This window comes from Homarus americanus, unplaced genomic scaffold, assembly GCF_018991925.1.
Source record: "Homarus americanus isolate GMGI-L3 unplaced genomic scaffold, GMGI_Hamer_2.0 scaffold37538, whole genome shotgun sequence".
Lineage (NCBI taxonomy): Eukaryota > Metazoa > Arthropoda > Malacostraca > Decapoda > Nephropidae > Homarus > Homarus americanus.
In genome coordinates this window covers 14,956-87,044 of record NW_024730714.1, presented here as the reverse complement: position 1 = coordinate 87,044, position 72,089 = coordinate 14,956, and the positions used below count along the sequence as shown (strand labels likewise).

At 45.1% G+C, this 72,089-nt stretch overlaps 1 protein-coding gene across 1 annotated transcript; it reads left to right on the top strand.

The window, feature by feature from the left end:
- Window positions 1–18,849: 18,849 nt before the first annotated feature.
- Window positions 18,850–64,010, top strand: LOC121867357 (homeobox protein ceh-10-like; the record flags this gene model as incomplete). The annotated part of the gene is made up of 5 exons (XM_042367276.1): window positions 18,850–18,937; window positions 36,824–36,950; window positions 61,091–61,268; window positions 61,773–62,032; window positions 62,557–64,010. Coding segments are annotated over 5 exons (905 nt in total), but the record flags the coding sequence as incomplete, so codon positions are not given.
- Window positions 64,011–72,089: the final 8,079 nt, after the last annotated feature.

Below are 72,089 nucleotides of genomic sequence, written 5' to 3'. Positions count from 1 at the left end.
TGTTTTAATTATTCTCTAGGTGTTTTTTTTCATTTATCTTAACTTGCTTTTTGTTTTGTTTTTCTCTTTCGTTTTAACTTAATTTTCCCTGTGGTTTTTTTTCGTTTTCTTGTGTTTTTTATTTTTTTATTTTTAATGATTTTTTTTCACCCTAGAACACCTTGGGACACTTTAGAACACCCTGGGACATTTTAGAGCACTTTGGGACATTTTAGAGCACCTTGGGACATTTTGGAGCACCTTGGGACACTCTAGAGCACCCTGGGACATTCTAGAGCACCCTGGGACACCCTAGACCACCTTGGGACACTCTAGAGCACCCTGGGACACTCTAGAGCACCTCGGGACACTCTAGAACACCCTGGTACACTCTAGAACTCCCTGGGACACCTTGGGACTGCCTGGGACACCCTGCGACGCCCAGCGGGACACGTGTGGCTGGGTCGGCGGGTCACCTGAGCTGGGAGTTTGCCTTACTAAATAAACCTAGTCCACCTGCCGACCAGCTGGTGAGGCGGGGCAGCGGGGTGGGGTGAGGCAGGGGGTGGGGTGAGGCAGGGGCAGCGGGGTGGGGTGAGGTGGGGCAGCGGGATGGGGCATAATGGGGCACTGTGGGGCCGGATGGGACAGTGTGGGGTATTGGGGTGGGCTGAGGCGGGGCAGCGTGAGGCGGGGCAATGGGGTGGGATCAGGTGAGGCATCTCTCTCTCTCTCTTTTATTCCTTCTCTATCTCTTCCAACTCTTCTAAGCGCTCTATTTCTTCCCTCCCCACCACCTCCCTCTCCTCACCCCACCACCACCTCCCTCTCTTCCCCATCAGCTTCCTCCCCTTCCCACTAACACACCACAAGAGGGGGTGGGAGGGGAGCCAACACACCCCCCCCCCCAAGCTCCTCCTTGACGCAAGCAGTGGGTGGCGTATCCGGGGGTGTCGTGGTAGAGGGGGAGATGACAAAATTGGTGTTGTCACTATTACCAACACCAACATCACCACAACTACCACCATCACCACCACTACCATCATCATCACCACCACACGTCCAAACAATATTGTCTCTCAAAGAACCAATGACAAAACACAGCATCAAATATCCTTCTGTCCCACGCTTGTCTGTCTGTCTGTCTGTCTGTCTGTCTAGATGAATGGATGGATAAATGGATAGCTACCAATGACCTGTGTGTACGTCAACATGTCTCACCCTGGCGACGGAAGTATCTAGTGACGGTAATTGGTAGCTGCCTGACCTGTTGAAAAAACGGTATAGCTTTTTCCTGTTAACGGTAAACACACACACACACACACACACACACGCGCGTATATCTGTCTATATATACCGGTACGCACACACATGTATAACTAATTATGTGCGCACGTGTCTTCTAGGGGGTGTTGTCCACTTGTGTACATAGAGTCATGCGTCTGGCAGGTAAAAAAGAAATTCTCCAGATCGATGCCACCAACCGGGAAAAAGTTCATACCTCCTGTCGTAAGCGTTTACCAAGTACTTAATCTGTCTATTGCAGTCTTTACCTGTGTAAGTGTGTCAGTCTGTTTACCTGTCTGTCTCCTTGTCCGTCTGTCTCTTTATTTGTCTGATTTTTTTATTATCTCCCTCCACTTTCCCTTCTTCCCGTCTTGCCCTCACTCTGTCCTTCCCTCCCTCCTTCTCCTTCTATATCCCGAGAGATAAATATTAATCTCTTCAATTGATGATAGAGTAAACGTTATGTTTCTTCATCTTGTTGAGGGAATTACTTACGTCTCTCTCTCTCTCTCTCTCTCTCTCTCTCTCTCTCTCTCTCTCTCACTTTTCTTAAAACAAAATTGAAGAAAATAAACAAGACATTATTAAACAACAACCAAAAGCGAAAGATAATAAAAATACATACATACATACATACATACATACATACATACATACATACATACATACATACATACATACATACATACATACATGCATACAAACACTCCAAAATCAAACCAGAACGTAATAAGTGATGAAAAAAAAATTGATAAAGAAGAATAAGAAGAAAGAGATAGAAAAAAAAAACTACGGTCACCCCAACACATGAAAATAAGTAAGGGTCTTGGGTGTGGTGAGAGACATACACACACACGTCATTAACCTGTGCTAAAAAAGTGGTACTGGAGGAGGAGTAGGAGTGGGAGGGTGAGGGGAGGAGTAGGAGGTGGAGGAAGAGGGTGAATAAGGAGTAAGAGTAGGGTGAGGAGGAGTAGGAAGAAGAGGAGGAGGGTAAGAAGGGTGAAAGGGAATAGGATGAGGGAGAGGAAAGGAATGAGAGGGGGGGGGAGTAAGTGGAGTAGTAGGGGGTAAGGGAAAAGGAGTAGGAGGGAGGAGTAATAGGAAGAGTAGGGAGTAAGGGATAGGAGGAAGAGTAGCAAGGAATAGAAGTTCATAGCTCTTAAAAATTCAATTGGGGAGACCATACCTACCCTACCTTGTACACACACACACACACTACACACACACACACACACTCATACACACACACACACACCTCTTCACCCTAAATCCCTTACCTTTGTTAATTAGGTACCAATCATCAGTATTTTCTCATTCAGAAATCATCAGTCAATGAGTCTTATTGAAAGGCCCTTCTTCAGACTTTAAAGCCCTGTATGAGTACCCTCCCTCTCTCTCTCCCTCCCTCTCTCCTCTCTCCTCTCCTTCCTCTTTCGACCCTCCCTTCCTCTCTTGACCCTCCTTCCTTTTCCCTCCTACCCTCCAACCATCCATCCTGTCTCCCTCCCTCATCTATCCTCTCTCTACCCTCCCTCCACACACACACACACACACACACACACACTTCTAAACTCGCTAATTGGTCTTGTGGTTCTAATTAAAATGGGAGTTTGTCTGGTTCACTCTTATGGCTAACGTCGGTGAGTGAGTGAGGCTGTTAGATCTACCTCCTCCTCCTCCTCCTCCTTACTGCTGCTGCTGCTGTTGTTGATGTTGTTTACTGCTGTTGTTTGGTGCTGTTGTTTGGTGCTGTTGTTTGGTGCTGTTACCTGACTCTTGTTATTGTTGCTTCCTGTTGCCGCCGTTATTAATAGTGATTCATTTAATTGCCAATAGATGATAAAATACATTGATAGACATCGTTGGGTTGATGAGGGGATGGGAGGGGGTAAGGGAAGGGGTGAGGGAAGGGAGGGGTTAGGGAGAGGAGGGAAGGGGTGAGGAATAGTAGGGAGAGAGGGAAAGGGGTGAGGGAGGGGAGAGGACTGAGAGAGGGAGAGAGAGAGAGAGAGAGAGAGAGAGGAATGAGAGTGGAAGACGAATGAAAGAGGGAGAGAATTGAGGGAGGGAGTAAGAAGAGGAGGTGGCGGAGCGGACACACCACCATCTAGGGCTATAATAATTCAAGGGTTCGACTCTTTATAGGGCTACCATTGAACTCCTGGGTGGGGTAGGAGTAGGTTGGGTGGGTCAGGAGTGGTCTGGGTGGGTTAGGAGTAGGTTGGATGGGTCCGGAGTGGGCTAGGTAGGTCGGGAGTGGTCAAGGGTGGGTCAGGAGTGGTCAAGGGTGGGCCATGAGTGGTCTGCATGAGTCATGAGTGGGCTGCGTAGGTCTTGGGTGGGTCAGGAATGGGCTGGGTGGGTCAGGAGTGGGCTGGGTGGGTCATATCAAACGGTAACCACTTGTAAACACTCACCATCACTTGAAGTTTTTTTATTATTAAACCACTAAATGTTCCTGACCAAGACTAGGGCAACCCCACTCTCGTTTTCTTTGTACTGGTTTTCTTTGATTCCGTTTTCTTTGACTCCATTTTCCTTAGCTGTGTTTATTTTACTCTTTTTCCCTTGTTTTTGTGCATTCGTTTTCTTTAGCTCTTTTTTCTAATGTGCTTTTGTTTCTTTCATTTTCTATGCCTCTGTTTTCTTTAAATCTATTGTCTTTGAGTACATTTTCTTTGACTTTATTTCCCTTGATGGTGTGGGTTTTTTTTTTCTTACAACTAAATCATTAAATCAGGTCAGGTCCTATGTAACCCTTTCTCGCTTTCAGTTCGATGTTGACTGAGGCTCGTCCTCGTCTTATTAATTAGACCTAAAAAAATATATAAATAAACGATCTTCTTCATCTTCGTTTTCTCAAGAGACAAAAATCGTACTTTAATCTCGTTTACTTTAGGATCTGAAGGAACTCAAATCCAAAACACATTCTTTGAAAATAATATGACTGGCTCTCTCTCTCTCTCTCTCTCTCTCTCTCTCTCTCTCTCTCTCTCTCTCTCTCTCTCTCTCTCTCTCTCTCTCTTTCGTGACCTGACGGATATTATTATTATCATTATTATTATTATTATTATTATTATTATTATTATTATTATTATTATTATTATTATTATTATTATTATTAACAACAAATGGACAAGTTCCTTCCTTCTATACATTCTCCTCTCCCCACCACCATACACTCTTCTTCCCTTCTCCCCCTCTTTATTCCTCTCTCCTCTACACCCTTTCCTCTCCTCCCCCCTCCCTCCCCCCCCCCTCTTTCCTGACCGTCTGGCGTCAATGAAGTGATCGCCAGGCGTAACTAACTGATTATCCTTTTATGGTGCGTGAGGCAATGACGCACCTGCTGTAGCTTATGTACATCTACGTCTACTACCGTTATCTACTTTTATTAGTTACGTCTACCGTCTACCCATCATCACTGTCATCACTCTCCCTCACTACCCCCTTTTCACCACTACCATCATCGTCATCATCAACATCTTTGTCGTCACTATCACTATGAACACCACCATCACCATCACCACGACCACCAACACCACCATCATCACCATTATTACCACCCTTTCCCCTCACCACCACCACCCTTTCCCTTCACCACCAACACCCTTTCCCCTCACCACCACCACTAGCAGGCCATGAATACATGATTACGTTGTTAGCGGGCTACGCACCCCTCCCTCCCTCCCTCCCTCCTTCCATCCCTCACTCCCTCCCACTCTCGTCCTCCGTTTCTCTTTCTTCCTTCCTCTCTCTCTCTCTCTCTCTCTCTCTCTCTCTCTCTCTCTCTCTCTCTCTCTCTCTCTCTCTCTCTCTCTGTCTCTCTCTCTCTCTCTCTCTCTCTCATTCATTCATCTAACCATCCTCCTTCTTCCCCCCATCCCTCCCACCCTCCTTTCGCCATCCATCCAGCCATCTATCCACATCTCTCTCTCTCTCTCTCTCTCTCTCTCTTTGTCTGGATGCGAGTAACAGATTAATTTTACGCCTGTAGCGATTATCGCCTACATTGTTATCCCGGGAGGCACGACCTGTTCAAGTCCCCAGTTTATGACGGGGTGGGGAGAGGAGGGAGGGAGAGGAGGGAGAGACAGGAGAGGAGGGAGGAAGGAGGAGAGGAGAGGCGAAGAGGGAGGGAGAGGAAGAAGGCGAAGGAAGGGAGAGGAAGAAGGCGAAGGGAGGGAGAGGAAGAAGGCGAAGGAGGGAGTAGGGAGGGAGAGGGTAGTGAGATGAGAGGGGGGTAATGAGAGGAGATGAGAGGAAGGAGAGAGGGGAAGAAGGCGAGAGGTGAAGGAAAGGAAGGGAGAAAGGTGGGGAGGTGAATAAGGGAGAAGTAGGAGGGGGGAGGAGAGGGAGGCAAGAGGAGGAGAGACGGACTGGTTAAGTATTAATACGAAATATACACCATGAAAAATATCGGCGAAAAATACCCATACTGTCCACTGATTTAGAACTGAAAGTAGTCAATGCCCCAAAAAAGTAGTTTGAAAGTATATACAACATTGAAAGGTATCTAAAAGTTTATCTAAAAAAAATATATGTTTAAAAAAGTAGTCTAGAGTAAGTAATGTAAAAGTGGTTTGAGTAAGAGCTTCAGAAAGTATATATAGTTTGAATAAGAGCTACAGAAAGTATATATAGTTTGAATAAGAGCTACAGAAAATATTTATAGTTTGGGTGACAAAAACCTTCCTCGATAATCTTCTTTAGGGCGCCGGTCCCTCGAGCCTTACTGAATAGGTTTACACCATCCTGGGATTACTGCTGTGCTGCTGCTGTGCTGTTCTTCTGGGCTTTTGCTGTTTTATGCTGTTTTAGGTTTATTCTGTTACTGATTTAGTTTTTTTGCTGTTTTTGGTTTTTGCTGTTTTTTCTGTTTTAGGTTTTTGCTGTTAAAGGGTTTTGCTGTTTTAGGTTCATTCTGTTCTCTTTTGCTGTTTTAGGTTCTTGCTGTTTTATACTTCTCTTGCTGTTAATGCTGTCCAAGGTATCACTATCATCATCATCACCATCACCACCATCATCATCATCACCATCATCACCACCATCACCATCATCACCATCACCATCATCACCATCATCATCACCATCATCACCATCATCATCATCACCATCATCCCTCTACTCCTTTTCACTTCCCCTCCAACTATGCCAATATAAGAACATCCAATTGATATTAACCTCCTCTCTCCCTCCCTCTCCCTCCTCCTCCCTCTCTCCTCCCTCCCTCCCCTCCCTCCCTCCCTCCCTCCTCCCTCCTCCTCTCCCCCCCCTCCTGTCTCCCTATCATCATCATGTCCTTCTTCTGTCATCATCCACCCTCCATTATCCTCATCATTATCCATAATCATCCGCCCTCGATATAATATCACTGGAGCTACGAAATCTGGACTGGATAACTTGCTTTCCTCCCTCCCTCTTTCCCTCCTTCTCTCTTTCCCTTATTCCTCACCTTTCCCTTCCTTCCTTCCTTCCTTCCTTCTTCCTCTTCACCATCATTGTCATTATTATTATCATTATTATCAGTTTAGCATCATCCCTAAGTTTGTTTACTGTGAGGTAGGATGATGATGATGATGATGATGATGATGATGATGAGGAGGAGGAGGAGGAGGAGGAGGAGGAACTGTCTCCCAATAACTAGTTACGGATGACTGAGGTCCATTTAGCCCTCTCTCCCTCCCTCGGTCCAGGGCCAAGCCGAAAGGGGAAAAATAAGTGTGTAACCCGTAATGTCTTGTGTCCCTCTCTCCCTCCCTCCTTCCTTCCTTCCTTCCTTCCTTCTTTTCTTCCCTTCTTCCTTCCTTCTCTCACTCCCTCCATCATTCCTTCCTTCATACACTCCATCCCTCCCTCCCTTCCTTCATCCTCGGTCCAGTTCCAAGCCGAAAAAGGGGGAGAAAATTCTGGTTGATGAGAAATAAGTGTGTAAACGTTGGTTCCTTGTAGCCACCATTTAGGGCGGCCGTAATGCCCTAGATCAGACTATATTGCTTCCTTTGTGCGGGTCGGCTCGAGTGTTCCTGAGGGAGAGCCCAAGGATAATAAAAAGAAGGTAAATGACCGTCATACAATCAGAAGATTAGTGCTACTTGCAGGAAAAAGCCGCTTCCCTATTGGCCGAACGTAATTGAGTTTGTCGCTGTCAGCCAATCCCCACGAGTCCTCCTCATACTCTAACGGGGATGGCTCAGGTGCCGCACTTTATTGACAAAATTCTCAAAACTTTTTTTTTTTACATTATTATTATTTTATTCTTTAGACCACAGGTAAAGGGTTAGGTCTACCTGTGTACTGGTTAATTAAATGTTTGTCTCTGGGGTATAAACCTTCTGGGACAAAAAGTAAATAAGATTGTTAGACAAGTGACCGTCTAACCCCCCAGAATAATAATAATAATCCTGACAACTCTACAATACGATTCCCGGGTTTATAGAATCTCTAACCTTTACTTTATATATAAACAAATGACGGTCTATTCCTTAGTGTTTCGGTTAGTCCTACATCACACGACGAACTCACAGATAAACACAATTATCAAATGTTGAAAAAAAAAATCAGCCTTCGTAACTCAATCATAACACCGCAATAATTTCCCGCGTAAAAATATAAATAAATCACCAAAAGAAAATAGTAATAGTTGGTGATCGGTCGGTTCGTCGGTGTGTCGGTGTGTCGGTTTGGTCGGCGTTGCAAGACCAAATACCTGATAGACGCGATGATTGAAAGTGTATTGGAAAACAGCCAGTAAAGAAGATAATTAATTCTTGGGCAGGGCAGAGTCTCCAGGGAGCTCGGCACCTTTATTGTCACACGCTGATGAAAAGAGATTTGACGCTCTCTCTGTGTCCCTCCTTTGTCGACGGCTGAATGAGGGGGGATTGCCCCTGCAACCAAGAACTTTGGCACCCCCTTTTGTTCCTACTTGTTTTATCTCACTCACTCTCTCACTCTCTCTCACTGTCTCTTTATGCTGGGTCTTGTTTTGAGGTCTATCCGTTTTCTAATTTATTTCTTTGTTTTTGTTTTGGTTTTGAGGGGAAGTTTGTGGGGTTTTTTAGGCTGTCTATGATTTCTCTCTCTCTCTCTCTCTCTCTCTCTCTCTCTCTCTCTCTCTCTCTCTCTCTACATTATCTTCCAGTCCGTTTTAACAGCAAATTATCGTTTCCTTTGTCTTAATTGCTCATTTTTTTGGTACGTGTTTTTATTTCTCGTTGAAGGGGAGACTTAACTCAGTCTCTGTTGTACTGCCACTCTTGTTACGTCACCCAGTACACTCACTCTTGTAATTGGTTTAATACTTTTACCAATTACAGTTCCAATTTTGACTATTTTTAATACTTTGATCTATTACAATCCCGGTTTTAATTGTTTAAAATACTCTTACCTATTACATTTTCTACTATAATTGGTGTAATATTTGATCCTATTACCTGTCATGATAATTCTCTTTGGTTTTCAATAAAATTACATATCTTGTTTGTAATTGGTAATCCGTCAACCCCATTTACATCTAAAGGGTAATTGTTAAAACCTGACCCCATTACATCTCTATGGTGCAATTGGAAATGCCTCAACTCTATTGTATTCTAAAGTGTAATTGGTAATGCTCGACTCCCCATTTACATCTCTAAGCTGTAATTTGTAAAAGCTAAACCCATTACATCTCAAGTGTAATTTGTAATGCTCGACTCCCCATTTACATCTCTAAGCTGTAATTTGTAAAAGCTAAACCCATTACATCTCAAGTGTAATTGGTAATGCTCGACTCCCCATTTACATCTCTTAAGCTGTAATTTGTAAAAGCTAAACCCATTACATCTCAAGTGTAATTGGTAATGCTCGACCCCCATTTACATCTTCAAGGTGTAATTGTTTTTCGTTCAATTTGCCGGGTATTGAAAGCAAATCAAGAATACATTAGCGTGTACAACAGCAAGTCCCAGATGCCTTTAACTCCATTAGCAGTTGATAACACTAAAAGAGAGAGAGAGAGAGAGAGAGAGAGAGAGAGCGCAGGAGTTATTAAGACAGTGAGAGAGTGACAGAGAAAGCAAAATAGAAAGAAAGATAAAAGAAAGCAAGAGAGAGTAAGAAAGTGAGAAAAGACAAGAGAGAGAGAGAAAGTGAGAGAGAGACAGAGAAAACAAGATAGAAAGAAAGATAAGGAAAGCAAGTGATAGAGAGAGTAGGAGAGAGAGATAAAACAAACAAGTGTGAAAGAGACAAAAATAGAAACTGGCATTTATCGAATTTTTTACTTCGAGAGAAATACAATAGTTGATCTTTCGTTAGGTTAGCTTAGGTAAGGTTAATTTTTGTGAATTTAATTATCAGGTGAAATTAGCTGGGGTGCGTAATCTTCAGGTGATCTGAGGTTATTATATTAAGACTGTGAGTGAGTGAGTGAGTGAGTGAGTGAGTGAGTGAGTGAGTGAGTGAGTGAGTGAGGTAGCTGCGTTAGTCACGAGGTCTTGGTGTGCAGTGAGGCTCTTCCCGTGGTGATATTCTCTCAGTCAGTCAAGTCAGTCAGTCAGTCAGTCAAGTTAGTCAGTCAAGTCAGTTAGTCAGTCAGTCAGTCACAACAGGTCAAAGGTCATAGCAATGTTGACCTGGACCAGTTGTGGGGGAATTAGGTCACCACTCCCTACTGTACCCTCTCACCCCCCCCTCCCATTTCACCCCTCATCCTCACCCCTAATTCCCCTCCTACCACACCCCTTCACCCCACTCCCTCTTCCCCAATCCCTCTCATTTAACCCCAACCCCACATTCCCCACCACCACCTCCACCCCACATTCCCACTACCCCCACACTCCCACCACCACCCTCCACCCCCCACATTCCCACCACCCCTACCCCTCACTCCCACCACCTCCCCACCCCCTCCCACCCCACCTCCTACCCCCCACCTCCCACCTCCCTCACCCCCCTACCCCCACTTACCCTCCCCCACCCACCTCCTCCTACACAACTGGGCGTAGTAATCTTGCCTAATTAGACACAAAGTGGTAAAAACCGTGAGGGTAATCTCCTTGGGTCGCCCCTCCCCCCTCCGCCCCCCCGCCCCCTCCCTTCCCTCCCACAGCGAACATTCTCTTCCCGGAATTTGTATAATTAACTAGAATTTAAAGCGGTGGATGTGTAATGAGTCTAATTCAGCCACCGGGGCCCCACGTCTAACTACCCAAAAATTGTACTCTTTGAGGCCAGTAATTAAAGCTTTTAAGAAATGCAGCCCTGATAATTATGGCTAATGAGACATCCCCTCCCCCTTCCCCCCTTCTCCCCCCACTTCTCCCCACCCCCACCACCGAGAACACAGACATTCAGACATTATCCCCTGTGTGTGTGTGTGTGTGTGTGTTTTGTTTATGTTTTTGTGAGGGGTTGGGGGGGTGTTTAAGGGGAGGGAGTATATGTGTTTGGGGAGGTTAAGTGAGGGTGTATGTGTTTGAGGGAGGTTAGGTGAGGGTGTATGTTGGGGAGGTTAGGTGAGGTGTGTGTGTTTGGGGGGGTTAAGTGAGGGGGGGTATGAGAAGGTTATAGCACAAAGGAAAAAGAAGAGAGAGAGAGAGAGAGTACACAAAAAACTAAAAAAAATCATTAAATAAAGTAAAAAATGTAAACTAAACTAAACACAATGAAGACAAAAAGAAGGGAGAGATAAGGAAGAGGAAGATAAGACAAGAAATAGCAAGAAATGAAAGAATGAAATAACAAAAGGGGGAAGGAGAGACAGAGAATTGACAGGAAAATATAATGATATTACTCAAAAGGATGGAATAAGACAAGGGGGCAATAAACGAAGGAAAAATGGCAAGAGGGGATGAACAACAAGAAATAGAGGAAGTAGATGTAGGAAGAATAGACAGAAGAGGGAGATAAAGAGACAAAAAGCAAGTAGAATAATAATCAATGGAAGAATGAAACAGGGAAAGAGAGAGGAGAGGAAAGGGGAGAGGAAGAGAGGAAATACAACAAAAGACGGAAGAGGGGAATGAGAGAATAATGATAAAAGAGGGAGTGAGAATAGGTAGAGGAAAATCAAAGGAGAGGGTAAAGCAACAAGTGATTAAGGAGAAAAGGAGACAGAGAGATGAAAGATGAGAAAATTTAAAACAATAATAAGAATAAAAATAATAGTAATAATATTAATAATAATAATAATAATAATAATAATAATAATAATAATAATAAGAGGGATAACTTGTTTTTCTTGCTACAACTTATAGGAAATTACGTAATTCACTTATGGTAAAGTTTACTTTCTTTCATTTAAGACGTCGTTTACCATCATAAGTCTCTCTCTTTCTCTCTCTCTCTCAAGACGTTTCGGAGTTTTAACAGTCAGAGCCAAAGTTGATGCCAGGATGATATGTTGCGACGCGGGCTGTGACGTCACGAGGTGACTGGCCCGTGTTATTGGTCCGCCTCAGCCTCACTCATCCAGAACGCCTCGTTGGCTTTGGCTTCTATTTGGCAATATCATCATCATAAAGTGAATGGCTGGCGGTTCTTAAGTCGCCATCTTCTCTATTACGTTGTGTGCCGCGCCTGTACTCTCTCTCTCTCTCTCTAGAGAGAGAGAGAGAGAGACATTCCTCCTCTACCTCCTTCTCTTCTCTTATTTTCTCTACTGCCTCCTCACCCACCCCCTGTCCCTACTTCTACTTTTATATCCTGTCTTCCCTCTTTTTCTATCTTCTTAGTTCCTCCTTATCCATCCTTTCCTCTCCCTTTCTATCTTCTCCATTTCTCTCGCCTTCTCTTCATATTATCCTTCCACCCCCCCCCCTCTCTCTCTCTCTCTCTTGCTGTTGCTTTTCTTGCCTCCATCTTTACCTTCCTTCTATCCCATCTTTCCTCCCTCCCTTCCCCGCTTCCTCCCATTCTTCCTGTCTTCCACTTCTTTCTCTCCCACGTTCCTCCCACTCTCCTTGCCTTTCTCCTTCCCTGCCTCCATCTTTCCCTCCTTCTCACCCTCCCCTTCTACGTTATCCTTCCCTCCTTGTCTCCCTCCTACCTTATACCTGCCTCCTCCCTACCTCCCTCTCACCCTCACTCTTCTCTCCCCTCCCTCTCTCCCTCCCTCTCACCACAGGTATTGTAGGCAGGTGTAGGTCGCCCCTGTGGACTTCTCGAGGTCGTGGCAGGTGAAACAGCAAGATTCCATCCCCTCATTCCCCTCCCCCCCCTCTCCCCTCTCCCTCCCTCTCCTCCCCAACAATTGACTCACGAGAGAAGAGGCGTGAAAGTGTGATTAGGGCTGGAGATTGTTCCCTTGAGGTCGTGGGCAATGCATTTTACATCTCGGGGTGTGACTATGGTCGTCCTGGGCCCCCCATCCCTGCCCTCCCCACTCAGCGTGTAACTTGGGCTCTAACTACCCTAGCTGCCACGCCTTGGGGACAGGTTATGACTTCGCTGCTGGTGGTGGTGGTGGTGGTGGTGGTGGTGAGTGGGTGGTGGTAGTGGTGGTGGTGGTAGTGGTGGTGGTGGTGGTGGTGGTGGTGGTGATGGTGGTGGTGTGGTGGTGGTGGTGGTGGTGGTAGTGGTGGTGGTGGTAGTGGTGGTGATGGTGGTGGTAGTGGTGGTGGTGGTGGTGGTGGTGGTGGTAGTGGTGGTGGTGGTGGTGGTGGTGGTGGTGGTGGTAGTGTGGTGTGGTGGTGGTGGTGGTGGTGGTGGTGGTGTGGTGGTGGTGGTGGTGGTGGTGGTGGTGGTGGTGGTGGTGGTGTGGTGGTGTGTGGTGGTGGTGGTGGTGGTGGTGGTGGTAGTGGTGGTGGTGGTAGTGGTGGTGGTGGTGGTGTGGTGGTGTGGTGGTGGTGGTGGTGGTGGTGGTGGGGTGTTAGTGGCGGTGGTGGTGGTAGTGGTGGTGGTGGTGGTGAGTGGTGGTGGTGGTGGTGGTGGTGGTGGTGGTGATGGTAGTGGTGGTGGGTAGTGGTGGTGGTGGTGTTAGTGGTGGTAGTGGTGGTGGTGGTGGTGGTGGTGGTGGTTGTGTGGTGGTGGTGGTGGTGGTGATGGTGTGGTGGTGATGGTGGTGGTAGTGGTGGTAGTGGCGGTGTTAGTGGTGGTAGTGGTGGTGGTGGTGGTGGTGGTAGTGGTGGTGGTGGTAGTGGGTAGTGGTGGTAGTGGTGGTGGTGGTGGTGGTGTTTTCTTTTCTTGATATTGTCTTCATCATCTTTTTGTTTTCTTCGCTGCCTCCTCCTCCTCCTCCTCCTCCTCCATCTTGTCCTTGAACATCAGTAAAGAATAAAAAACAACAACAACAAAAGTTAATGACTAGATCTATTACGGAGGAAAGAGAATCCAAGTGAGAGGTATGGGAGGGGGGGGCAGGTGAGAGGTAAGGGGGGGGGGGCAGGTGAGAGGTAAGGAGGAATGAGAGATGAGAGGAAGGAGGAAGGTGAGCAAATGAAGCGAATCTTGACGCAGACAGCAGCTAGTTTATTGTGCACCCTAAACTCATCCTGTGAGCGGTAACGCAAAAAGGATTACAGAGTAGAGGCCACAAAGGGCGTTTATCAGACCCCAGTGGTCAGGATAATGTGGCGCAGAGTGTTATCGAGTATTTCCAGTACATTGTTTGTTTAGTTCTGTACACAGTAGTTTACTTAGCTACTAGAGGCGAAATGTAGATACAATACTGTGCCAATGTACAGAGTGTGTTTGGGTCTGTCGCTAAAAAGTTCTATTTTTCAGAGTCTAAGACGTAGAGTGTTGGGGTGTGTGGCCACATGTCTGGCCACACACTTTACATTTAGTTTCGTTCACATCTGCCTGAGGGGGATACTGCCAGAGGTACTTATATCCTAACCCAAGTCTAGCAGGTGAGAGGTAGAGAAGGGGGGAGACAGGGGTACCTCAGTGGGTTCTAAATTGATTTTTAGTGATAAGGTAGATTTAAGGTGGGAGGGGTTGGGGAGAGGAGTTAGGGAGTAAGGGAGGGAGAAGGAGAGGAGAGAGGAGGCAGAAGAGGAGATGGAAGGGAATGGGGGAAAACCTAACCTAACCTAACAACCAGTTTGACTCTTTAGTAGAGTTCTTCGTCGCCTTCTTCTTTTCCTTTCTTTCTCCTTTTCCTTTTCCTCCTCTCTTCTTCTTCCTCTTCTTCCTCTTTCCTCCTCCCTCTCTTTCCTCTCTTTTCCTACTCCTCTTCTTCTTCTCCTCTTCCTGGCAACTCTCCTCCATCCCTAGAGTTGATGTACACACACACACACACACACACACACACACACACACACACACACACACACACACACACACACACACACACACACACACCTTGAGCACCTGTTTAATATTTTATCCAACAGGTATAGACTGCCTCCTCTTCCCTGTGCCTCCCTCTCTCCTACCTCCTTCCTCCCTCTCTCACTCTCTTCCGCCCCTCCTTCCCTTTCTTTCTCTCCCCGTCCTTCTTTTCTTCCTCCCTCTCACCGTCCTTCCTCCCTTCTTCTTCGCTCTCTTCCTCCCTTCGTTTCCCTTTCCCCCTCCTTCCCCTTCCCTACCAACCCCTCCCTTACATCATGGACGAGAAACCTCCCCCACTACAAGTCTCCTTCCATCCACCCCCCTCCCTCCTCTTCCCTACCATCCCACCCCCTCTCTCCACCATCACGGTTATTGAGATAGGATCCTCCCTCTCATCCCCTCCTCCCCACCCCTCTCCTTCTTCTCCCTCCTCCCTCTCCCCCCTATGCCTCCAGGTCGCCGCAACAAGATGTAGTTTAAACTTTTACAGTACAAATGACCCCCAGAAGTACATTCTCAAAAACCAACTGTCCCACAAAGCGGGCGAGGCAACCATCAGCACCGCGCCCCCAGGGACCCGCACGCGGCCATTCCTGGAGGAGGTGCGGGCGGGGAAGTGGCGTGAACGACCTCTAGCACCGCCCGCCGCCCATAACACACCTCCTCCACACCACATTCAAGCCAGGACGACCACCACCACTACGACCACACCCGACTCCTCACCTCACCTCACCTCACCTCCTTCTGATGAAAGTCAGGTTCTCTCTCTCTCTCTCTGAGATTCTTCTACACTGTGTGGCGTATATAGACTATGATGTACTATAGGGCATATTCCTTCAATACCCTGTCACGCCCTGTACCTATAACTACTGTAACACCCTGCCACGCCCCTGTACCTATAACTACTGTAACACTGTACTGTAACACCCTGCCACCCTATAACTACTGTAACACCCTGCCACGCCCCTGTACCTATAACTACTGTACCCTGCCACGCCCTGTACCTAAAACTGCACCCTGCCACGCCCCTGTACCTATAACTACTGTAACACCCCACGCCCCTGACCTATAACTACCACCCCCACCCCTGTACCTACTGCTGCCCTGCCACGCTGCTACTGTAACACCCTGCCACGCCCCTGTACCTATAACTACGCTGCCACTGTAACACCCTGCCACGCCCCTGTACCTATAACTACTGTAACACCCTGCCACGTCCCTGTACCTATAACTACTGTAACACCCTGCCACGCCCCTACCACTGTAACACTGCCACTGCTGCCCTGCCACGCCCTCTATAACTACTGTAACACCCTGCACCCCTGTACCTATAACTACTGTAACACCCTGCCACGCCCCTGTACCCATAACTACTGTAACACCACGCCTGTACCTATAACTACTGTAACACCCTGCCACGCCCTGTACCTATAACTACTGTAACACCCTGCCACGCCCTGTACCCCTACTGTAACACCCCTGCCACGCCCCTGTAACTACACACCCTGCCAACCGCTACTACCCTATAACTACTGTAACACCCTGCCACGCCCTGCCACTGTACCTATAACACCCTGCTGTAACACCCTGCCACGCCCTACTATAACTACTGTAACACCCTGTACCTATAATACACCCTGCCACGCCCTGTACCTATAACTACTGTAACACCCCTGCCACGTCCCTGTACCTATAACTGTAACCCTGCCACGCCCCTGTACCTATAACTACTGTAACACCCTGCCACGCCCCTGGACCTAACTACTGTAACACCCTGCCACGCCCCTGTACCTATAACTACTGTAACACCCTGCCACGCCCCTGTACCTATAACTACTGTAACACCCTGCCACGCCCCTGACCTATAACTACTGTAACACCCTGCACGCCCTGTACCTATAACTACTGTAACACCCTGCCACGCCCCTGTACCTATAACTACTGTAACACCCTGCCACGCCCCTGTACCTATAACTACTGTAACACCCTGTCACGTCCCTGTACCTATAACTACTGTAACACCCCTGCCACGCCCCTGCTACTGTAACACCCTGCCACGCCCCTGTACCTATAACTACTCTGTAACACCCTGCCACGCCCCTGACCTATAACTACTGTAACACCCTGCCACGCCCTGTACCTATAACTACTGTAACACCCTGCCACCCTGTACCTATAACTACTGTAACACCCTGCCACGCCCCTGACCATAACTACTGCCAACACCCTGCCACCCTGACCTATAACTACTGTAACACCCTGCCACGCCCCTGCCTATAACTACTGTAACACCCTGCCACGCCCCTGTACCTATAACTACTAACACCCTGCCACGCCCCTGTACCTATAACTACTGTAACACCCTGCCGCCCCTGTACCTATAACTACTGTAACACCTATAACTACTGTAACACCCTGCCACGCCCCTGACCTATAACTACTGTAACACCCTCCTATAACTACCCTGTATAACTACTGTAACACACGTCCCTGTACCTATAACTACTGTAACACCCTGCCACCTATAACTACTGTAACACCCTGCCACGCCCTGTAACTACTGTAACACCCCTGCCACGCCCCTGTACCTATAACTACTGTAACACCCTGCCACGCCCCTGTACCTATAACCTGTAACACACCTGTACCTATAACTACTGTAACACCCTGCCACGCCCCTGGCTGCCCTGCCACCCTGTACCTATAACTACTGTAACACCCTGCCACGCCCCTGACTACACACCCTACTGTAACACCTGCCACTGTAACTACTGTAACACCTGCCACGCCCCTGTACCCCTACTGTACTGTAACACCCTGCCACGCCCCTGTACCTATAACTACTGTAACACCCTGCCACGCCCCTGTACCTATAACTACTGTAACACCCTGCCACCCTGCCTACTGTAACACCCCACGCCCTACCTATAACTACTGTAACACCCTGCACTGCACACTGCCTGCTGTAACACCCTGCCACCTGTAACTACTGTAACACCCTGCCACGCCTGTACCTATAACTACACACACGCCCCTGGCTACTGTAACACCCTGCCACGCCCTGTACCTATAACTACTGTAACACCCTGCCACGCCCCTGTACCTATAACTACTGTAACACCCTGCCACGCCCCTGTACCCATAACTACTGTAACACCCTGCCACGCCCCTGTACCTATAACTACTGTAACACCCTGCCACGCCCTGTACCTATAACTACTGTACCCTGCCACCCTGTACCTATAACTACTGTAACACCCTGCCACGCCCCTGTACCTATAACTACTGTAACACCCCCCTGTACCTATAACTACTGTACCCTGCCACGCCCTGTACCTATAACTACTGTAACACCTGCCACGCCCCTGTACCTATAACTACTGTAACACCCTGCCACGCCCCCCTGTAACACCCTGTACCTATAACTACTGTAACACCCTGCCAACCACTACTGTAACACTGCACTGTAACTACACCCTGTACAGACCTGTAATGCCCCCTGGGTAACACCCTGCCATGACCTATAACTACTTGCTGTACCTATAACTACTGTTCCACTGTACCAGCTGTCTGCAGTGTTGTGTAACACCCTGTCACGTCTCTAAGACAGGTAATGCCAAGACTCCTTCCAGTGGGCTTACTTCTGAGTCTGCCCAGTGTTGTCCAGTCGTCTCCTCAAGTATACAGACTTCCTTTGGCTGGGTAGTGCTGTGTCTTACCCCTGTGTTTGTTTGTTTGTTTGTTTGTTCGTTTTGTTTGTGTGTTTGTTTGTTTCAGTATTGCCCAGTTCCGTTTCTGGGTGTTGCGTTTACTGATGCAATTTATATATTTTAAAGAACTAATATGATTTATTTTTTGTATGACGATATACAGTATATATATATATATATATATATATATATATATATATATATATATATATATATATATATATATATATATATATCGTATTTGAGAATGTGTATAAGTTAGTTAACAAACAACTATATACATTGATAAGTAAGTGATTGTTAATTTCTCGTGAAAAAAATGTATATAGTGTGGTAGTGAATAATAAATGAGAGCAATTAACCGATAAGAAAAATAATTGTTGAGTAAATAAATAAGTCAATAAATTAGGTAAATGAATAATTTATAATAGATTCGTCTAAATATAAATTAATGATTAAGAAATTATGTAGGATATAGATAAATGGATTAAATAATAAGCAATGACATTATACAGATTATTTCGACCAGTTCTCGTCATCATTGATTAATAGTAACAATGTTGAGTGTCCCAGTGCTGTCTCTCATCAGTTGACTGAGGTGTTTATCTTTCAGGTCTGGACTCGTCTGATTCCATGAGTAAAACGTACGACGGCCAGAACCTCAGCTTGGGCAAGAAAAAGAAGAAGAAGCGAAGGCACAGGTCAGTATACCGTTAATTAAGACGAGGGAGAGGAAGATAATGGGGAGAGAAATGTTGTATAAGACAAAAGAAAATATCGTATATATCCGTTACCTCTATGATCTTATTTCTCGTTAATTTTTCGGGGGGTATTTTTGTTTGTGTTTATATTAATACGTACTTATATTATAAATTCAGTCACGAATAAAATAAATATTGAGGGAGAATTAAACTGTAAATGAAGAGCGATATTTCGTCTGTTTACAATCAGGTCGGCGACTACGTGACTAAATTATTTAAGAGAGCTTACGAAACCAGCAAACCAAATCTAACTTAATTTACTCAATCTAATCAAACGATCTTAGGTTAATTTTTGTTTGGTTAGATTAATCTGTTTTTAACCTATGTTGGGATAAGTACGGTTTTGTAGTCTCTAACATGATTGAACAAAATTATCCTGTTGTCGTTTCTGTGTAGATTGTTTTTTCAAATTCTTTTTTCTCATAAGTTTACTCTTGTTTATTTGTTTGTCTTGAGCCATACAAGACAAAAAAATCCCTCACACGCGTAAAACATCCGTGAGTTAGGTCAGGAGAAGCGGCCGTTCTTGACGTTAGAAAGTTATTACTAAGATTTGGTTTTTTTTAGTAGTATTTAACGATGTCAACACGGCCAAGAATATAAATATGATGATGATGATGAAGAAGAAGAAGGAAATAGAGAGTAAACGAAGATTTGAGAGAAGGGAGAGGTGAAGAAGGGTGAGATAATGAGCGTCACAATAATGGAAGAAGGGAGAAGAGGAATAAGCAGAGAAAGAGAGAGAAAGCGTAGAATGTGAGAGAAGGAATAATTCGGAGAGACGAGAAAGAACGGTTGAGGGTAGAAACTGAGAGAGAGATAGAGAGAGGGAGAGAGAAGGAAGTATTTTGCTAAGGGAGAGAAGGAGATGCGTAGGTAAAGAAAGAGAGAGAAAGACAGGTAAGAAGGGAGAGGAGGTAAATATACTAACAAAGGGAGAAATAAATAAAAGGGTGATAACGAGATGAAGGGAGGCAGAGAGAGAGAAAGACAACAAAGAAGGGTGAGAAAGAGAAGTAAAAAGGGAGAGAAATAAATAAAAGGGTGATAACGAGATGAAGGGAGGCAGAGAGAGAGAGAAAGACAACAAAGAAGGGTGAGAAAGAGAAGTAAAAAGGGAGAGAAAGAGATAAAACTATGAAGGAAACGAAGGAGAAACAATTAAGAAAGGAGAGAGAGAGATAATTATTTCTCGTTACTGAAGATGTGAGAAAGTCCCTAATTGGTTGTCTTAAGATAAAAAACAGTAATAAAGTGTAAACATGGCGTCAGAATCACTCAGAGACTCGAGGTACATTTACTTAACATCTAGTGACGCTTAGTTACGAGGAAAGGGGGGGAAGGAGAAATGGGAGGAAGAATGGTGGGGAGGGGAAGGAGGAGGAGGGAAAGGAGGAAGTGAGGAAGGAAAAGGAGGAGGGAAACAACGGAGGAAAAGGAAGAGAACAAGAAAGGGAAAAGGGTAGAAGAAAGGAAAAGGAGGAAATTAGGGAGGGAAAGAAAGAGGAGAAGAGATGGGATATTGCAATAGAATATGTCGCCCATTAGCCTAAGGGGAGGGGATTGGGAGTCGTAAAGTAGTAGGGTGGTAACGATGAAAGGTGGGGGGGAAGGGGAGAGAGAAGGTAGTGACGTGGTTCTTGGTGACGAGATCCTGGGGTGACAAGACGACAATGCCAGCCCCGTGTCGCCCCGTGCCCCAGGTTTGCCCCGGGGCCTTGCACACTCCCACACCAGTTGCAAGTTGCAGATGTCGCTTGGGTCGTATTGCTAGCCCGTCTGTGTGTGTGTGTGTGTGTGTGTGTGTGTGTGTGTGTGTGTGTTTGTCTGGTGTGGTGGTGGTTGCCGTTGTTGCTCAAGGGGGGAGGGGGGAGATGGGACCCCTATTGCTCATATAAGCATCCAACCTATGTTTGAAGCTATCCAGCGTGTTCGAATCAATGATGATGTTTGGTAACTTGTTCCACTCATCCACTACTCTGTTTCCAAACCAGTGTTTACCTATTTCGCGCCTAAATCTAAATTTGTCTCATTTAAAACCATTGTTACGAGTTCGCTCCTGGTTGGATAGTTTGAGTACCTTTGTAATGTCCCCTTTGTTTAGCCCTGACTTCCATTTATACACCTCTATCATGTCGCCCCTCGCTCTACGTCTCTCAAGGGAGTGCAAATTAAGATGCTTTAACCTGTCTCTATACTCAAGGTTCCTAATGCCCGGGATTAGTCTTGTCATTTTCCTCTGGATTCTTTCCAAGGATTCTATATCCATTCTGTAATACGGTGACCAGAACTGAACTGCGTAATCCAGGTGAGGTCTCACAAGCGCAAGATATAATCTTAAGATGACCTCGCTAGTCTTGCAACTAACACTCCTTTGTATGAACCCAAGTACTTTATTAGCCTTGTTACGAGCAAAAACACATTGTTTACTTGGCTTAAGATTCCTACTTATCATTACTCCTAAATCTCTCTCGCAATCGGATTTCACAATGACATCGTTGTTCATCTGGTAACTGGTTTCCCTGTTTACATCTCCTAAACTGAGTTCTTTACATTTGTCCACATTGAATTTCATCTGCCATTTTTCAGACCATTCGAAAACTTTGTTTAGATCTTCCTGTAGTTTTGCGGAGTCCTCGTCAGATTTAATTACACGTCTTATTTTAGTGTCATCAGCAAATTTACTTATGTTGCTGTCTATGCCGATATCTATGTCGTTTATGTATATAATAAATAGTAATGGTCCAAGTACTGAGCCTTGGGGAACTCCACTAGTGACGTTGCTCCAATAGGATTTAGTGCCGTTAATTCTCACTCGCTGTTTCCTGTCCTGTAACCACGCCCTAATCCATTTTAGAATATTACCTCTAATGCCATGTGCTTCTACCTTTCTTATTAGTCTTTCGTGGGTGAGTGAAGAAAGAGGGTAATAAGAAGAAGAAATAGGGGGATGGAGGAGAGGAAGAGAGAGATATAAAGAGAAGATGAGGGACGAAGAAAGGGAGAGGAGTAGGAAGGGCGAAATAGAGGAGGAAGGAATTAAGGAAGGAAAAGGGGAAAGAGGAAGACGGAAGAAAGGGAAAGAACGAGAAGAAAGGAAGAAAGAAAGGGAAAGAGAAGGAAGAAAGAAGAATAAATAAGGAAGGAGAACCTAACCTCATGGGAAATGTTATCTTGATGGGGAGGAAAGAGGGATAACCAGGGGAGAGGGAGAGAAAGAGAGAGGGAGGGAGAGGAAGAGAGGTAGCCCCCCCCACCCCTTCCCCCAAAACGAGGTGTGGGATAGTGTTTAAGAGGCGCTTGGGAATTTGGATGCGATTTAAAGTACACCTTTTTGGCCCCGTGATCGTGTAATTATGAGACCTCAGGTGCTTTCCCCCCTCACCACCTCACCCCCGCCCCTCACCTCCCCCTCCCCTCACCTCCCCCTCCCCACACAGTGTTATGGCAGCATTAGTGTTTGTTATGTGTGTATGTTTGTATGTCTGTGTATTAGTGTCTGTATAAGGTGTGTGTGTGTGTGTGTGTGCCGTGTGTGTGTGTGTGTGTGTGTGTGTGTGTGTGTGTGTGTGTGTGTCAAAAAAATAAATATTAGAAGAAATTAATATATAAACAAGATTAACAAACATCTAAAGGAGTATTAATATGTTTTAACAATTTATTTTAACAACAAATTCGTTTTTTCACCATTGTTTTGAGTTGATGGTGTCCTCTAGCGGCCGTTTAAGGAACTGACTGGGAGGTTAATTTCCAATACTTAACGCCTTATCATGATCTACAGTCCTTTTATCCCTCTACTTAGCCTTCCTTCACCCTTATGGATAGAGGAAATAAGGCTTTAAATCCACGTGAATCAGCGCGGTGTGTCACAGGTAAAGGAAGTCGATCAGCTGACTTGACAAATCAGCTGATATATTGTAAACAAACGATACATAGTCAAGTGAGAGGAAAAGGGACATATGTTACCAAATTATCCCTCCTCCTCCTCCTCCTCCTCCTCCTCCTCCCCCCCCCCCTTATTCTGGTGTTAATTACTTGACAGCTGCTATAATTATGATGGGGGGAGGGGGGTGAGGTAGCTGGGGGGGGATTATATGGTAGTAAAGACAATATTCTAATTAAAAAATATGACAGAGGAATGGCGTGTTGATGCTGTTGTTATTATTATTATTATTATTATTATTATTATTATTATTATTATTATTATTATTATTATTATTATTATTATTATTATTATTATTATATTATTATTATTATTATTATATATTATATATTATTATTATTATTATTATTATTATTATTATTATTATTATTATTATTATTATTATTATTATTATTATTATTATTATTATTATTATTATTATTATTATAGAGTGTACGTGTGTGTGGTAGGTGTTGAGAGAGAGAGTGGAGGAGATAGAGAGTAAGACAAATAAGGGAGAGAAAGCATATACACGACGAGAGAGAAAGTGGGACACAAAGAGAGATGAGAGAGAGTAAGTCAGAGAAAGAGAAAGAAAAAGTAAGACATGTAGAAAGTGAGACAAAGAGAAGAGAATAGAGAGAAAGAGATATGTAAAAGAAGAAAGTGAGATAGAGAAATACACTGTGTATATTTGTGTATGTTACAGCATCTTGTGTGTATTTATATTTTTGTGTATGAATATTTGTAACTTTGTATAGTGTAATGACTGTGTGTGTGTGTGTGTGTGTGTGTGTGTGTGTGTGTCGGTAATTTCACGCCACAGCGCATCATAAACCAACGAAAGACTTCATTATATAAACAGAAAAAATTACGCACAAAAATTACAGAAAAAAGTACAAAAAATACAGATTACAGACGAGTATTTAGCCAGGTGTTAAAAATTACAGGTAATCAATTATTATGAAATGAAAAAGGTGAATTAAAATCGATCCACCTGGCGTCGACTATCTATCGCTGAAGACTGATAGATGGTGTTCAGTATCTCACCGCTATTATACTGATCAACACCCTTCTCTCCCTCCCTCCCTCTCTCCTTCCCTTTCCCTCCTTCCTCCTTCTCTCCCTTCCTCTTTCCCTTCTTCCTCCTTTTTCCTATTCTCCTTCCTGCCTTCCTTCTCTCTCTGCCTCCCTCCTTATCTCCCTCCTCCTCCCCTCCCTTCCTCCCTCCGTTCTTCTCCGCTCCTTTTCCCTCCCTTCTTCCCTTCCTCCCCTCCCTGCCTCTTCCTTCCTTCTCTTCCTCCGTGCCTCTCTTCCTTCTCTTCCTCTCTCCCCTTCCCTTCCCTCCTCCCTCCTCCCTCCCTCCCTTCCCTCCTCCTCCCTCCCTCCCCTTCCCTCCTCCCTCCCTCTCCTTCCCTCCCTCCCTTCCTCCCTTCCCTCTCTCCCTCCCTCCCTCCCTCCTCCTCCCTCCCTCCTCCCTCCTCCCCTCCCCTCCCTCCCTCCCCTTCCCTCCCTCCCCTTCCCTCCTCCTCCCTCCCTCCTCCCCTCCCTCCCTCCCCTCCTCCCCTCCCCTCTCCCTCCCCTCCCCTCCCTCCCCTCCCTCCCTCCCTCCCTCCCTCCTCCCCTCCCTCCCTCCCCTTCCCTCTCTCCCCTCCCTCCCCTCCCTCCCCTCCCTCCTCCCCTCCCTCCCTTCCCTCCCTCCCCTTCCCTCCCTCCCCTCCCTCCCCTCCCCTCCCTTCCCTCCCTCCCTCCCTCCTTCCCTCCCCTCCCTCCCCCCCCCCTCCCCTTCCCTCCCTCCCTCCCTCCCTCCCTCCCTCCCCTCCCTCCCTCCCTCCTTCCTCCCTCCTCCCTCCCTCCCTCCTTCCCCTCCTCCTCCCCTCCCCTCCCTCCCTCCCCTCCCCTCCCTCCCTCCCTCCCCTCCCCTCCCTCCCTTCCCTCCCCTCCCCTCTCCCTTCCTCCCCTCCCTCCCTCCTCCTCCCTCCCCTCCCTCCCCTTCCTCCCTCCCCTCCCTCCCCTCCCTCCCTTCCCCCCTCCCTCCTCCCTCCCTCCCTCCTTCCCTCCCCTCCCCTCCCTCCCCTCCCCCCCTCCCTCCCTCCTTCCCTCCCTCCCTCCCTCCCTCCTTCCCTCCCCTCCCTCCCCTCCCTCCCTCCCTCCCTCCTTCCCTCCCCTCCCTCCCCTCCCTCTCCCTCCCTCCCTCCCTCCCTTCCCTCCCTCCCTCCCCTCCCTCCCCTCCCTCCCTCCCTCCTTCCCTCCCCTCCCCTCCCTCCCTCCTTCCCTCCCTCCCCTCCCCTCCCTCCCTCCCTCCCTCCCTCCCCTCTCCCTCCCTTCTCTCTCCTTCCTCCTCCTATCGTTCATGGGATAATAATGGGTAAGGGTTTTTAAAATAGGTGGCAATTTAATCTACATTATGTTATTATGGCCTCGTCACAACTGGGGAAAAAAGCTCAGTGGATCCGTCATCCTAAGGCGGGTCAATACGGGCGTCTTTCATCCTGGGATTAGCAAATTCGGAAAATGTACGTGATGGACACAGTGACGTCACATCCTTCTTCATGACGTCATCAGATCCAAGTGTTACGTCATCTACTACTTAGTGACGTAGTTTAATACTTAATTATCAAGAAGAACTAATTGCGGCGTGATTTCCTACTTAATGACGTCTTATTGTTAAGGTTCGTTTATGACATCATATGGTAAAAGGCAGGAGTGTATAGTATAGTTACCTGTTGTGTTAGTGATATATTGAGATTATTCTCTCTCTCTCTCTCTCTCTCTCTCTCTCTCTCTCTCTCTCTCTCTCTCTCTCTCTCTCTCTCTCTCTCTCTCTCTCTCCTACTCTCACTTTCTATTTCTTTTTTACTCTCTCTCTCTCTTACACACACACACACACACACACACACACACACACACTTTCTCTCTCTCACTCTCACTCTCTCTCACTCTCTCACAGGGACAAAACTGCAGGTCGTGGTGGGGGCGACACAATCACTACATGTACAGTAATTGGACAAGTGACAGAAACCTTAATTAGGGGGAGGTTCTCAGACACACACACACACACACACACACACACACACACACACACACACACACACACACACACACACACACACACACAGACACACACACACACACACACACACAGACACACAGACACACACACAGACACACACACACACACACACACACACACACACACACACAGACACACACACACACACACACACACACACACAACACACACACACACACACACACACACACACACACAGACACACACACACACACAACACACACACACACACACACACACACACACACACACACACACACCTCTCTCTCTCTCTCTCTCTCTCTCTCTCTCTCTCAAACATTTTACCCTCCCTGCCCTCCTCCCTCTCATCTCCCTCCCTTCCATTCTCATTGCCCACTCCTCCTTTAACACTGTACCTGGCAATTCTCTCCCTCTCCCTCTCTCTACCCTCTTATTCCCTCCTTTCATTCTCCCTTACCCCCCTCTTCCTTTTCTTTCTAATTTCTTCCTTTCTTCCTTTTTGCTTCTCCTCCTCTTCTTCCTCCCTCTCCTTCCTTTTCCTTCCTCCTCTCCCCTCATCATCATCATCATTGCCTTCTTCTTCTTCTTCTTCTTCTTATTATTATTATTATTATTATTATTATTCCTCTTCTTCTTCCTCTTCTTCTTCCTCGTTTTCTTCTTTTATTCCATCTCCTTCTCCTCCTTCCTCCTCCTTTTCCTTCTCTTCTTCGTCGTCCTCACAGAACCATCTTGGCACAGGGAGACAGTGTCAGTGAGCCTCTAGTGCTTCATTGACCGCGGCACCTCTTTTACTAACGCACACACACACACACACCACACACAACACACACACACACACACACACAACACACACACACACACACACACACACACACACACACACACAACAGAGGTAACCCCTCCTCCTCTTAGATGCTGTAACGTTCATGTCACAACCCAAACAATGCTGTGACACTTATTCATCAACACAATATACCTCCTTCCTTCTAGATGCTACTACTATAGCTGTTACAGTGCTGTCACAACTTCCAGAATGTACCTACCTACCTTCCTTCTCTCCCTTCTTCTTCCTCCCCTTTCCCCTTCCCTTCCCCCTTCTCCTTCCCCCTTCCCCTGATGCCTACGTGTTCTTTTATTTCTGCCGGAAGTTAACCAGGGATATATATAAAGCCTCCTGATGAGCCTGACTACGTGAATAATTACGGTCTTGTGAGACTAGTTGGAAGTAATAAGTTAATATGCTGGTAGCATCCAGCCAACAGTACGAGACCCTTTGTAACGTTGCCTGATGAACCACATTGCCACTATTCTGGCCCTCAATGTGCGGAGGCAGGTGCACAGTGCGCCTTTGTCCTCCCACCCACCACACACACACACACACACACACACACACACACACACATACACACACACTGTTTTGGGGACACTGTTTGGGGGTGGTGTTTGGGGAGGTGTTAAGTGTGTGTTGAGAGTGGTGTTAGAGGGGTTGTGTTGGGGTAGTGTTATGGTTGGTGTTGGGGTGGTGTTGGGGTATGTTAGGGAGTGTGTTTTGGGGTGGTGTTTGAGGTGTTGTTTGGGTGGTGTTGGGGAAGTGGTGTTTAGATGTATTTTGATGTTAATAACACATTAAATATAAAAATTCCTATATCTTAACGTAGGAGAAAAATAATCTTACGAAACAAATGTTGACCCTAACATAATACTTACGACCTTTGACCTGACCTCCTGACCATCGTCCATCATCATGTGAATTACTACCAAGAGACGCGTGTGTCCTCCCTCTCACCTGTACACATATTTGACTTATTAATTAACACCTCAGTACTCCTCCTGGCTGGCCTGGTGGGAGGTGTGCGGAGGTGTGTGTGTTGACACTCACCTAGGGAGGAATAGGTGGTGGATGAGGCAGGAAGGAAATACCTGGAGACACTCTGCTTACCTGGAGAGTAGCAGGACAGGTGAGAGAGACAGTACCTAGACAACTTACCTCACTGGGAAAGTAGGAGGAGGGTGAGACAGTCCTGACACCTCACTGGGAAAGTGGGAGGACAGGTGAGAGACAGTACCTAGACAACTACCTCACTGGGAAAGTGGGAGGAGGAAGGACAGGTGAGAGACAGTGCCTAGACAACTTACCTCACTGGGAGAAAGTGGGAGGAGGAGGAGGAAGGACAGGTGACAGAGACAGCAGTACAGACAACTTACCTCACTGGAAGAGGAGGAGGAGACAGGTGAAGAGCAGTACCTAGACAACACCTCACTGGGATAAGGAGGAGGAACAGGTGAGGACAGCCCTGAACAACCTCACTGGGAAAGTAGGAGGAGGAGGAAGGACAGGTGAGAGAGACAGTACCTACAGCCATTCTATATTGATCGTATATTGACCACTACTTCCCCGGTTTACTGAGATCTCTTCCTTCTCTTCCTCGAACCTCTTCTTCCTCCTCCTGCTCCTACGCCTCCTCCTCATCTTCCTCTTCCTCTTCTTCTTCTTCCCCTCTTCCCTCTATTCTCGTTGGGAATTTAAAAAAAAAAAAATATTAAAACACATTGGAAAAAATTTTGCAGGTTTGATATATAGAAACTCCTACTACTACTACTACTACTACTACTACTACTACTACTACTACTACTACTACTACCATCATCACGACCACCACTATACCTCACAATATCATCGATCAACCTACACAAATTAGCACCATCACCACCACTACTACCACCATCACCCCCACCACTACGACCACTATATACCCTATACCAATCTTACTACTAGCATCAATAAACATTCGCCAAAGTGTCAACAGACCACAAACTAGTCGACAACTCATTGAAAAAGCATCAGGAAAAGTGATGGTTTGGAGATGAAAATGTTGAAAGTTGCCATAAAACACGACCACAAGTTGGGTGGAGTAAGCTCATGTGGTCGTGTGGTGATTTGTGTCGTCAATGTGTCGTGTGGTCGTGTGGTAGTCGTGTGAAAAATGTGTCGTGTGATGGTTGCGTTATGTGGTCGTTTGGTGGTGGTTGTGTGTTTTGGTGGTTGTGTGGTCGTTTGGTGGTTGCGTTGTGGTCGCGTGGTGGTCGTGTGTGGTGGTCGTGTGGTGGTTTGTATGAGGTAGTCGTAGTCGTGTGGTAGTTCGTGGTGGTCATGTGGTAGTTGGTAATGGTGTTGGTTGGCTGATTGGTCGTGTGGTAGTTGCGTGGGGTGTGTGGTGGTATTGTTTGTGGTGGTTGTGTGTGGTCGTTTTGGTAGTTGTGTGGTGGTCGTGTGGTGGTCGTTGGTGGTCGTGTGTGTTGTGTGGTGGTTTGGTAGTTTGTGTGGTGGTCGTGTGATGATCGTGTGGTTGTTGTGTGGTGGTTGCGTTGTGTGGTTGTGTGGTGGTCGTGTGAATGATCGTGTGTGGTTGTTGTGTGTTGGTCGTGTATTGTGGTGGTTTGTGGCGTCGTGTGGTGGTCGTGTGGTGGTTGTGTGGCGGCGTCGTGAAGTTGTTGAGGTGGTCGTGTGTGTGGTGGTCGTGTGTGTTGATTGTGTGTGGTGTGCTCAATTGGTTGTGTGGTGTGGTTGTGTGGTGTGAGATCGTGTGGTGATTTGTGTGGTTGTGTGGTGGTAGTCATGCTCTTTCCACCACCACAACAACCACCACAACAACACTGCCACCAACCACACCATATCACCACTGCCATCACCAATACGAGTTAAAGGCTAAATCGTTGCCCACTACCACCAGTTAACCTCACCAACAAGACAACCAAACAAATTATTACATGTATCTAAAAGTCTTCCCTCCCCTGGACCTACTATTGGCCTGGCAGACGAGAGAGAGAGAGTGGTGTACAAGGAGTTTGTTTAACACGGAAAGACTCGGTTCAGTCCCCCATATCCCGCCTTCCTCACACACCCGCCCAGGTCACCCGCCGGGTTGACTCCACCCTCCGGCCCTCACCCGCCTACCGCTTCGTCCTCACCCCCACCTGCGTTTCTGGATGACCATAACGTTAATCTGGCGTGTGTTGGATGAGATAGTGTTATATATAGTGTGGTGGATGATCAGTAGTTGGTGTAGCAGCGTTCTGTTGAGGTGGGATAATGAACGGCTGGCTGGTCGACGCCGCGCGCATTTCCTGCCGGAGCGCCACAGTTCCCCGCCTTATTTTTCGCGGGAAAAGAAGATGGCGGCTAATTTAGACCAGCCGAAGGGAGGAAGAGGAGGAGGAGGAGGCGGCAGGGTGGGGAGGGAGGTGGCAGATGCTGCAATATGGCGGGGAATATAAGACCACGGGACATTTCTTTACGCTTATTTGAGTCTTATAACCTTTGATATTCGATACAGATCTCGTGAGTCTGAGGCGACGGCAAGTGTCTCCCAGTTTGTTGAGGTTATCCCAGACAAACGGTGGTGTCCCCAGCGACCCACGGGGAAGACAGCCCTGTTCGCCACTCACTTTGTCATCTTTCTTTCTTCATTGTTCAGCTGTCTGTCTTCCACTAACGATTTCTCAGTTAATAGGGTCCAGTAGCTTGATCAAAGACCCTGGTGGGTTCTCTCTCTCTCTCTCTCTCTCTCTCTCTCTGGCGGTAGAATAGTAGTACTGTACATTACCTTCTGCTTGTGGACTTGTAGATACACCCGTCCGACTACAACTACTAGTACTTCTGTATTTTTACCATTGCTTTTCCTACTAATTCTACTACCACTATTACTACTACTGCTGCTGCTACTCCTACTGTTACTACTATTACTCTACTATCACCACTACCACCACCACTACTACTACTACTACTAATACTACTATCACCACCACCACCACCACTACTACTACTACTATCACTATCACCACCACTACTACTACTACTACTACTATTTCTACTATCACCATCACCACCATTACTACTACTACTATCACCATCATCACCACCACCACCACCACTACTACTACTATTTCTACTATCATCATCACCACCATTACTACTACTACTATCACCATCATCACCACCACCACCACCACCACTACTACTACTACTACTACTATTTCTACTATCATCACCACCACTACTACTGCTGAGCCACCCACCCTTATACCGAGACCTTGGCTGTACTATACATCCCTGTTATAACGACCCGGCCGGCCGCCGTATACTCCAGCAGGCAATCTTCCACACCATAGATACTGCTACATCACCGCCTCGTCTGCCACTGTTGCAGGAAGGTCTCGAAGCAGAGGAAAATATTGCTTCATCATTGCCAACGCCTGGGAGAGTCAACCTACCTTAGAAATTTTGGCTCAATCATCACTACTGTTGACTCTGCTGTAACCTGCCCAGTGAAGTGGATGTGGCAACACTGACACCACTCCCGGACTTCTCTTTTATATGAATTCATGTAATTTTACCAATACAGAAAAGGCAACGAAATACATAGACGAGATTCATGTGTGATAACTGTAGCAATATTTTGTTAATTGTGGGGTACAGGATACAGGTACAGATACAAGTACAGTTAAAGATACAAGTTAAAGAAATACAGTCAATCTTAGGGCGAATTCATGAATACAGCGATACAAGGCTGGAATATTATATAGGATACATAAATAATAAATGTGGGAGCTTAACATATCATTGCTTGGTTAATATGTCTGTCTGTCTGCCTGTCTGTCTGTCTGTTTACTGTTTACTTACTCATTTATTTAATAGATATATTACTGGTGAGTTGTTTATTGTCTATATTGAAGTGACTATAATTATAAGATTAATTAATGAGATTTAGTTTAGTTTAGTTTAGTACTTTACTCACTCTCACTCTCACTGATAGCCCGGGCATGTTTAGGTGAGGCTCCCGACCGCCAGGGTGACTCAGCACACACACACACACCCGTGCTGGTAAAACAAACAAACAGCTTCACTAACACCCCACTTCTTGTGTATCGTTCTAATGTTACCACTACGACGATGACCATGACCTAGACTACTAAAACGACCACGATGACCATGACCTAGACGACCATGACGACCACCACGACCGTGACGACCACAACGACTATGACGACCACAACGACTATGACGACCACAACGACTATGACGACCACAACGACTATGACGACCACAACGACCACAACGACTATGACGACCACAACGACCACCGGCCACAGCTTGACTATGACGGCCATGACGACCACAACGACCACAACGACCATGACGACCACAACGACCATGACGACCATGACGACCACAACGACTATGACGACCATGACGACCACAACGACCACGACGACCACAACGATCATAACGACCACGATGACCTCTCCTAAATCATCCTCCTTCATCATCCTTCCTCCTCCTCCATCTCGCTTGCATTCATCTTCCTCCTCAACCTCCTCCTCCTCCATCCTTCCTCCTCCTCCTCCATCTCGCTTGCATTCATCTTCCTCCTCAACCTCCTCCTCCTCCATCCTTCCTCCAGCTGCCATGAGTCATCTCCATCCTGCGTATAGGTTGACACACGCAACAGGACCAGCTGAGATCTGTCACACCACATCCTGACACATCCTACAGCACATTCTCTCTCTCTCGCCATCCAAACCGCAACCTTCCACTTCCTTCTCCTCCATCCTATACCCCTTCCCTCCTTCACTTCCCTTCTTCCTTCCTCTTTCTTCTTCCTCCTCCACTTCCTTCCCCTCCATCCTGCCCTTTCACTCCTTCTTTACCGCCTCCTATCCCATTGCTCCTTCATCCAAACCCGTCTCTCCACCCCCCCCGCCTCTCTCCCTTCCCCTACTTCCCCCTTCCCCCCCCCTCACCCCTCACCCCCCCTCCCCTCACCCCCCTTTGGTAGTATCTAAAAGATGTTTACATTTGTCAGACATGAGTGACAACACCCTTACCACTAGTACTACCACTGCTACACTTCACCACTGTCACTACCACCACTACCTCCATCACTACCACTGCCACTACTGCTACTACTACTTACGATCACTACCACCATCACCACTACACACCATCCCCACTGTCACCACTTCTCTGCACTATCACTACCACTACTACCACTACCACCATCCCTACTACCATCACTGCTCACCACTTCTACTCTACCGCTATCACACCACCACTACCACCTACTACCACGATCACTACCACCACCACCACTACCACCACCAGATGGTCTTACGTTGACATATTTTTTAAGAGAAAATTTATACTTCTGTAACCGTGCCTTGTGCCGGCTCTCTCTCTCTCTCTCTCTCTCTCTCTCTCTCTCTCTCTCTCTCTCTCTCTCTCTCTCTCTCTCTCTCTCTCTCTCATCATAATATCTACGTCACTGAGAACAAGATGGCTTCAAACCATCGCTGTGACTTTACCATTAATTGGATGTTGGTTGTAATAATCTACGGGGTTATAACATACACACACACACACACACACATTCAACATACATACATATTCTACATACACACAGACGTGCACCCTCCTTCTATACACAATCACACACACACACGCACACACATTCAACATACACACACACACAGATATTCTACATACACACAGACGCACACACACACACACACATTCAACACACACACACACACACACACACACACCACAAAAATATTCGGGCCAAAATTCGCCGCCTTCCCTCGCGCTAAACGCCTGAAGGTTGCCAGAAATAACTTACTCGCCATTTAAGGAGTTTGCTGCAAAATTACCTGTAAATTTGTAGCAATTTGCTGAGAGTGAACGTGCAAACCTCCCCGTCCCTCCCCATCTTCCCTCCTGCCTCACCCCTTGCTGCCTCACGTTTAAAGTAAAGAAAAAATATTATAAGGAATTTTGTATGGCAAATTTACCAGCGGGGAGGTTGTCAGTTGTCTCTATATGACTGAATTGTTGGTGTGATTTAATTCAATTATATTATTATTATTCCCCAGCATATCTTCCTCAAGAATTCCCCTACCATCCTCCCCCAGTAACCTCCCCCAGCACCCCTTCCCCAGTACACTCCCCAACATTTCCCCTCCCTACCCTGCTCAAGCACCCTTCCCCAGCATCTTCCCCCAACACCATCCCCCCAACACCCTTCCCCAGTCGGATATTCATCGCCAACATAAGCTGCGCGACCCCCCCCCCCACCCCCAGTATCGAACCACCGTAATTCTGAACCTTCGAGACACCCGCGATATTGTAATATTGGACACGAGTAATTCCGAAGCCCCGGGTCAGGTCGAGATGTGTGAGTATCGAGCGCTCGTAACTCTCCTCCGAAACCCACCGCTCACATGTTCGGATATTGTGTATTTGAACACCCTGTAACTTGCTGGAGCTTCGAATCATAGGTCACATGTTCATATAGCGTGTATTCGAACATTCTGTAACGTGAAGCTTCGATTGTTTGTTTTGATATTGTGCATTCGAACACTGTAACTTGAAACTTCGAATCTTTTTGTTCAGATATTTCGATATAGTGTAGCTTGAAGCTTTGAATTCTCGGCTCATATGTTCAAACAGTTTATACGTACTCATTCTGTATCATGTAGTTTCGAGTCCTTATTAATTTGTTCGGATTTCATTTACGTGAACACTGATGAAGCTTCGAATCCCCTGCTCAGAATGTTAAGACATCATATACTCAAACACTGGTGGCCTCTTGAATCCTCCTTCTATATTGAGAGTTGAATCATAGTCACACACACACACTTGGGCTTCGAATATTTGTTCGGGTGTTAGGATAGTGAAGAACTGTACATTGGTCATCATTGTACACTGATTATTGTTCATTGTTGTTGCTGTATATTATTATTATTGTACATTTTTCATTAATTGTCCAGTAATCATAAATCAACTCGTAATTTCCGAACACCAAAGTTTTGTACATTGAATATATACAAACGTAATTATGGAAACTTATAAAAACCTTAAACATAGAACCACCAACACACACAACATTCCTCCAACACCTCACTCCCTCCAACACTCTCCAACACCTCACTCCCTCCAACACTCTCCAACACCAGACCCCCCCCCACACACACACACATCAGGACTTCCACACCTAACACACAACCTTACTCATATCCGCCACACACTTCCTTACACACTCTTCCCCACACTCACCCCCCCATATTCATATACACCCCAACACCTATACACACACACACCTCATACATCCCTCCACACACACACCCACACACCCAACACACACTCTATTGTCCGCTTCACCCCTCCCACACACACACCCACACACCCAACACACACCCTATTGTCCGCTTCACCCCTCCCACACACACACACCAACAGAGAGTGAGACACACACACACACACACACACACACAAGGAGGAGCTGTGGTGTATCAGGTGAGGATCAGTAGGTGGCGGATACTTCACCTGGCTAAGTGGGTCATCGACAACACCTGGTTATTGTTCGTCACGTTATGTCACCAGCTATTTGTCTATTCAGGTGAGTGTCATGTCTCGCCTCTCTTACCTGGGCGGCCATTAATGCGTTGTGGTGTTATCGTGGTGCTTTCTGGTTCTTACTGTTTGTTTATGGTGGTGGTTATGGTGTCAGTGTGGTGATTCTGTTTGTTTATGGTGGTGGTTATGGTGTTATAGTGGTTATTGTGGATGTGAAGGCGTTGTGTTATAGTGTTGTGACAGCTATGATAGCCTCCTCCTCCTCCTCCTCCTCCGCCTCTTCCTTCTCTGCACAGTCCAAGAAACACTATCATCTGGTTATGTTTCTTTACGTTACGTTATGTTACGTTACGTTAAGTTACGTTACGTTAGGAGAGATTCGCTTAGGTTAGGTTAGCCTGAGAGTGGGTAGTATTGTCTCTGCCTGAACCCGTAGTGTTATAAATCGCAATTTGCAAAAGTAAATTATTACATCCATTAGAGTTCATTTTCCTCCTCTCTCTCTCTCTCTCTCTCTCTCTCTTGTTCCCTTGTTCAATTGTAACCCGTACATCCCCCACCCGTCCCTTCTCCTCCCCCTACACCTCCCCCCTTCGGTCTCCACCTCCCCCCTTCGGTCTCCACTTCTCTCTCCCTCACCTCCACCTCTCTCTCCGTCACCTCCACCTCTCTCTCCCTCACCTCCACCTTTCTCTCCGTCACCTCCACCTCTCTCTCCCTCACCTCCACCCCTCCCTCACCCCTCGCTCTCTTGTACGGGTTGAATCAGCTGAGTTTATGATAAGTACACACAAAGATTCACAATGTTGAATTCATCCTTAAATTGGTGTTAAGCGAACGTGTCTAGTTAAGGTAAAGTCTCAGTGTTAAGTTGTCTTCCTTACGAATTACAAAAACTTTCACATAATTTACATTCTTTTTCGTGATTTACAAGATTTTCATATCAGGTTCGTTACTTACACAGATATAACCATTTACAAGAGATTTGCAATTGTCTCTTTATTTACTTTATATTTACTGGTGGGTTATCATTTATAATATATTTATAAGTATGGCACCATTTACATTGTTCATTTACACCTGGCCTTAATTAATCGTTATTAGTTTATCTTATTGCGTCTTCTTTCTCTCTTTTATAATTCCTTTCACTTTGTCATTATTTTTAATTATCTCATTTTGTAATTATTATCTTTCTCTCTCTCTCTTTCTAGGAATTGAATTCTAAATTAACATTCCAGAAATTTAACTTAGCTTTCCAAAATTCATCCAAATATTCCAGGATTTCTCTTTGATATTCCAGAATTCTAAATTACTTTTTTTAAATTTTAACGTACCATTCCAGAATTCCCGTAACACATTCCAGATTTTAACCTAACATTCCAGAATTTTCTTTAGGCATTCCAGAATTCTAACTCACTCCACTTTTTTTTCCAGTCGGACCATCTTTACGTCGTTCCAGCTGGAGGAACTGGAAAAGGCCTTCAAGGAGTCTCACTACCCGGATGTGTACGCCAGAGAAATGCTCTCCCTCAAGACTGACCTTCCCGAGGACAGGATACAGGTGAGGTCCTACAGGTGAAGGAAGGATACAGGTGAGGTCCTACAGGTGAAGGAAGGATACAGGTGAGGTCCTACAGGTGAAGGAAGGATACAGGTGAGGTCCTACAGGTGAAGGAAGGATACAGGTGAGGTCCTACGAGGGGAGATAGGATATGGGTGGAATCCTAACCTAACCCAACCATTTAGCATTACATTGTTTAATCATCAGGTGAAATAAATTAAGGTTCCTTGAGACTCGATCCTTCTACAGCTGTCGTCTGCCTTACCTGATCCGTCCGTATCCGTCGTTGTAGTCAAGATGGTATTCGATCCTGTCCCACAATTCCCTAATCCGGCAGATAGAACCCAAAATTACCTCCATCTGGCCCTTAGCCGGCTACCGTTGACCTGACTTCCCATCTGTCACTCTTTGAATTGACCCGGTGTGACCCTGGTGTTGGGAGGTCAAGTGGAGGGCGTTGGTGGAGGAGGTAATGATGTAGACAGAAAGGATTACCTCGAGGTATAATCCTGGATGAGCTTCAGATGTGGTTAAAATGATGAGGTGTTGAGGGTCGACCAGGAGTACCTCAGGAACTCTATCTGGAACCTTTTTTATTCGTTTATTTTTTTTATTCATTTTCGTTATTAATTTTTATTATCTTTATTTTCAGTAATTTTCTTTTATTTTCATTATTTTTTTTATGTTTTTATTTGTATGTATTTTTATGATTGGGATTTTATTGTCGTGGTCTTGGTTTATTTTTAACATGATTAGAACCACAATGGGTCTTCTTCTGTCCTGTTTCTCTCTATATTTTTCACCAGGTTTTGTTCTATATATTTTCTTGTTTGTATTCATCAATTCTCTTCTCTGTATTATCCACTGTTGTATTTTCCTTTCTACTAGCATATTGTCGACTCGTTTCCTTATTTCTCACACTGTAGAGGACACAATGATCAGTGTTGGTATCTAAGTGGTGGTGGAGGAAGTCGACCTTTCACCCTCTGTTGTCACCTGGTCTGATAATGATCTACACGGAGGAAAAATTCTTGTTACAGGTGTCGACTTTCACCCAACCTGTACCTGTTTAAGTGAGATTGAAACCTATTTTTTTTTTAAATATATTTATCCCTTCCCACACACACACACACACACACACACACACACACACACACACACACACACACACACAATAATAACCCCCCACACACAACCCCCACATCAACTCCCCCACATCAATACACCACACCACCTCACACACCCTTCAGTCATCCAGCATCACCCACATTCCCCGGCAACAAAGATCAAAGGTACACCCCGGGGCTTATAGGCCAATTCTCAGGTGATGATAACAAAATAACACCAACGTTACTTTCACAGGTGTAAATAAACCAGCGTGACAAGCCATTATTACCAACTGGATAACAGGTCACACGATAACGAGGGAGGGGAGAGGGGAGAGTGGTTAGGGGGGAGGGGTAGGTGTGGAGAGGAGGGGAGAAGGGGAGTGGTTGGTGGGGAGAGGGTAGGTGTGAGAGAAGTGAGAGGAGGGGGAGAGGGGGAGAAGGGAGAGTGGTTGGGGGAGAGGGTAGGTGTGAGAGAAGTGAGAGGGAGGGTAAGAGGAGAATGAGTGGAGTGGGAGGGATGGTGGGATGAAGGTGGAATGTGAGAGAGGGAGGAAAGAGGGATAATAGGGAAGGGAGAGGAAGGGAATGAGTGGAGTGTAGTAGAAGGAATGAGGATGAGGGGTTGAAGGAGGGGTGAAAGGTGAAGAGTAAGGGATTAGGGGCTGGGGGGGGAGGAGAATGTTATTGGGGGAAGGAATGTCGGACACCCCTTACATGCTTATCCAGGAATGAGAGGAATGTGAGGGAAGTTGTGGATAAGGATAAATGAATTAATAAATGAAAAAAAGAGAAAGAGGAGGAGGAAGAAGAGGAAACGTGGGTTATTCATCGACTATTGTATCAAAAAAATAAAAATAAAAATTTTCTCTGGATAAACTTTTAATACGACCTGTAAATAGCACTCCACTATGTGCGCCTCACGTTAGCCACAACACTTGGACAGACAGACATACAGACATCCGCAAGCAATTCAGTTAATCTCAATGATCGGGGCAAAACAGTGCCATCTCACAGGGTTCATTAAAGTCGATATTTCCATTAAAAATATTGTGTTAGAGCTCTAATATATCTATTCTAGCGCGAGGGTCAAAACAAACACAACCCATTCTGTTTTATGGTCGACTATCCCATTGTAACTCAACTTTATGACACTCTTATTGGTTTATCCCAGTGTGGGGTCAAAACAGTGGACACCCGTATTGTCATTATGGTCGATTTACTAATCATAATCTGAGAGCATTACAGCTTCACATATCAATCCCAGTGTGGGAGTAAAACAGTATCATCCCACACTGTCATTCTTGGTCGATTTTCCCGGATAAGTTGGCGGTTTTACATCCTTATCTGTTTGTGATAGAGGAGAGGAAGACACTATCATGCCCCGTTGCCGTGTATGGTCGATTTTCTCTTTGTGATCTTATGGCATTACGGCTTATTTTGCTTGTGGCAGAGGAAGGGGGCAGCATAGTAGTAACCCACACTCTCATTCAGGTCGATTCTCTCATAATAACCTTACGGTATTACAACCTAATTTGCTTATCTCAACGGGAAGAGAAGATAGAAGTATACCACTATGTCCTAAAGGTCGACGCTCCCTCAGTACTTTAGTGGGATAAACACCTTCACGGCGGCTAGGGGGATGAGTCAGTAACCACAGCTCCGAGATTTATGTGTGTAGACCATTACCGCCAGACATAATCACTGTAATCTCTGAACCAATCATGACCAAGCTCCCCTAATCTGGCCCACCATGTCCCAAGGATTCATATGTTACATTTTTCCCCTAAAAAAACTGGACAAGTGAAAATTTATCTAAACAAACATGGTGTAAAAAATTATAACAAGACTCTATGGTATAACTAAGAACATTATCATACGTTCAGAGATGAAAAGAAAATCTAATTATATGTATTTTTATCGGAATCGTTTACCTGTGTTCACCTGCCTTAATGAACAGTCTCACCTGGTCTCGTACATAACATATTTTTCTCGTTGTTGTTGACAGTAAATCAGCCCCAGTGGTTCGTTAGGTTAAAACGCATTGTACCAGTGGCTAGGACCAATTAGCTAGTGAGGTGGCCCCGGTAGTTACTGGCCCAGGACGAAAGAAAACTGGGATTGATGGTGATTGCATGACGTCATGAAAGGTTAATTATTGGGTATAGGTTGTTTGATTAACACACTAATTACCGTGATGATAATTAGGTGATAATGATCTTATTGTTGTTGCCGTTGTTTATTTGTGTATGTTTATGCTAGTGGTTTGATTGATACAGGTTGTCTCACAAAAATATTTACACTCTACCTGAAGGAGATTGTGTGACTGTTTCTATGACAACAAATTTACACCTTCTCCCCCGTGTACATAAATCTCTCTCTCTCTCTCTCTCTCTCGTCCACCTTCATTCTTTCCCCTTTTCCCTCCCTCCTTCCTTCCCTTCCTCTCTGTCTCTTCCTCCCTCCCCCCTTTCTCTCCCTCCCTTCCTCTCCCTCCCCCTTCCTCCTCCACGTATGTCCCTATTACAGCGTCTCCGTCAGGTTGGTGTTGAGGACTAGAGCACAGCCCAGGTGAGGTGCGTGGGTCACTAATTGAATGATTACCTGCCCTCACACCTACCCTCTGACCTCCAGCTCCCACAACCATCTTATCTCCTCTCGTACGCCCTCACGCACGCCCTCACGCACGCCCACATGCACGCCCACACGCCACCCATTAGACTCCTGCACGCCACTGGTAGGAGCAGGTTGGGGGGGGAGGAAGGAGGACAAATAGAAAGACTAGTAAAGAAATACACACACATACACACACATACACGCACACACACGCACACACACACACACACACACACACATCATCAATATACACACACATACACACACATACACGCACACACACGCACACACACACACACACACACACACACAAACACACACACACACACACACTACATTCAAGCCTTTACACTAGATCAGTCTCAATAAATTACAAATTGGTTTAGTCACAATAATTTAAATATTCGAGTGAGAGTGACAGAGTGAAGGGAAGTGAGAGGAAAGAGTGTGAATGAAAGATGTGAATGAGAGTGAGAGATGTGGGTGAAAGTGAGAGAGGTGAGTGAGAGTGAGAGAAGTGGGTGAAAGTGAGAGAGGTGAGTGAGAGTGAGAGAAGTGGGTGAAAGTGAGAGAGGTGAGTGAGAGTGAGAGGAGCGGAGAGTGAGAGGAGCGAGTGAAAGTGAGAGGGGTGAGGGAGAGTGAATAGTAATGGTTCAAGTGAAGGAGTGAGAGTGGAGGGTGAGTGGCTGACGAGGTACTTCCTGAAGGAGGCTAATTATAACACTCCGTCCTCTATTGTAACCTGGCACTGTGGAGGAAGAGGTGGTGGCACTGTGGAGGAGGTGGCACTGTGGAGGAGGTGGCACTGTGGAGGAGGAGAAGGTGGTGGCACTGTGGAGGAGGAGGAGGAGGTGGCACTGTGGAGGAAGAGGTGGTGGCACTGTGGAGGAGGAGGAGGTGGTGGCACTGTGGAGGAAGAGGTGGTGGCACTGTGGAGGAAGAGGTGGTGGCACTGTGGAGGAAGAGGGGTGGTGGCACTGTGGAGGAGGAGGAGGTGGTGGCACTGTGGAGGAAGAGGTGGTGGCACTGTGGAGGAAGAGGTGGTGGCACTGTGGAGGAAGAGGTGTGCACTGGGAGGAAGAGGTAGTGGCACTGTGGAGGAAGAGGTGGTGGCACTGTGGAGGAAGATGTGGTGGTGGCACTGTGGAGGAAGAGGTGGTGGCAGTGTGGAGGAGGAAGAGGTGGCACTGTGGAGAAGAGGTGGTGGTGGCAGTGTGGGAGGAAGAGGTGGTGGCACTGTGGAGGAGGAGGAGGTGGTGGCACTGTGGAGGAAGAGGTGGTGGCACTGTGGAGGAAGAGGTGGTGGTGGCAGTGTGGAGGAAGAGGTGGTGGTGGCAGTGTGGAGGAAGAGGTGGTGGCAGTGTGGAGGAAGAGGTGGTGGCACTGTGGAGAAAGAGGTGGTGGCAGTGGAGGAAGAGGTGGCAGGTGGAGGAAGAGGTGGTGGCACTGTGGAGAAAGAGGTGGTGGTGGCAGTGTGGAGAAGAGGTGGTGGCACTGTGGGAGAAAGAGGTGGTGGTGGCAGTGTGGAGGAAGAGGTGGCACTGTGAAGAGGTGGCACTGTGGGAGAAAGGTGGTGGTGGCAGTGTGGAGGAAGAGGTGGTGGCACTGTAAGTGGCAGGTGGAGGAAGAGGTGGTGGCAGTGTGGAGGAAGAGGTGGTGGCACTGTGGAGGAAGAGGTGGTGGTGGCACTGTGAGGAGGAGGAAGTGGTGGCACTGTGGAGGAGGAGGTGGTGGCAGTGTGGGAGGAAGAGGTGGTGGCACTGTGGAGGAAGAGGGATGGCACTGTGGAGGAGGAGGAGGTGGCACTATGGAGGAAGAGGTGGTGGCACTGTGGAGGAAGAGGTGGTGGCACTGTGGAGGAGGAGGTGGTGGTGGCACTGTGGAGGAGGAGGAGGTGGTGGCACTGTGGGAGGAGGAGGAGGTGGTGGCAGTGTGGGGGAAGAGGTGGTGGCAGTGTGGAGGAGGAAGGTGGCACTGTGGAGGAAGAGGTGGTGGCACTGTGGAGGAGAGAGGTGGTGGCACTGTGGGAGGAGGAGGAGGTGGTGGCACTGTGGATGAAGAGGTGGTGGCACTGTGGAGGAGGAGGTGGTGGCAGTATGGAGGAGGAAGAGGTGGTGGCACTGTGGAGGAGGAGGTGGTGGCAGTATGGAGGAGGAAGGTGTGGTACTGTGGAGGAAGAGGTGGTGGCACTGTGGAGGAGGAGGAGGTTGGCAGTATGGGAGGAGGTAGAGTAACTGGCGCACTGCTTAGATGGTGGCACTATTCCCACACTATATAGGAGGTGGTGGCACTATTTCCACACTATATAGAGGTGTTGGCACTATTCCCACACTATATAGGAGGTGGTGGCACTATTCCCACAGTATATATGAGGTGGTGCCACTATTCCCACTATATAGGAGGTGGTGGCACTATTCCCAATATAGGAGGTTGACACTATTCCACACTATATAGGAGGTAGTGGCACTATTCCCACACTATATAGGGAGTGGCACTATTCCCACACTATATAGAGGTGGTGGCACCATTCCCACTATATGGTGGTGGCACTATTCCCACTATATAGGAGGTGGTGGCACTATTCCCACACTATATAGGAGGTGGGCACTATTCCCACTATAGGAGGTGGTGGCACTATTCCCGCACTATATAGGAGGTGTTGGCACTATTCCCACACATATGAGGTGGTGGCACCATTCCCACTATATAGAGGTGGTGGCACTATTCCACACATATATGAGGTGGTGGCACCATTCCCACTATATAGGAGTGGTGGCACTATTCCCATACTATATAGGAGGTGGTGGCACTATTACCACACTATATAGGAGGTGATGGCAACATTCTCACACTATATAGAAGGTGGTGGCACTATTCCTATGCTATATAAGAGGTGGTGGCACTTTCCCACACTATATAGGAGGTGGTAACACTATTCCCACACTATATAGGTGGTGGCACTATTCTCACACTATAGGAGGCACTATTCCCACACTATATAGAAGGTGGTGGCACTATTCTCACACTATATAGGAGGTGGTGGCACTATTCCCACACTAAATGAGGTGGTGGCACTATTCCCACACTATATAGGAGGTGGTGGCACACCCACACTATAGGAGGTGGTGGCGCTATTCCCACACTATATAGGAGGTGGTACCACTATTCTCACACTATATAGGAGGTGGTGGCACTATTCCCACACTATATAGGAGGTGGTGCCACTATTCCCACACTATAGGAGGTGGTGGCACATTCTCACACATATAGGAGGTGGTGCACTATTCCCACACTATATAGGAGGTGGTGGCACTATTCCCACACTATATAAAAGGTGGTGGCACTATTCTCACACTATAGGAGGTGCACTTCCCCACACTAATAGGAGGTGGTGGCACTATTCCCACACTATGTATGGTGGCACTATTCTCATCCTATATAGAGGTGGTGCACTATTCTCATCTATATAGGATGGTGGCACATTCCCAAAATATATAAGGTGGTGGCACTATTCCACACTATAAGAGGTGGTGCACTATTCTCACACTATATAGGAGGTGGTGGCACTATTCCCACACTATATAAAAGGTGGTGGCACTATTCTCACACTATAGGAGGTGGTGGCACTATTCCACACTATGTAGGAGGTGGTGGCACTATTCCCACACTATGTAGGAGGTGGTGGCACTATTCTCATCCTATATAGGAGGTGGTGGCACTACTGATCTTCCACGTTTAGAGGAAATGGCACCGCCTCGCCCCCCAGTCCGGACCTTTTAAAGAAGAGACGCCCTTGTGGTTACATAAAAACCCGGGGAACAAAGTGGCACTGTTCCAAAGAATTGAAGGAAGTGCCACGAGACCCAAATTACCTCGAAATTGGCCTCCACTTGTAATTGTTGACAGCATTGTGGAGTTGTAATTATTATTATTATTATTATTATTATTATTATTATTATTATTATTATTATTATTATTATTATTATTATTATTATTATTATTATTGTTATTGTTGTTGTTGTTGTTGTTGTTGTTGTTCCTGTTGAGTAGGGTGTAGGGGTGAGGGGTGGCGTGCTGGAAGAGGGTGTGGGGTGTAGGAGGGTGTGGGGTGTAGGAGAGGTGTGGGGTGACGGGGAGGTGTGGGGTGCAGGAGGGGGTGTGGGAAAGGAAGTGAGGTGTGGGTTCAGGAGGGGTGTGGGGTGAAGGGAGGTGTGGGGTGCTGAGGGGGTATGGGGGTGCAGGAGGGGGTGTAGGGTGCAGGAGGGGTGTGGGTGCAGGAGGGGTGGGGGTGAAGGGGAGGTGGGGTGCAGGAGGGGGTGGGGTGCAGGAGGGGTGTAGGGTGCAGGAGAGGTGTGGGGTGAATTGGGAGGTGTGGGGTGCAGGAGGGGGTGTGGGGTGAAGGAGGAGGTTGGGGTGCAGGAGGGGTGTAGGGCAGGAGGGGTGGGGGTGCAGGAGGGGTGTGGTGAAGGGGAGGTGTGGGGTGCAGGAGGGGGTTGTGGGGGGGACAGAGAACACTGGGACACGTACAATCAATAAGAGGAAGCAGAGTCGACACCTCCAGCCCCTCACCTCCCTCACCCCTCACCCTCCCCCTGCCTCACCCTCACCCTCACCCCTCACCTCCCTCCCTCTACCTCCCTCCTTCCTACCTCCTTCCTCCTCACCTCACTCACCCCTCACTTCCTCACCCCCCCTTACCTCCCTCACCCCATACCTCCCTCACCCCCATACCTCACCCCCCTACCTCCCTCACCCCCTACCGCCCCCCTTACCCCTACCTTCCTCCCCACCTTCCTCACCCCATCAACCTTTCGCCTCTCACCTTCCTCACCCCCACACCACCCTCCCCTTACCTCCTCCCCCCTCCTTCATCCCCATACCTTCCTACCCCTCCCCTTCCCCACTCTCCTCACCTCTCCCTCTCACTTTGTTCTTACACCTCATTTTACCTCACCTCATTCCCTCTCACCTTTCATTCTCTCCTTCCCTTATTCTCTACATTTTCTCACTTAATTTGTATCTCTGCTTATGTTTCCTCACTCGCCTCTAAATCCAGTTTTTGCTATTATTATTATTATTATTATTATTATTATTATTATTATTATTATTATTATTATTATTATATATTTTTTATTATTATTATTATTATTATTATTATTATTATTATTATTATTATTATTATTATTATTATTTTTATTATTATTATTATTTTTATTATTATTATTATTATTATTTTTATTATTATTATTATTATTATTATTATTATTATTATATCACTGTCTAAAGGAATATATTACAATTTATATAAAATATTCTTATATATAAAACTAATCAATTACGAAATAAATACGTCACAACAACTAAACAAACAAACAAAAAATAAAAAAAATAAAAACAAAAGAAAACTGAAATAAAACAAACAAACAAACAAACAGACGTAGGGAGAGAAGCAGGTGAGTGTTAATTAGGCCACTTGTTTAAGACACGACCTCTTACCGTACTAATGGTCAGGTAATTAGTGAGTCATTGTTTGTGGTCGAGTTTAAATCCCCCCCCCCCTCTTAGTCTTAATGTGTGTTTGTGTGTTTGTTTGTCTGTGTTTTTGCTGTTTAGGTTTTCTTTTGTTTGTTTGTGGATGTGTGTGACCTTGTGTGTGTGTGAGAGACGAAAACCCAAATAAAAAACAGACAGAAAGAATTATATAGGAAAAGAAAGAAAAGAAACAAACAAGGAAAGTAGAAGACAAAGGGAAAGTGATAAAGCGGGAGCCATGAGAAACGAAAACAACATTAGGAGCATCTCTACCAAACTCACCATCAAAATACTGAAACTGTGTCGTATAAAATTAACTAATCGACTCATATACTCAATCACATCCGGTAAAATATTCCAAAATGATATAAAACATTAGAATAATATAAGTAAATGATAATTTATAATATATAGACGAAAAGAAGAAATAATAGTAATAATAATGATAATAATAATAATAAGGCGTCAGTGTTGGTGTTAATTATCTTAATTTCTCTCGTGGCAACTCACGGTTCTCAGTTGCCAGTTAGCCAGTCTTCCTTCCTCCTTCCTTCCTTCCTTCCTTCCTTTCATTCTCTGTCTCTCTCTCTCTGTCTCACACACTGTGGGGAATAGAGATATTTTTAATTTCACTTGTCAGTCTTTTCATTCTTTCTTTTCCTTCATACACATTTTGCTTCTTTTTTGTTGCTTATTCTTCTTCTTCTTCTTTTCTTTCGTGTTGTTGGTTGTTGTCATTATTTTTAGAAATTTTCATCTCTCTCTCTCTCTCTCTCTCTCTCTCTCTCTCTCTCTCTCCTCTCTCTCCCTCTCTCTCTCTCTCTCTCTCTTCTCTCTCTCTGGGTCGCCACGTGGGCAGGTTTAAACAACAGGGATCATTAGAGTTAGCTTGCTGTTTACCCCCACACACTCATGGCCTTAACACCTCAATTAGAACACCCCTCCTCCCCTGCCCCTCAACTCTCACCCCTCACCGCCTGTTTTTAATCCTTGAGAATTACCCTCTCTGGCAACTCCTTGTACTGCACTTCAGTTGGAGCACTTAACCTCTCTCTCTCTCTCTCTCTCTCTCTCTCTCTCTCTCTCTCTCTCTCTCTCTCTCTCTCTCTCTCTCTCTCTCTCTCCCTCTCCTCGTCTTTCTCTTTCCTCTCATCCTCTGTTTTATCATCGAGTTTGTTCCCCTTAATTTCCTCCTCTTCTTACCTTCTTTCTCTTCCATTTAGTTCTCTATTATCCCTCCTTCTCCTCTTTTCTCCCTCTTTCTCTTCCTTCTTCCCCTCTTCCTTATCCTCATCCATGTACTCCTTATCCTTTTTTTTCTCCTCCTCTTCTTTCTCCACTTTTTCCTCATCATCATCATCATCCTCCTATTCCTTCTTTCTCGCCTCCTTCAACACCACCTCAACCAACCTCCCCTCCAACACAACCTTCTCTCGCCTCCTTCAACACCACCTCAACCAACCTCCCCTCCAACACAACCTTCTCTCGCCTCCTTCAACACCACCTCAACCAACCTCCCCTCCAACACAACCTTCTCTCGCCTCCTTCAACACCACCTCAACCAACCTCCCCTCCAACACAACTCTTCCTTCAACACCACCTCAACCAACCTCCCCTCCAACACAACCTTCTCTCACCTCCTCCAGCATCACACCATCATCTCCCCCCTCCTCCACCCCTCTCTACTGGCCTCTTCATTACCTCACCCCTCCAACTTCACCTTACTCCCTCACCTTCTACTCCCCTCCTCCCTCTCTTCCTCCCTCCAAATCCCTCCATCACCCCTCCTCTCCTTCCCCTATACCCTCACAACCCCTCTACCCCCCTCCTCCTCTTCCTCCTCCTTCTCCCCCCTCCCTCCTCCCTACCTGCCTCTAAATCCTCTACCATCCCTCCCCCCAGGTGCCACAAGTGCCTCCCTTTCCAACCATTATTATCAACAACATCACCAATAAGCCTGAACTAACCAGTTACGAACAAGAAGCAGACAGGTTGTAGTAGGTTAATCAACGCCCCCGGGGGACTACAGGCCGGTATTGACTTCCATCCCTCTCCTATTGTCACTTTTAATTGATTCCCTGCTTAAATCTGTCTCCCGGAACATCAATAAAACACCTCGCTAAGACTATCACTCACCCGCGTAAAAGTTGACTTCATTTACTTAAGTTTACCCTTGAGGAAAAAACAAAGAAAAGCAACATCAGTTTTCTATCATGGAAAATCGTGTTTGTTATTGTCACGATGACGTTTAGTAGAAGAATCTTAGTTGGAAGTTATCAACAACATCACCAATAAGCCTGAACTAACCAGTTACGAACAAGAAGCAGACAGGTTGTAGTAGGTTAATCAACGCCCCCGGGGGACTACAGGCCGGTATTGACTTCCATCCCTCTCCTATTGTCACTTTTAATTGATTCCCTGCTTAAATCTGTCTCCCGGAACATCAATAAAACACCTTGCTAAGACTATCACTCACCCGCGTAAAAGTTGACTTCATTTACTTAAGTTTACCCTTGAGGAAAAAACAAAGAAAAGCAACATCAGTTTTCTATCATGGAAAATCGTGTTTGTTATTGTCACGATGACGTTTAGTAGAAGAATCTTAGTTGGAAGTTTGTAAATAAAAGGTTGAGGGAGTCATCTGGAGCGCTTATTAAGGACGAAGATTAACGGGACGGGTGGTATTTGAGTGAAATAAAGGATGGGTTCTGCACGCCACACACACACACACACAGCTCCGGTAGTCGCCATTGTTAAAGAGGTCTTCTTGTCCAGGCGGGGTGACTCACTCAACTGTTTTAAAGGCTTTGACCCACCGACCTGACCCATAGTGGGTGGGTAAAGATGAAGGTGGAGGTAGGGGAAGGGAGAGGGGAGGGAGTTGTTGTGGGGTGAGGAGGAAGAGGAAGGAGCTGAGGAGGGGTAGAGAAGAAAGAGGAGGAGGAGGAGGTGAGATGGAAGAGAGAGGAGGAGGATGTAAGGAGCGAGGAAAGGGGTAGAGGAGAGGGGGGAGATCAGGAGGGATGGGAAGGGGAATAGGATGGGATGAGGGGGGGAAGGGAAGGGGATTGTGGTGAGGTAGAAGGGGGAATAAGGAGGAGGCTGATGGTTGAGAATGTGAGTGATGGGGAATGGAAAAGATGGAGAGAGAAAATGGTGTGGGGAGAGAAAAGGGGAGATGAGGAGATGGGGGCGATGATGATGAGGGAAATGTGGAGGAAGGGAGGTGGTGGTAGGAAGGATTGGATGATAGGAAAGAGATAGAAAGAAAGACGAGGACAAGGAGAGAGGGAGAGATAGAGATAGAACAGGATGACGAGAAACAGTATGGAGAGAGAGAGAGAGAGAGAGAAGTACAAGACGAAGAGAAAGATACAGAACACGCAAGAACAAAAATGAATAACAAAGATGAGAAAAAAAATAGAAATAAAAAATGGAGTAAAAGGTTAAATAATAATAGTAATAATAATAATAATATCAGACATAGATGATAATATTAAAAAAAAAAGAATTGAGGTCACTTGTACCTGTTTTGTTATTGATGTTTTAATAGGTGAAGTGAGGTTGGGTGCGATAGTGGTGGTGGTGGTGGTCTTGAAGATCTAATACCACCACCACCACCAACACCACCAACCACTACTACTACTACTACTACTACTACCAGCCAAATATTGACTCAGGGATCCCAAGATACTCGAATAAGGCTAACTGGCACCTTAGGCTTTACTTCCAGTCTCTCTCTCTCTCTCTCTCTCTCTCTCTCTCTCTCATTCGCTTATTGATATCTCCCATTTTCCTTCCCTCCCTCCTATTTCTATCCGTGCACCTCACATCCCTTCAATAATTTGTAGTGTGTAGAGGGGAGAATTCACTTTAACAGAGAGAGAAATTAAGGAGAAACAGGGAGATAATGAAGAAAACTCAACGATAATCTCACGCCTCTGAAATAGACCCTTCTATCTGAACGCATCCCCCCCTCCAACGTTCATCTTCCTCCTCTCCCTTATACACCCTTGTTTTTACCATCCCACCATCCTTCCAAATTATCCTCCCTCCTCCCCCCCCCCCAACTGGCACCCTCCGACGTGGGATCATAAGCTACAAATCGTCCGTGACAAGAGGCAAGTCTGACACCCGCCATTTCTGCCCACCCGCTGTACGATAACACCCTGAAAACACACTTCACAAAACTCCATTTTAAACCTTATCCTCAATAACTAAAAACAATTCTAACTTACACTAATATATTCCTTATTTAAAATAGCTCACCGAGGGAGTGTATTAATGGGGAAGGAGTGTAGTTATGTGGGTGTAAATAAGTGTGTGTCTCTGGCCCAGGGTGAGTGTTGCCAGTTCGTGCCCTGCTAACTCAATTAGCAACACTCACAACAGTGATATCGTCTCGTGTATTCATTACTCTCGTCGAGGCTCAAGACTGATGATGCCACTGCTGCTGTTACTCTTGTTATTGTTGTTGTTACTCTTGTTATTGTTGTTGTTACTCTTGTTATTGTTGTTGTTACTCTTGTTATTGTTGTTGTTACTCTTGTTATTGTTGTTGTTACTCTTGTTATTGTTACTTTGTTACTCTTGTTATTGTTGTTGTTGCCTTTGTTATTGTTGTTGTTACTCTTGTTATTGTTGTTGTTACTCTTGTTATTGTTGTTGTTACTCTTGTTATTGTTGTTGTTACTCTTGTTATTGTTGTTACTCTTGTTATTGTTACTCTTGTTATTGTTACTCTTGTTATTGTTGTTACTCTTGTTATTGTTGTTGTTACTCTTGTTATTGTTGTTACTCTTGTTACTCTTGTTGTTGTTACTCTTGTTATTGTTGTTGTTGTTACTCTTGTTATTGTTGTTATTGTTGTTACTCTTGTTATTGTTGTTACTCTTGTTATTGTTGTTGTTATTGCTGTTGTTACGCTTGTTATTGTTGTTACTCTTGTTATTGTTGTTGTTACTCTTGTTATTGTTGTTACTCTTGTTATTGTTGTTACTCTTGTTATTGTTGTTGTTACTCTTGTTGTTGTTACTCTTGTTATTGCTGTTGTTACTCTTGTTATTGTTGTTGTTACTCTTGTTATTGTTGTTACTCTTGTTATTGCTGTTGTTACTCTTGTTATTGTTACTCTTGTTATTGTTGTTACTCTTGTTATTGTTGTTGTTACTTTTGTTATTGTTGTTACGCTTGTTATTGTTGTTGTTACTTTTGTTATTGTTGTTGTTACTTTTGTTATTATTGTTGTTACCTTTGTTATTATTGTTGTTACTTTTGTCATTGCTGTTGCTACTCTTGTTTTTGTTGTTACTCTTGTTATTGCTGTTGTTACTCTTGTTATTGCTGTTGTTAGTCTTGTTATTGCTGTTGTTAGTCTGTTAATCAGTCAGTTTATGAGTTATTTAGTCAGCCAATCAGACAGTCAGTCAATGAGATGTCGCTGGTATAGTTAAAACGGAAAACGAGACAACACAGACAGACAGACAGACACAGACAGACAGACACAGACAGACAGACAGACACAGAGACAGACAGACAGACAGACACAGAGACAGACAGACAGACAGATATAGAGAAACACGCAGAAACAGACAGACAGAGAGACAGACAGACAGACAGACAGAGAAACAGGCACACACACAATGCCTACAAACGAACTTACAACTGATTTGCACAGAACAGAACCATCGTCCCCTGGAATGGGTTTATAATTCAATTTACACTTTAATACTATACTACACCAAGAGATAAAAACACCCTAAAAAAAAAAAACTTTATTTTCAATTACTATGAAAAAGCTTAAGTAGTGGGACTGTTCTCTGGCCAAGCTCCACCACCACCACCACCATCACTACCACCACAGCCGCCCTTAACCAGATCACGGAGATATTACTGGCCTAACTTGCTTATCGCCTCCATATTTTCCCCCCAGAACCACATCCCAAAAGAGAGTTATATGTAAAGTGATCGGCCCTTAATGCCATAATTTGACCATAATTGGCGGAGTGATGAAATTAATATCGCGGGAGGATCAGAGCGCGGGCCATCTCGGGGACCCGGGAGGATGATGGGAGGGAAGAGAAAAGCGCGCCAATATATGTGCGACAAATCTGTACAAATTGACTGGCGTTGTGAGCAGAGTGTTGCCTTTATTGGCGTGTTTTCTTGTATTTATTTCGTTTATTTAAGCTTTCCGGATATTCTTTTTTATTTCATATTTGAATCTTTTTTTTATTAAAGATTACAGGCTTAAATAAAGGAGAATATACATACACTCGCACGGACGGTCTGTATAATCAACCCCGCCTGGTACGTAAATAGAAAAATTGGCGGGAACTCGCACCCACATGGCCTCGTCCATCAACGTCGACATTATACGAGTATCGCTGACATGGAATTAAATCCTCCTCGGGTGTAATCAGATTATCCTCTCCATCAACGAGGGAGAGGCTCCAACACCAACTGTTATGCGGTTGGAAGGAGGGAGAAACGGCTATTATTGTGTCGCTTCCCGCCATAACTTAGACAACTGATCTCTGACTTCCCACGGTGCAAGATCCAGCACGAGGAGAAAGGGACTCGAAAACGGATATTGCGCCGGGAGGAACTGGAAATGGATATTGCATTGGACATTTCTTTCACATATTGGACTGGGAATTTTCTTGGTATACTTTTCACCTGACATTTTGAACACGTATATGCGTTGGTAGTTACCCTTGCCTGCTGAGCTAGTTGTTACTCTTACGACATATTATATCGGTCATAATCCTGGACATGTTTCATTGGTTATAGCTTGAACATACTGTATCATATTGGTCATAGTTTGGACGTATTACATTGGTCATAATCCTGGACATATTACATTGGTTATTGGACATATCATATTGGTCATATCTTGGACATATTTCGTTGGTCATATCTTGGACATATTACATTGCCAATATTTGGTAGATTATGTTATTAAATCTGTGGGACCAAATATGCCAATGGTACAAAAATCCGTAAATCTAGAGACCAACAACCATAACACTGGTACCAAAATCCTTCAGACGATGGTATTAAATCGGTGAAACCTGTGGTAGCAAATCTGTGAGCTATAACTCACTAATGAGACCATCGCTGTCTTAGTAAGGGATCACATTACAGTTATGTCGACCTTGGCGATGCTTACCTGCCCTTCTTCACTATTCCCTCACTATGCCCTCAGTACCCCTTCCCCGTCCCCTCAATTCCCCACTCACTATCCCCTCAGTTCCCTCTCACCGTCCCCTCACTCTAAGTACCTTCCTCACTATTTATTGACTCAAGGTTGTGGGAAAGTTTCAGCGGCGGAAAGTTAGTAGAGGAAAGATGAGAGAGGGCGGAAAGGAGGGAAGGAAATCGGATAAGTGGGAGAGAAAGGTGAAAATAGATAGGAAAATGGAGAGAGCGGAAAGGTAGGAGGGAAAGAAAACGGAAAGGTAAGAGGGAGTGTGGGAGAGGGGGGGGGAGACGGCTGGTTCACATTACATTTATAAGGTAATTTGTTCTGCAACCTGGAGAAGCTACCTAATGGTGGTGGAGATAATGTTGGTGATGGTGGAGATAATGTCAGTGATGGTGGAGAAAATGGTGGTGATGGTAGTAGTAATGGTGGTGGTGGTGAAAGAGATATATGAAGAGAGGGAAGATAAATAAGGAGGAGGAAAGAGAGAGAGAGAGAGAGAGAGAGAGTAAAGAACATTTGAAAGATGGAAAAACAGTGAGAGGTGAAGAAAAAAACTTCAAAGGGCCCCATCCACCGTTTGTTTCTGAAGGAGGCGCAGCAGCAGAAGAGGGAAGAATACTTGGGAAAAGAATGAAGGATAAATAGAAAGAGAAAGAAAGTGGACGAAAGAAAGAGAGAGGGAGAGAGAGAAACCAAGACACTAAATTAACCTTGAGAATTAGACTTCCCGAAAGAGACTAAGCAAGAGGAAGAAGATAAATGAAGAGATATTGAGAGAGAGATAATAAGAGAAGGAGAGATACAGAGATAAAGCAACAAAGAGAAAGGACAGGAAGAGAGAGAAAGAAAGAGAAGGAGAGAAAGAGAGAGAGATAAGAGTGAGAATGTATAAAAGAGACCCCCATTTAGTCACGGCACACAGACCTCCTGAAGGTGAAACAGCAGAAAAGAGAGAAATACGTCGAAGGAGAAAAAGAGAAACAAGAGACAGACAGAATGAACTCCTAAAGACACCATGTAAGTTGTTACAGTGACTACCTGAAGGAGGAGGCACATCAGGAGGAAGAGGAATACGAAGGAGGAGACACAGAAAGCAACAGAGGTTAATAAAAAAAGAAAGACGGAGAGACAGACACACACACAGACATAAAGAGCTCAAAAAGACACCAAATTAGCCGTGACACTCTGACTTCCTGGAGGAGGCGCAGCAGCAGCACCTCGTCTTTTCCCCGGCGTGAACAATAAGGACGGGATAGTACTAATGAGGAGCGGGTGAAGGCGTCCTTAGCTCAGGTAGCACAAAGCTCTCCCAGTCTCTGACACTATTCATTTGCATACTGGAAGAGGCTGCGCTCCGGGGCGTGTAAAAAGTGGCAGGAATGTACGCCGGGGAGCTAGAGAGGAGGGGGAGGAGGTGTCAGGAATGAAGTGGTGTGCTGGTGAGGAGTACTGTGTTGTTATTTACTAAGACAGTTATCCCTGGATGTGTATAGGCGGTGACACCTTACATCTATCCTCCTTCTGCCTTCGTTTTCTTTGAAGTGTTTCTTTTGCCTTTTGAAGTCTCCACCTTTTCTTTCATCGTTTCTTTGAAGAACAAGAACCACAAAGGAAGATGAAATGTTAAGATTCGTCGTCTTACATTGTGAAGTTCTTAAATTAACACCCGCCATGACGCGTACTGTAAGTATGTCCAAACACTAGACGATAAGTGTCAAACATTAAATGAGACTTAGATAAAGTTTTGGTGTCCATGACAGATGTGGTGTAGAGATGGAGACGAGCCCAACTAGTAACTAATTCCCGGTGACTAACATCAGTGCATCCACGATAACAGAGAAACATCACAAATATAATCATCATAAAAAATACAAGAGGTTGAAATTATATATAAATATATATATTTATATAATCAACGACCTCACCAGCCAGGACTCGAACCCTCGACCTACTGTGTGGGACCAGGGAACGCTACCGACCATGCCACAAAGGCACTGTCTTTGTGTCTTTGTGGCATGGTCGCGTTCCCTGTCCCCTAGCGAGTTTGAGGTCGTTGATTATGTTCAAAGTCCACGTGTTATATGGACTAAAATAAAGTATATATATATATATATATATATATATATATATATATATATATATATATATATATATATATATATATACTGTATATAAGGGTGTGACTTTATGTAGAAGAAATATATACAGAAAGGATTGGTATAGGGGGATGTATATAGATGAAGTATGAATTTATTTACATATCTGTATGGAAAGCGATGCGTACACATGTATATCAACATACAGAAACATACACGCATACACATGTATACGTGTAAACTTACAAACACATGAAACGTTTTGCAATCACACTCGTATATATACAGTATGTATAGACACACATGCACACACACACACACACACACACACACACACACACACACACACACACACACATGTAATGGGAGTAGAGGTGTGTGCATTTAGGTGGTAAAGGTAGTTAAATAAATACCCATGTAGGTCTACAGTAGGTGTAGGTGGTGATATTTTAGGTGAACCAAATCCCTAGTCGCTCCCAGTGTCCAGCCGACCAGTAGTCAACCTGCACTAACACCTACCAGTAATTGTGACGCCTTAGGGGAGGTGCAGGGAGAGGGGGAAGGGAAGTGGAGGGAGGTGGAGATGGGAGAGGAAGGAGGAGGAGAGGGGGAGAGAATGAAGAGGAGAGGAAAAGGAGAGGTAGTAAAGGGGGATGTGGAGAGATGGTTGAGAAGAAGAAAAAGAGGATCGGAGGATGGGGAAGAGGGGGAAAAAGAAGGAAGAGAAGGGTTAGGAGAAGGGCAGAAAGGGGGTGAGAGAGAGAAGGGAGAGGGACAGAGGGTTGGTGGTCGCTGAGACAAAGTGGTCGTTGTAGTAGGGGGTTGAGATACATGCTCGTTTTCCCCGGTTCAGGCAAAACTTCCTCCTCCCTCCCTCCCTCCCTCCTCCCTCCCCTCCTCCCCTACCTCCTGTAGTTTATAACGGCACGAAGCCCCGGCCAGGAGGGAGAAACTCAGCCCTTTAACACCACGTCCTAGAGTCCTTATTGTTTACAGTGGCGCCGCGACCAGCCAGGGAGAAGTGATGCGGGAGACGGCATGGTAAACTCAACCCTATGATAGGATAGTTCGACAGTCGGGAATCGCTTGGGATGGAAGGGAATTCGGTGGGAAGGGAAGGAATGGGATTGTGGTCCTTGTGCGGTGGTAGTGTTGGGTCGCGTGGCGCCTGGCTCACCTCCTCTCCCCGGCACGTGCTCGCTCCCAAAACCTGGAAAAGCGGGAAAAATGTGTTTACTTTTTTGTTTTTAATGGATTTATTCCCGAATTTCCCCCGTCGTGCGATTGGTTAAAGGGGAGAAAAAATATATATGTGTGTGTGTGTGTGTGTGTATGTATATATATATATGTGTGCATGTGTATTGGAGGCTTCTTGGACGCATGCGTTTATATAGTCTCCTGATGCAATGGACGGGGACCTGAGTTCAAGAGGGACTTTTTTTGGTGTATGTCGCAGATTGATATACAAGTTTGATATTACACCAGAATGACGCAAATGACGCAGCTTCTCATATGGCATCAGTGAAACAGTAGGGAGGAGGAGGAGGAGGAGGAGGAGAAGAAGGGAGAGTTAGTAGATGAGGAGGAGAAAGGAGGAGAAAGGAAGAGTAAGTGAATGAAGAGGAGGAGGAGGAGGAGAGAGTTAATGATTGAGGTTGAGAAGGAGAGAGAGTTAGCGAATGGGGAAGAGAAGGAGAGAGAGTTAACGAATGAGGTAGAGAAGGAGAGAGAGTTAGCGAATGGGGAAGAGAAGGAGAGAGAGTTAGCGAATGGGAAGCAGAAGGAGAGAGAAAGAAGGAATGAGGAAGAGAAGGGAGAGAAAGAAGGAATGGGGAAGAGAAGGAGAGAGAGTTAACGAATGAGGTAGAGAAGGAGAGAGAGTTAAGGAATGGGGAAGAGAAGGAGAGAAAGAAGGAATGGGGGAAGAGAAGGAGAGAGTTAGGGAATGGGGAAGCAGAAGGAGAGAGTAAGGAATGGGGGAAGAGAAGGAGAGAAAGCATGAATGGGGGAAGCAGAAGGAGAGAAAGAAGGAATGGGGAAGAGAAGGAGAGAAAGAAGGAATGGGGGAAGAGAAGGAGAGAGTTAGCGAATGGGGAAGAGAAGGAGAGAGAGTTAGTGAATGGGGGAAGAGAGAAGGAGAGAGAGTTAGCGAATGGGGAAGAGGAAGGAGAGAAAGAAGGAATGGGGAAGAGAAGGAGAGAGAAGAAGGAATGGGGAAGAGAAGGAGAGAGAGTTAGCGAATGGGGAAGAGAAGGAGAGAGAGTTAGCGAATGGGGAAGAGAAGGAGAGAGAGTTAGCGAATGGGGAAGAGAAGGAGAGAAAGTTAGCGAATGGGGAAGAGAAGAAAAAGGAAAAGGATAAAGTTAGTGGAACGAGTAGAGAAGCAAGGGGTTAGGAAGAAGAGGAGAGGAGACAAGAAGAGAAAGAAAGAGAGAGAGAGAGAAAGAGAGAGGGGGGAGGGGAAAGGGAGAGAGAAAAAGAAAGAGAGGGGGAGAAAGAGAGAGAAAGAACGGGTGATCCTCATTTGAAAGGATTATTCACCTCTTTTTCTTCAGCGTTCCGATTCCCGACATATTAATTGGATATTTGTACGTGCTACACTAACGGCGTTGGTCGCCCCCTTCCTCCCCTTCCCCCTTTCCCCCTTACCCAAATCCCCCTTTCTGCCTTTTGTTATTGTATGAGGGGTACGTCCGTTCTCCTACCCTCCCTTACCCCCCCTCACTTCCCCTCACCTCCCTTGCCTTCCCTACCCTTCTCTTTACCTCCTCCTCTTCCCCTCCCTCCCTCGCCTCCATCACCCCCCTATCTATCTCTATCTATCTATCCATCCATCTACAACCCCGAGTGGTGAACTGATTTACTTCAACACCTGTAGTAGTACTTGTGATTAAATGGAATCGCCAATCACCAAGACTTAGAATGAGGGAGGAGGGGTGTTAACTGATCTGCATACTCCGTGTCGTTATAAGTGATTTGCTAATCTCTGAGCCACGGACTGTGAGGTGATTAAATAATTCACCATCCCTCGACCCTTGGACTGAGGGTGATCTAATTGATTTGCCAATCCCTCACCTAAAGATTAGAAGTATTAACGATTCGCCAATTCCCCCATATTCGCTGACTGAGTGGAAGGGATTAAATGATTCGCCAGTCTCCCCTCTCGTCTCGTGCGTGGCTAAATAATCATTATCTGTGTATATTGTAACCTAATCCCTTATTACTGATACGAGACTCCATTTAAGCCCTTAGTGGGAGGGAGGAGCAGAGAGGGAGGGAAGAAGAGGGACAGAGAGGGAGGTATAGGGAGGGAAGAAGAGGGAAAGAGAGGGAGGGAAGAAGAGGGACAGAGAGGGAGGTATAGGGAGGGAAGAAGAGGGACAGAGAGGGAGGTATAGGGAGGGAAGAAGAGGGACAGATAGGGAGGGAAGAAGAGGGAGGGAGAGAGGGACAGAGAGGGAGGTATAGGGAGGGGGAGAAGAGAAGAGGGACAAGATGGGGAGAGGGAAGAAGAGGGAGGAAGAGGGGACAGAGAGGGAGGTATAGGGAGGGAAGAAGGGGACAGAGGGAGGTATAGGGAGGGAAGAAGAGGAGGACAGAGAGGGGAGGGTATAGGGAGGGAAGAAAGAGGGACAGAGAGGAGGTATAGGGGGGAAAGGGACAGAGAGAGGTATAGGGAGGAGAAGAGGGACAGGGAGGGAGGTATGAGGGAGGAAGAGGGGGGAGAAAGAGGGAGGTATAGGGAGGGAAGAAAGGGGTATAGGGAGGGAAGAAGAGGGACAGAGAGGTATAGGGGAGGGAAGAAGAGAATTATGCAGAGGGAAGAAGAGGGACAGAGAGGGAGGTATAGGAGGAAGAGGGGAAGAGGTATAGGGAGGGAAGAAGAGAAATTGTAGGGAGAAGAAGAGGGACAGAGGGGGAGGGAGGTATGGGGGAGGGAAGAAGAGGGGAAAGAGGGAGGAAGAAGAGGGGACAGGGGAGGTGTAGGGAGGGAAGAGGGACAGAGAGGTGTGGGGAGGGAAGAAGAGGGACAGAGGGGTGTAAGGGAGGAAGAAGAGGGACAGAGAGAGAGAGAGGTGTAGGGAGGGAAGAAGAGGGACAGAGGGAGGTATAAAGGGAGGGGAAGAGGGACAGAGAGAGGGTGTAGGGGAGGGACAGAAAGATCGTGAGAGGGGTTCAGGAGGGAGGGAGGAGAGGGAAAGGAGAGAAGGATAGAGTAGGAGGGAGGGAGGAAGGAGAGGAGAGAGATGAAGAAAAGGAGGCAGAGTGAAGGATGCGGAGGACAGTGAAGGAGGGAGAGAGAGAAGGAGAGGGGCAGAGTGAGAGGGAGGGAGGGAGGGAGGGAGGGAGAGGAATATAGAAATAAGGAAGAAGAAAAACAGAGAGGTATAGAGAGGGGGGAGGGGGAGGGTATAGGAAGGATAGAAAAAGGGAAAGAGGTAGAAGAAAGAATAGGAAGAGAGGAAGAAGAAGAGAGGCAATGAAAGAGAAAAGAAGAGAAAATAAATGTGGACCATTTATTATTATTATTATTATTATTATTATTATTATTATTATTATTATTATTATTATTATTATTGTTATTATTATTATTATTATTATTATTATTATTATTATTATTATTATTATTGTTATTATTATTATTATTATTATTATTATTATTATTATTATTATTATTATTATTATTATTATTATTATTATTATTATTATTATTATTATTATTATTATTATTATTATTATTATTATTATTATTATTATTATTATTACTATTATTATTATTATTATTATTATTATTATTATTATTATTATTATTGTTGTTGTTGTTATTACTGTCAACAATATTCGTCACTTCACATCACTACAAACCATCAAATTTTTTTTTTCGCTAAAATCATGCCGGTTTGTCCTAGTTACCCCTGTCAGCCTCTCCCCCCTACCAGCCTACCCCTGCCAGCGTGCCCTTCATACCTACCCTGCCTGATTATAGCACCACAGGGGGCTAGGGGTGGTACGTGTCATGTTAGTGTGTTTGTCGGATAATGAAGTTATGTAGTAATCCTCTGAGTTACACTTTCCCACAGCACGAGAACACAGCCCTTACACAGCTCCTGTGGTGTAGGGCGTGTCTTAAGGGGGATGTGTAAGGGGGGGGGCGGTTGAATAGCCAAGGGGTAAGTTAAGGATTTGTGGGAAAGGGTAATGGGTGAGAGTTAAGGACCAGATTCTCACAGGGTCATAAGTTAATTGTCTCGAATCCTTAAATGGAGGCGTTAAACAGTATGTAACTTCAGTTCATTTAAGGTAAGACGAGACAAACTGGCGTGGGGAGCTGCTTAGCTACTGATGGCAAAAAAGTGGATACAATCTTAATATAACAACTATCTTGCCATTAAAGATAAAGTGTTGTGCCATTTCACACACAGTCAGCCTGGACCCGTCTCTAAAAGAAGTGTGTGGTAGATGGTATGGTATTAAGAAGCTGCCGTCCCCAGAGTTTTTTTTTTTTTTGCAGAATTTTACTAACAATTCACCATCCTACAATTATGGTTTCATGACCGTACTAAGAACCTTCCTTGCCCTCAGGTGTGGTTCCAGAACCGACGGGCGAAGTGGCGCAAGACGGAGAAGACGTGGGGTAAGAGCACCATCATGGCGGAGTACGGGCTGTATGGTGCCATGGTGCGACACTCACTCCCCCTCCCGGAGACCATCGTCAAGTCAGTAGACAACGGGGAGGACTGCCCCGCCCCCTGGCTGTTAGGTGGGTGGTATTCCGGTGTTAGAGGCGCTCCTCAGGGCAGAAGGGTATCCAAATAGCACAAGGCATACCCTGACCTCTAGGTGGGCATCTTCTCGTACCTCCTAGTGGATATCCTGTTGTCAATAGGTGTTCCTCTGTGCCCTGTGCTGATACCCTTTCGACTCTCTCTTTAAATTCACAGCCTTAATGTGTAATCTATAGGCATGAGAGGTTCAGTTTCTACTCCAGATTGTGTACAGAGATGTTGAGTATAAAGAAAGGAGGAAAAATATTATTTCTAAATGTCTGGCAAGATACATGACACATAAAGATACTTAAATGCACTTAAGACAGTCAGCAACATGGTGTAGTGTGTATTGAATCTAGTGTTGGACGTAGTTTAGTAGATAGACACTTAGAAACACTTAAGACAGTCAGCTACAAGGTATAGAGTGTAGTGATGGGTGTTGCTGAACAGACAGTCGGGAGAGCTGCCGTGATTGGTGACGGTCACTATGTTAGCAGGGATGCACCGGAAAAGCATGGAGGCGGCGCAGCAGCTGCAGGAGTCGGAGCCGGACGGTGAAGCTAGTGACGGACGGGAGGACCCCCAGCGGCACCAACAGCAGCAGCAGCAACAGCAACAGCAAACCTCGGGAGAACAGCAGACTGAACAGCAGGAACAGCAGAAGCGGCAGCAGCAACAGCAGGGCCACCCGGGAGATCATCATGGGGACCCTGAGGGCGGGTTCCCACGGGAGTCTCCCCACTACCCCATGGACAAAGTGAGTCTCTCTCTCTCTCTCTCTCTCTCTCTCTCTCTCTCTCTCTCTCTCTCTCTCTCTCTCTCTCTCTCTCTTCCCCTTCCTCCTTAACTTACTTCACTCACCTCAACTGCCTCACACACCTGCCTGTTCTAGTTTACTCACCTATTCACTTTACCAAGACAAACTGTCAAGGTAAGCCCTGATCATCCTCAGAGCTGTGGGTCTTAAAAATAAAGAGTTTTATAAATTCATAAAGTTACATTTATAAAACGTACAACATGATGATTAGTAATTTTGTTTCGCTTGTGTATATTTATCATTTCATTCGACCCCGACAACTCATACACCCAAGAGGAGATAAGGTTCAAACAGCTTTATTTATGTCATCCTTAGTTGTCTCACTGTTTATCATTGTCTGTGGACCTTCACTGTCAATGTATGTTATTCACCACTTCCACTGTGAATAAATACGATGATATTACTGTTAAAAAATCTCTTTATCTAATCTTCGCCAAGTTAACTCCGTTTTCTTTGTCACACAGGAGGTGGGCGGCGGGAGTAACTTCGTTGGGTCGCGGGGGGAGGGCACGAGCAGCCTGCACGCGGGGGGTGGGTCGTCTGGCCAGCCTCCTGCATCCCTCAACGCCCTCCCCGATGACCTACGCTCCAGCAGCATCGCGGTCCTGCGTCAGAAGGCCCAGGAACACGCCGCCAGGATGAACCTCAACAACAACTTGGCCGCTCTACACCACCCAGAGCCACTACACCACCACCACCTCGGCGGCCACTTCTGATCGACCACCTCCACTAAGTTATTATCATCGCTACCACCACCACCACCACTGCAACGAGCTTCTATCACCACTACCACACCGCCTTTACCACCACCACCACTCCATAACCACCACCTCAGCGGCCACTTTTAATCACCTACTCCACTGCCACACCAAAACCCCCACCACGGCTACCACGATTCCACCACCACTACCCACTCCTTCACCACCATAGCAACTCCTTTTCCCAACCGGCACAACCACTACAACCAATGTATCTTTAACATTAGAACTATCAGCACAACTACCACTGTAAAAACCAACTTGGCTACCACTAAAGCTGCAATCACAACCACAACAACCATAACACCATGATCATCACTGCTAACACAACCTCCACCACAAATGGTTATATAACTACTACTACTACTACTATTACTACTAATACTACTACAACCATCACGTGTGGTAGTTTGAATCACCCACAAACGACCTGCACATCTAAGAGTCTCACAACCCACAATTAATCGATACTATCACAATTATGTTCTAAATATATTAGTTTGACTTAGATGTGACACAACCACAAATAGTAACACTGTATGGCAAAGTTCCCTAAAATTAATTCGAAAGTCACACCTGTTGCTGATGTCATGTTGGTGTCCCTCGTGATAAGTCCGTTTTCTATGAAAGATAAATAGTGGAAGAAAAAAATATTGACGGGTAAACTATTTTCTTTTAAACAAACGTCGTGTCTTGCTATAAACTTGGAATAATAAAGAGTTAAATAATTTTTAGTGTATCTGACATCACCATAACTGACTTTAATAATATAATCAACACAAAATATATTAGAAATGATGCTCTTACATAACACTGACAAACTTATAGAATCGAAAGCTTTAAAGAGGTTGAAGTAAGTTTAGTCCCAGTTAACTTGTGGGATGTGAGACGATTAAGGTGGGGTTGAGAGATCGCCAGGTGTCATATACGACGGTGTCTACAGGGACGAGTCCTTCGCTGATACATAATTCTCTACATAATGTACATAATGACGAGGACTTTGTTGGTCGTATAATGTTGTATTTACACATTCGATTTCAAGTGCGGACACCAACACTAGTGAGAGCTCCCCCCCCCCCCTCCACTTATTAGTAGCCAAGAGTTATGACATAAACAATCATCTCCATCATTACTCCTCCTCCTCCTCCTCCTCCTCCTCCTCCTCCTCCTCCTCCTCCTCCTCCTCCTCCTCTTCCTCCTCCCTTATCCTGTCTCTTTCCTACAAACTCAGTCACCAAGAGTGTGTAGAGAAGCGTCTGTGACCTACACACCTACTCCTCAGCACCGTGTGTGTGTACAGAGGTGCCCAAGTGGTCTCGTGGTGATTAATGCCCCATCAAGCTGTACTATTGACGCTGGTCAGACAATCAACGATACAAGAGGCCTCGCCCTGAACACCCCCTTGAAGATGTAGGCAGGTCCTCCAAACACACGTAGAGAAGAAAATGCCAAGTTGATCACCAACACAAATCTACGTGGAGAGACAAGAAGCAGATCCACCGATATATATGACCAACACGGGGGATCTGTCTCACCACGCTAAACCTCGCTCGGGCGTGACAATCATATTTTTATTTTTTAACTTGGACCTGCACGAGCGGCTCCTGTTCTTTTTAACTCACCGCTGCTGTGGTGATGCTCCACACGAGGACCTGGTCACCTGTGCTAGATAGTGGTCGACCCTCCAGCCAGTTGTGTCTGTTAAATAAACTATGGATATTTGTTTCGCTTTAACTTGACAGAGGTGAGTGTGGCTGGCTGTGAGAGGGACTCACCCCAGCTCCTACTCTGAGGTCTACAGGAGAGTGAACGCACTCAACCCAGCTTTTGATATTAAGTCAAATAAAGAGTCCAGACTACACGTTGTGTGCTGCACTGAGGGGCAGTGAACCTGACCTGCACTGCCCACTGGACCGGGCCATTAGTGGTTCATGTGACTGTGTTGTGTCCTCACACTAAACTACTGCGTAGGAAGATACGCTACAGAAAGATAGAACCTTTTATTATAATGTTTCTTCAGTGGTGTATCTAGACTTGCTCAGAAAACAATGTGAACTCTTTAGTAAAAACAATTGTGTTCCTTGAGTGTTGTTGAAGGTTTCTGAGGCCTTGTGGCTTCTGAAACTAAATAGAAACTTATTTCAAAACTGTGAAACTTTAAACGTTGCCTATAGTGCGTCAAGCCAAAGTGAAACTGAACAATAAATAGTGACGTACTTATATATATAAATGTCTTCTGTGTTTCCATAAATATTAACATTTTCTCTTTATTGAAAGTGTTGACTTAGGTGATGGTGCCAGAGTAACAATAATCTACTTCTTGTGTACATAGCAACTTCATGCTTACGTCACCACTGCGTCATCCTACGTCACAAACGCTGGTGGCACTTTAGTTAAGGGTTGTGTTAGAGGTGTTTCTCATGCCTGGTGTAAGATGTATAATACTTCTGTGTTTTCTGGTCGTGGCTTTAATTAATCAATACTTCTCACACAATTAAAAAAATAACAATAAAAAACAGAAATCCAGGTACAGCTGAAGTAAAAATATATATCTATATATATATATATATATATATATATATATATATATATATATATATATATATATATATATATATATATATATATATATCTAATAAATTGCACAACCAGGAAATAAGAAGAAATGCTCTCGACACCAAACCAACGACTCGCTAAAAATATAATAACAAAAAATTCAAACCCTTAACAATATAGCAATTTGTTACTGTTTATTTATTACGTTGCACTCGCATATTTTTTTCATTGTTATAGTTTCTTTTGACTCACCGCATAAAATAATAACAATAATAATAATAATAATAATGATAATAATAAAAATAATATTAATGATAATAGTTAGTAGCAGCTCAGCAGACCCGTATCAATAATACTTTGCTAACTGAACGATAAATAATATTGGAAATGCTCGATAATTCGCCTCAACTAATCTTTATACTACTAAAAAAAGCCAAAGTGTAGGTGTTATAGACAAAGAACATGAAGAACAGGGTCATGAGGGGGCTGAGGGAACACCAGTGTTATATAATGTTCTTGTTAATGACTGTAGCCTTTGTAAACGTTCTCAGTTTCTGTTTCTCTTTGCTCAAGTTTCCCGTTTTCTTCGTCGTGTTAATAAGGGAGATCTTATTTATTTACTGTTTTGTCTTCATTGTTTTTGTAATAGATATAATACTCTCTCTCTCTCTCTCTCTCTCTCTCTCTCTCTCTCTCTCTCTCTCTCTCTCTCTCTCTCTCTCTCTCTCTCTCAGGGTAGTTGAAACTAGAGTACATGAGTGTTGGAGTACGGAAAATAAAACTTTTATTTCCTTGAGTCAGTCTCGGGTTCATATATTTAACCCGTTGAGTACTATGACTTAATCCCTTGAGTACGATGATTTAAACCCTTGACAAAGATGACTTAACCCCCTAAGTACGATGACCAAACCCCTAGAGTAAGATGACCAAACCCCTTGAGTAAGTCGACCCCAAGAGTACAATAAATTAGTATATAACCCCTTGAGTACGATGAATTAGCCTTTTAAATAAGATGACCAATTTCTACTAGTCACTTTAACCTAACCTAACCCCCAGGTAGTGTTGGGTGTTTAATCTTCAGGTGAAATAAGCTTGAGGGAACTAATTACAGGTGATTTCTCTTTAATATATATTGATCTGTTTTGAGAAATTATGCTACGCAAGTTTGGTTTTATTTATTTGTTTTCATGTTGATTTTATGAAAGTTTAAATTTGTTGTTTAGTTTCGTATAAAAAACTTGTGTTTCTTAAAGTCTCAAAAATAAATATTTTATTGATTACAAACTTTATTCCTTTTATTAAATTTTGTTTTATCAATGTACTTTGTTGAACAGTGACTCGGACGTTGTGACTCCTGATTAATTTTTATGTTAACTTCCATAATTTTACTCCAACACTGACGTAACACCATTAATAATTATTATACTGTATATTCCTACATGGCACTACTACCGTTGAGGACTGTTGCCATCACCAGAACACTCCCATAAATGATGTTTGTGATGTTGTATTGTTGTTATTCATAATCAGGTTCTCCAGATCCTCTCTTGTGTTAGTTGTCAACACTGTCTCATTATTTTCAAATATGTCCGAGTGAACCTAACTGATAAACAGGAGTTGTCATGAAGGATTTTTTGTCCCACTGTCAGCTGATATATCTTGTGTCACGCACCTCTGTCACGGAGATAATATTACATTACAATGTTAGAGAATAACTAAGTTTCTCCTCACTAGATTACTTCTTTATCGACAATGTTTCATTCCTTTTTTCTTCTTGATATGAGGCGAAGCTCGCCCTTCCTCATGACCGCTGTGTCCTCATGGGCGGCTGAATGGGTGGATGTGAGGTGCTCTTTATGACCACCCGCCCGCCCACACAGTCAGGACTGGAGCCCAAACTCCAGTCGGACTGCTGTGATACCGAGCCTCGTACAGCTGATCATTGTTAGTGTTGACGACACTTGTGGTTATCTATAACAAGTGACGTTACTGTGATGTAAACAATGTCCTGATGTTACCTCCCGGGTGTCTCAAGTGAACGACTACTGTCCTCGATGATGTAAACAAAACACTGCAGAAGGAAGTGTTATATTGTAGTGTAAAGAAACTAAATCACTGATGTTTGCCGACCTATGGAAGAATTGTTCACTAAATACCAACGTCATTGAAAATTGTATTAGTACCTCATATTCTGTGCCGGTTTCATCAACTGTTCTCTCCAGTTTAATTTCGTCAGCACAGAAGTTGATGTTCCAGACAACTGATCCAGAGAACTCTACGAAATACTGTATAATGAAAACCGTCAAATCTTGGAGTTACTCGACTCACATCACCAACATTAAGAAAACATCTTCACCTGAAACATCAAAGGGACCACAAACATCAGTGAAGTAGAGAACACCAAAACTGTCGTCAGCACCAAGTAGCTGACGCCATAACATCTTGAAATTCGTTAACATCCAGATTTCAATGTTATGAACGATGTCAACATAAAGTGTACAACATAAGTAACCCGAGGTGGACAGTGATCACACGGGGTGAAGGCCAGCAAGAATGTAAACATCGAATGCACATAACTGGTGTACATAACTGTGTGTGTCGGTGTGATGAGTGATCTTCTTGTTTTTATGTGACAAATATATGCTCACTAATTTTCGACTGTCTTTTTTTATCCTTATGAGTTGCTTATAAGGAAGAAGGGTCGAATAATACTACTACTACATATGGGAGTTTATACTTAGAAGTAGTATAGCTAGGCTCCTCGAACTCATCGCTGAATTAACGTAGGAGAACTATTGAAATAATCATAAAAATAAACCTTAATTACCACAAATAGACAATGGTAGAAAATAAACAGGAGCTGTGATGAAAGTCTTTATTGTTCTTATCTCTGGAAAAAGTGTGGAGTATATAAACGTCTCATCAGTGCGATATTTACGGAAGAACACTTATTTGACTAGGTGTTTAAAAGACATTACAAGTATTAAAATACATCTATACTTTTTAAGTACAAACCGGAGTAGAAAGTAAAACTGATCTACTCACAATGTTGCTATCATACTGTGTGGTAGAGGTATACAGTAGCTAGCACCCGGCCTATAGTGGAGGCGTTCCAGTATAACAACGAACTTAACAAAATTACTCTTGTTTTAAAATCTTAGTCACACACACACACGTCCCAGGTGAGCTAATCAACACACATCACCTGTTTAACATCTGTCAAGACATTAGGTTTAGACTGAAATTTCTTAAGGATTTTAAAACAGGTTATTTAGTAAACCATTTGGGACGAAAGTGTCCAGTGGGTAATTATGTATCTCTATGAAAACAGAGTTGGAACACATGTGAGCGAATTATTTATGTTTTAACGTTATTTTTTTATAGTCTAGACTAGAGGTAAAGTTAACACATTTGAGTCCTATACCTCGTGGACGAAGATTTATGGAACATTCACGTAATATATTGATGGATCCATTTTGAGGCCAGTGGTATTGTTAGTGTGTGTGTGTGTGTGTGTGTGTCCTCATAAACAATAGTTACCAGAACATGACCTCCCCTCTTCTTGACTGAGCTTAAATCAGGGTCACTATCGATTATGGCAGTTTTTAGGTCACAAATAACATCAATTATAACGAAAATAATAAAACAATAATAATGACAACAATAATAACGACAGCAATAACATTAACAATAATATCTAAAAAAAAACCTAAGTCAAAGAGTGACGAATCTGTTATGACACCTTTGATTTCTTGAGTCCCATATACACCACAGAAATGAATTTTCTTATTGGCATTGGATCCTTTTGAAGGTGTTTCTATCCTTTGAAGGCGTGTGTGAGGCCGCAGGAGTATCTTTGTGGTGTCTATAGACCTGTGACAGCTGATCAAAGGTGTCTCACACAACACAGGCACACGGGGTCACAGCGGCGCCTCTTCTCTCCACACACATATATCGACTTTGTTTGCCGCCGACCTGGAGAGACTTTCTTGTCGTTTGTTTGTTGTCGACGGTATAGAGGCAGATATATAGATACATAGGAAAGGGTAGTAAACAAGGTGTCTAATAAGTAGATGAATATATTAACTAGACAGGTAGAATTAAAGTTCAAATGTGCGATTAATTGTAGAGTGAAAGGTAAACGTTTCTATAATTAAAGACGATAAATCACCTTACGTCTGAAAGAAGAAGATATATTACAATAAATTGGAATATACGGTAAAGGAGATAAAATATTACGATTAATTACAAAATACGGTAAAATTATTAGGTTCCACATTCTCAAATGTAGTTAGGGTTAATTTTTCCCATAAATTAGGTAAATAGAAACACATTTATTTGGTTCACTTGAGCCAAAAATACAGATATAATGTACAAACTGGCAATTGCGGCTCATCAGGCTTTTGAGCGCGGCCAACCAGACGCTTATTTGACCCTTGTCCACACACACACACACACACACAGACACACACACACACACACACACACACATGACATGAAAGAACGGTACAAAAGGCGCTGACCTGACCAATTGTTGATTTTTTTGGTGACCATTAAGCTATTTTTGTAACTAAGAAATATTGACGTATCTTAATATTTACTTATTCCTATTGATATAATTTTGATTCATTTAACTTAATTCTTTAATACTGAATAATTAGATTGACTGATAACACACACACACAGACACACACACACACACACACACAATGTACACACACCACTTCTTACAACCTACATACGTGATAACTGATACGTCTAAAAATCCCGACAGTGTGCTTCTGTCAGTGGTCGTGGGAGGTTGTGCTCTCCTCAGATGCACTTTAAGGTAAGCATAAATAAATATTTTACATCTCCAACCTCCTACTCCTTTCCACTCATTCCCCACCCCTCACCTCCCCACCTCCTCCAGTCCGTCTCCAGGTGTCAAGCGAAGCGCGTAAGGCAGGTACTCAGTGGTTGCTCCGTTTGTTTCTTTTCTTGTTTGTTCTGGCGATATCTCGGGCAGTTTTAAAAAGATTGGCAAGCTAAAATTTAGACACAACTTTTTTTACATTCACGACGTTACACAACACGTAACTCGGCAACACATCTCCATGACATCACTTAACACGTACCTTCATGACGTCACACAACACGTACCTTCATGACGTCACACAACACGTACCTTCATGACGTCACACAACACGTACCTTCATGACATCATAATTACCTCCATGACGTCACACAACACGTATCTCCATGACGTCATGTAACATGTACCTTCATGACGTCACACAACACGTATATCCATGACGTCAAACAACACAACACGAAGCAAAACATTGACAAACACGGTAAAATAATACAATAATTCCTTCCTGGAAGATTGCACGTCACCTGGAAGTTATTTTACGTATAAACGATTATTTTTACCTGTCGTACGATATTTGGGTATTAATTAGTGTAAGTGATCAGGTAATTAAGGAGGGATTAGTTACGGATTGGGTAGTTTATGTAATGATATGTACCAAAATTGGCTTCAATGGTAAGTGTAGATGTAGGGTAGGTGGGTGGGTGTAGAGGGTATGGTGGTGGTGTGTGTGTAGCAGGGTGTGAGGTATATAGGGTAGTGGTGAAGCAGGTGTGGGGTGGTGATGTAGGTGGGTGTAGCAGGTATGAGGTAAGGTAGGTGGGTGAAGCAGGTGTGGGGTGTAGGATAGGTGGGTGTAGCAGGTATGAGGTGTAAGGTAGGTGGGTGTTGATAGGTGGGTGAGCAGGTATGAGGTGTAAGGTAGGTGGGTGCTGGATAGGTGGGTGTAGCAGGTATGAGGTGTAAGGTAGGTGGGTGTTGGATAGGTGGGTGTAGCAGGTATGAGGTGTAAGGTAGGTGGGTGTTGGATAGGTGGGTGTAGCAGGTATGGTGTAAGGTAGGTGGGTGTTGGATAGGTGGGTGTAGCAGGTTGGAGGTGTAAGGTAGGTGGGTTGGATAGGTGGGTGTAGCAGGTGTGGGGTGGGTAGGTGTGGTGTAGCAGGTGTGGGGGTGTAAGGTAGGTGGGTGTAGCAGGTATGAGGTGTAAGGTAGGTGGGTGTTGGATAGGTGTAGCAGGTATGAGGTGTAAGGTAGGTGGTGTTGATAGGTGGGTGTAGCAGGTATGAGTGTGGTAGGTGGGTGTTGGATAGGAGGGTGTGGGGGTGTAGGGTAGTGGGGTGTAGACAGTACAATAGTTTTAATCGTGGATTTTTCTTTGAACTGACTTGATGAGGACGAGAGAGAGAATGAAAGAAAGACAGAGAAAAGACAGAAAGAAAGAAAGAAAGAAATCAGAGAGGAAACAGGAAACGCAAACAATGAACAGAAAAGAAAGAGAGAGAGAATTGGTGGAATAAAACAGGGAAGGAGAGAGAAAGAGAGAGAGAGGAGGAGGAAGGGAAGAGGAGAGAAGAATAGAAAGATGAATAGTGTGAAGATAAAGGAAAACTGAAAGAGATAAAAGGTGAGGGGACGCGATGAGTGAGGGGAGGCAGGTTGAGGTGAGGGGAGGACAATGGATGAGGTGTGAGGGGAGACAATGGATGGGGTGTGAGGGAGGACAATGGATGAGGTGTGAGGGGAGACAATGGATGGGGTGTGAGGGAGGACAATGGATGAGGTGTGAGGGGAGACAATGGATGGGGTGGAGGGAAGACAATGGATGAGGCGA